Source organism: Homarus americanus, unplaced genomic scaffold (genome assembly GCF_018991925.1).
Source record: "Homarus americanus isolate GMGI-L3 unplaced genomic scaffold, GMGI_Hamer_2.0 scaffold31037, whole genome shotgun sequence".
In the NCBI taxonomy this organism is placed as follows: domain Eukaryota; kingdom Metazoa; phylum Arthropoda; class Malacostraca; order Decapoda; family Nephropidae; genus Homarus; species Homarus americanus.
In genome coordinates, this window is record NW_024722227.1 from 22332521 (window position 1) to 22404609 (window position 72089).

A 72089-nucleotide genomic window follows, 5' to 3' on the forward strand; every position below is an offset into this window, starting at 1 on the left:
TCTAATTACATATGTTGTAACAAGTGAGCAAATTTTCTCAAACTCTATTTGTCCTCAACAGCTCTATAACTTGTCTAAGTTCTTGACTCCACATCCCCTCCTAGTATACTGTATATGGTATTAGGATACTCGGGAAGTACGGTAATGTTTACATAGCAAAGACTCATAGGATTTAGTACTGTATTGGTTAAGTTTCTCAGATTCTAGCAGTCAATCGGTTTTCGCTCTTCATAGCTCCTTCTATACTGATTAAGAAAGCGAATTTGTGTTTTACGCTTATAATCTTTACCTCCAAATAAAACAGTAGAGATTTCACATTATAAAAGTTTCCATGACACAGAAGATGTGATGTAAGACGTGGATGTGAAATAAAACCCAATGGAAATATTTTAACTATCACAATCGTCTTGATGTTCCCAACCTGTTGATTCACTCTCGCATTATCTATTTTTTTCTCGTTCTTTTATTTAATTATCAAGAAATTAAAATTTTGAGCTTCCCTTGAAGTGATGTCTGTCTCATTTTTCCGTCAGTGCAATTACGGTTATGGTGACATCAGGTTCAGTCCAAATTTTGCTCTAAAAATGAATCACTTATTTCCTGTTACTGCTGACGGCATGCGCAGAGACCTAGTGTCATTTTTCACAATTCAGGTGATTTAGTGAACCACAAATTATTCATTTCCTTGGTATAAATCTTGATGATCCAGCCGTGGAGTATAGTGATAGTTCGATGATTAGTATTGAGAGTTCTTGATTTGGGATGGTAATCTGTCGACACAGAATTTTGAATATCTATATAGGAGTTTAGGTCAGCTGGATAACGTCATCCATTCCCTTAATTGTGAATGATCTGGATGATGTGAGCAATTGCAACACATCAGAGAATGTCAACCCAATTTACAGGGAATTCTTATTTATTTTCTTCACTGTTGTCAGAAGTGTCCGGAATCTAATTAGATGTAAATTGAACCCAGAAAAAAAAAAAATATATATATACTGTATATATATATATATATATATATATATATATATATATATATATATATATATATATATATATATATATATATATATATATATATATATATATATATATTGTTACGCCGTCTCTTAATTTACTTTAATATCCAGGTTCTAGGCGTAACCAAACAAAAAAAAGTGAAGTAAATCAAAAGGGAATAAAAATAAATAAAGTAAACCTTTAAGAATTTAATTAAATTAAATACTAACACAATAAAGAGCCTCGTAGGCTGTCACAACAAATTGATTCACTATCGAAACTTTTAAGACACAAATGATACTAAAACATCGAAACATCAAAAGAACTGCTTAAACATATAGAATAAAAATAAAGCACTGGATTACGTTAACACTGCATAAACATATAAAATAACTAACACTGAAATTAACTATCGTGAAACAACACTGAATTACTTAAATGTAACTAAGCAAGCACTGATGGACACATAAGAGACATGAATAGGTACTCACATAGATATACCACATTGGTGGCGACAGGAACAACACAGAAATAAAATAAATATAAGTAACAGGTGATGGGTGTCACTCAAAAGAACGTGAACTGAATGACAAGAGGACTGGACTGAACTCCGTCTGCTGGTGGGGTACTATATATAAGGTCGGCTCCGCCAGTGCGACACGCTGGTGAAACATGGGTCGTTTAACGATGCAGATGGTCGTTAGAGAAACAAAGAATGCTTGTTACAATACTAAATGAAGAAATAAGATGGGCTTGAACAAATAATAACAGTTAAAACCTTAACAGCACAGGGAAAGGTGACTAGAATATATAATAGTAAATATAACACATCATTACAGGACTAATATGGAACAACATGGAAGCATGTTATAAAATATAATCGAAAAATAAGACACTGTCGTAACAATATATATATATATATATATATATATATATATATATATATATATATATATATATATATATATATATATATATATATATATATATATATATATATATATATATATATATATATGCAAGTAAATCACTGTAGGTGCACGTGATCCAGGTATATGCTGATAACCACAAGGAAAAAGAAAACACGAAGTTCCCAAGCCCTTTCGTGTAATTCACATCTTCAGGGGTGAGTACAGACTAAGGATCGATCGATCGATCGATGGGTGAAGTAAAGTATGAAGAGATCTTGATGCTGGTGCGTAGATTGGTGGTGCGGGAACTGGACTTGAAGAATAATGGTGGAATTTAGAGGGACTTGGGGTTGGTGGATAGTGCAGAAGAAAAGCGAGGAATTTGGAAAATAGTAGTAGAATGCTAGGTCTTGGGGCTCAACCCAAGTGCTTCTGTTTTCTCATGTTTGTGTTTCAGCTAATTTTCGTCTTAGGTGTTATATTTATGTCAGGTGTTTGTATGTTTATCAAATATTGCAATTTTATGCCTTACATTTTCGGGTCTTGTGTCCTAGCCAATGGTGAGGAGTCTAGGGCAGGTACTTGTGTTTCTGCTAAGAACATCCCGTCTTTTTATGATCTAATGTTGTAAGTGGTAGGGCTGCCAAGGTTGTCACTGGGGTAACGATGCATCTTTCAATAGAGTGGAGTTGGTGTGGGTTCTAGGGCTCTTCCTTTACTGCGAGAGAACCACGACTGTTCTCTTCTCCCTTCTTCTGTCTCTTCCATCCATTCTATGATTGGTCCTGGCTCTATTTCTTCTAACTTTGTCCAATGTCCATATTCTTTTTGAGTGTTGGTGTAGGTAAACGTTTAGGGGTTCTATTTGCACTCGTTGGTGTAGTTGACGGTTGGTGACTATGTCAGGATATCTGATGTTGTATACATCCCTTAGGGCTAAGTTTTGAATTGTCTGCACTTTCTTTATGTTTGTTTGTTTTATTGGATGTAGGGGAATTGGTGGATATACTAGTCGGGATTGGACAAAGGCTCTATATAACTTTAACTTGTTTTTTGCTGACAGGCTTCTGAAGTGTTTTAATTTAATTACCATGTTTCTGGTTTTTGCAAGTTTTTCGGCGATGAATGTTTTGTAGCCTTTTGTTGTTATCTTCAGCCCTAGGACAGTATCTTCCATGGCATATGGAATTACTTTTTTGTCTACTATAATGGGATCATTTTTCCTTTTAGCGATTGGTATTATTTTGAACTTGTTGGTGTTCGTTTGTATCTTCCACTTTTTTTCGTACTGGTTAATGTTCTCTATTGCGTTGGCAGTATGCTGTGCCATTATTGCTGTTGATTTGCCGGGGTATGTGATGATTTGTGTGATATCGTCTGCAAAACTTATGTATTCACTGTAGGGAGCTGGTTCTGGTAGGTCTGCTGTGTAGATATTGTACAGCGTGGGTGAAAGGACACTGCCTTGGGGTACTCCACTTTTCAGTTCTATGGGTGGTCCTATATAGCTGCCAATTTGTATTTGTGCCGTGCGATCGTCTAGGAAGTCACAGACGATTTTTTCTAGTGGGTCGGGAAGATTTAATTGAATCAGTTTAAATTTTAATCCTAGGTGCCATACTTTATCGAACGCTTTCTTAACGTCTCTTAATACAATGTTGACTTGGTTTCTTACTGCTTTCTTGTTGGCTAACGTTTCCGTGATTGTGGCTAGTGCAGTATGTGTTCCCTTTTTCTCAGTGAATCCATGTTGTCTGGGGTTTAGTAGTCCGTTTTCGCTCCTGTGTTTTCTTATTCTCTTGTTTATTGCCTTTTCAAATAGTTTTCCTATAACTTCGAGTAGGGAAATCGGTCTGTAGTTAATTACTTGAGTGTGGTCTTTGGTTGGTTTCGGTACGAATATTAGTTTTGCGTTTTGAATGCATCAATGAAATATCCACTTGCCAAAGCTGAGTTTAATATATCAAGGATGCCTTGTGTGCAGGTTCATATTTCTTGTGATTTTTGTGAATCCTGGTGCTTTTTCTTTAGTGTGTCTGATGTAGTGTAGCAGTTCTCCTTCTGTAATTGGTTCTATCGAGTTGAGCCTGGTTTTGTCCACCACATGGTATGGGGTTATCCTATGTATCATTTCAGCCATTTCTCTGCAGATATGATTTTCGTGTTCCTCATCAAATTGCTCATTTTCTTCTTCTGATATTTGAAATACTTTTTTCCATTCTCTCCTGTATGCGGATTCTATCTATTTTTCTTCAAAGAGTTTTTTCCCGTTTTGGTCTCTTATGTACTTTTGTTGGGGTTTGTCGTTTCCTAGAATTTTGTTTACGTTCTGCCAGAAGTTCTTGTCATTTCTTGTGGTATCCAGGTTGTTTATTAGTTCGTTCCATATCTGTTAGTGTGCTATCAGGCTTTCATCTCTTAACTTTTGTTGTATTTGCCTTAAACTTCTAATAAGCTCTGTTGTTGGTGGATAGTTTTGCATGTACATCATTATGTTATTGTATTGTACCTGGAGCATTCGCAATTCATGAGATGTCCTGATGTGTGGTATTTTGCCTTGGAGATCTGGGATCTTAACTTGTTCTAGTTGCTTCCTGTAGCCTTCCCAGTCTGCTTTTTGCATTTGGAAACGTGGGGTTGTTGGCACTAGGATTGGGCTTGTAGATAGTTTTATTATCATTGGAATGTGGTCACTGGTAGTTAGTGGTCCTTGTTTTATATGGTAATTCAGGAATGCCTTGTTATTGGTGAAGACTTTGTCTGGGGTTGTTGTTTTGTTAATGCCAATGAATGTGGTGAAGTGCGGTCCTAGGTGGATCAGCTTCCCTGTGTTCATTATGGTATGCAGTGCAGTGCCCACCCTGTTCCTGTTTCCGTGGCCGAATATTGGATGTCTTGGGTTCAGATCTCCTATTATACATGTTGGGCAGTTGTAGTTCAATAGCTTTATCAATTCTGGGGCCGGTAGGTAGTTCTTTCTTGGCGGAAATATGCTGTGGCTATTGCCATTTTTCCAAGTGTAGGAGTTATTTTCATTCCCAGGAATTAATCCTGGAAATAGTCGATAATTTGATGTTTGAGTCTGTGTTTTACAGCAATGGCCAGGCCATCATTTAATTCTTCTGTTTTATTTCTTTGGTAGGTTGTATATCCAAATATTTTTATTTCTTGGAATTTAAATTGCTGTGACTATTTATTATGGAGAAGTACATAGCAAGGTATATATATACAGAGGAGGGTGAGATCAAGTCCACAATGGTCAGGTATTAGGTAATGACCCTACTAATCTTCAAAAAGCAACGCAGCAGTCGGTAGTCAGGTCAGAGGGTAAGATGACCCAACATTCTTACCTGGTTGCAAATCTTCTTAATTACGAAATCATCCAGTTTGTACATGCCATTACTCATATTCATGTTGACGGATTCGGTATGTTTAATGAGACTGGATTCTATAATGTGCCTACTGTCAGTTGAATTACAAGGTAATATTGAGGAGGCATTATCCCAGTCAAAGCAATGCTTATTATCCCTCAAATGAACAAACAGAGCATTGGATTCCTGGCCTGTCCGAACATTATATTTATGTTGTTTAAGTCTAGTTACAAGATCTTTACCTGTCTGGCCTAAGTAAAACATATTACATTCCTTGCAAGGAACCTTATAAATGCAGCCACCTGGATTGTTGGGGGAGTTCTTGATTAACATTTGTTTAACAGTGCATGAGTTTTTAAATGCCACATTGACGTCCCAGGTTATTTGTTGTAAAGGAATTTGAGGGTAATTTTTGTGAAATGGTAATACGCAGTTCAGTTCTGGTCACCGTACTAAAGAATGGATTTAGATTCCCTAGAAAGAATTCAGAGGAGAATGATATATATATATATATATATATATATATATATATATATATATATATATATATATATATATATATATATATATATATATATATATATATATATATATATATATATATATATGTATATATATAACAAAGAAGTATGTGTTTTTGTGTGTCCGCTCGAGAATCTCGGAACCTACTTTACCGATCTGTAGTGATGATGGATGGTGTTATATGTAGTGATGATGATGGATGAAGTTATATGTAGTGATGATGGATGTTGTTATATGTAGTGATGTTGGGTGGTGTTATATGTAATGATGATGAATGGTGTTATATGTAGTGATGATGGATGGTGTTATATGTAGTGATGATGGATGATGTTATATGTGGTGATGATGGATGATGTTATATGTAGTGATGATGGATGATGTTATATGTAGTGATGGTGGGTGGTGTTATACTGTATGTAGTGATGATAAGACAATAAAATAATAACAGTTTAATGATAAAAAAATATACTTTGCTGTACCGTTGTAGTGGAACTTACATACACCGTTAATGAACTAATGATGGAAGAAGTTTCGGGGACTGAACAGTGAGACAATGTGGAGCCTCCCGGAGGGTGGCGTCCTACCGTGGCCTCGCAAATGAGCCACCCGGACCAAACTTGGCATGGAAAGAAAGTGTCATATGGGCATCTCAAAAAGACCCCAACCAACCTGATCCGACACACCCAACCCGACCCGACCCGTTAAACCACACAGAGGTTGAAAAGGATGTAGAAATGTTGTAAAGTCCTCATCTGAGCTCACTAACATGGTCTACCCAAACATTATGCACCACTACAAGGATCACAAGTGGCTGCGTGAACGCGCAATTCTGGCACCAAAGAATGAAACAGTGGCTGAAATCAACATGAAACAGTGGCTGAAATCAACATGACTCTACTCAGACAGCTTCCAGGCAGTGAGACCTCATTCAAATCTGTTGATACAGTAATCGACCAGAAACAAGCAGTCCAGTACCATGCAGAATTCCTTAATTCTTTGGATCCCGCTGGAATGCCTCCTCACCACCTCACTCTCAAGATTGGAACTCCTATAATGCTCTTAAGAAATCTTGAACCTGGCGAAAGAGCCGCCCGGAGGGCGGCGATTCCGGTAGTATATATATATATATATATATATATATATATATATATATATATATATATATATATATATATATATATATATATATATATATATATATATATATATATATAAATATAAACATCAATTTATAGTTTATTTCTTCGAGTATTTTTCATATTCATAATAAAACACTTACATTTAGTCTGAACCTTTGTAACAACACATGAAAACTAAGGAAAACGAACAGTATAGTAATATTTTCATTATATTTATTGTATTTTCATCACCACTAATTGTATAGTAAAAATATATTCTTTTACAACATCTTATTTAAACAGATTCACATATAAACATAACTATGCACAGTAATTTCCAACTAAAAAATAAATACAGAATTACAGCAAAATAAAGAAAAAGATCCTTTTATAAGTTGTATTTCTTGATTTATTTCCCCCTTCTACATACACACCCATTCAAATCATCACAATATGAAAAGGATATTGAAAAGAGAGGAGAGAGTTATAAACAGTAACTCAAAACATAATTGAATCCTGTGATGAATTAAGATTAGTTAACATGAGTTCTCAATTTCTGTAAACCCTAATTTCAGGATGACAAGGATCCAGAAGTTTTATTTCATTTGAGAATTGTTTATTAAGTAATCAGAGCCTCTTTCATTTCTTTTCATAGAAGATTAAAGACTGTATTGGTGAGGTGAGGGAGACAGTGTCTTCACTAGGAACAACTATGGACAAGATTGTAGAAGGCAGGATGATCGGGAAAACAATACAAGTAAAAAAAGAAGATATAATTGAAATATGACTGAGGAAAAAGAGAATTTGTGATGTTAATATAGCTAATTCTTTCCTACTGCATAATATCTGGTTACAGTATATGGTTATGAGAAAACAGGTGGTGGAAATATAAAATAAAAATCAAATATGTAGAAGATAGATTTGCATATTTTTTTCGTTTTGTTTTTGTGCATCTTGTGTATTTATTTTCCATAACCGCCACTGCTGGAGCTGCCACTACCATACCCTCCACCATCGCTGGAGCCACCACCACCATAGCCTCCAACACTGCTGGAGCCACCACCACCATTCCCTCCACCACCGCTGGAGCCACCACCACTATAACCTCCACCACCGCTGGAGCCACCACCACCATAGCCTCCACCACCACTAGAGCCACCACCACCATAGCCTCCACCACCACTGGAGCCACCACCGCCATAGCCTCCACCACCGCTGGAGCCACCCACCACCATAGCCTCCACCGCTGGAGCCACCACCACTATAACCCACACCACCGCTGGAGCCACCACCACCATAGCCTCCACCACCACTTGAGCCACCACCACCATATCCTCCACCACCACTGGAGCCACCACCGCCATAGCCTCCACCTGAGCCACCCACCATAGGCTGGAGCCACCACCACCATAGCCTCCACCACCGCTGAAGCCACCACCACCATAGCCTCCACCACTGCTGAGCCACCACCACCATAGCCTCCACCACCGCTGGAGCCACCACCACCATAGCCTCCACCGCTGGAGCCACCACCACCATAGCCGCCACCACCACTAGAGCCACCACCACCATAGCCTCCACCACCGCTGGACCCACCACCAACTCCACCACCGCTGGAGCCACCACCACCATATCCTCCACCGCTGGAGCCACCACCACCATACCTCCACCACCGCTGGAGCCACCACCGCTGAGCCACCACCACCATATCCTCCACCGCTGGAGCCACCACCACCATAGCCTCCACCACCATAGCCTCCACCGCCGCCGCCCCTGGAGCCTCCACCACCAGAAGGACCTCCTAGGTTAAATATGACACTTGATGTTCCTCCGCTATAGCCGCCACCCTCCACCGGAGCCGCCACCTCCGTAGCCGCCGCCACCGGAGCTGCCTCCTCCATATCCGCCTCCACTGGAGCTGCCTCCTCCATAGCCGCCGCCACTGGAACCGCCTCCTCCATAGCCGCCACCACCGGAGCCACCTCCACCATAGCTGCCCCTCCACCGGAGCCGCCTCCACCATAGCCGCCGCCCCCTCCACCGGAGCCGCCTCCACCATAGCCGCCGCCCCCTCCACCGGAGCCGCCTCCACCATAGCCGCCGCCCCCTCCACCGGAGCCGCCTCCACCATAGCCGCCGCCCCCTCCACCTGAGCCGCCTTTTCCATAGCCACCGCCACCTGAGCTACCGCCTCCATGTCCATCTGGCCTGGCAAGGCTGGACATGGCCAGGAGGGCAACGCCCATGGCCACTATCACCAACTTCTGAAATCGTTCAGATAATTAAATCACTAAATACAGTAGATCCTAAAGCTTACCTTCATACCTGTCATTTTGTGTTGAATAGATGATCGTTTATGAGGGAATTAATAATAATAATAATAATAATAATAATAATAATAATAGTAATGTATTTTTTTACATAAAATTGTGCATGTGTCTGAGTATAGAGTAAACGTCCAATGTTCATTTGTCCGTGTTATCAAGACACTCGTTGTGAGAGGTCGTGTAAAGCACCATCCATAATTTGCTGTAATTATGTTTGTAAATTTCTCTTCCATTTTGGCATATCTTTCCAGGTAAGATTATAACTAAGTTGTGCTATGTTTACTACCCTCATTTGCTCATTACTAATTATTGTTGGATGCAATTTAGTGCTCCTAATATAGAAAAAGTATTTTTTAACATCATGAATGTATAGTACAATGCTTATTAAAAATTTGCCGTCCTACATGTAGGTCACTAGACATGGTATAGGCCTCTAGGAGATGTAAACAGGGAAACCAAATACCAAATGAGCAACGATGTTATTGAGAAATCCGACTGCGAGAAGGATTTATGAGTAATGATAAGTAGGAATCTTAAGCCAAGTAAACAATGTGCATTTGCTCGAAACAAGCCTGATAAAGTACTTGGAGCGAGGTCATCTTAAAACTATATCTGCGCTTGTGAGACCTAACCCTTCATTACTCAGTTCAATGCTGGTCACCGTATTACAGAATGGATATAGAATCCTTAGAAAAGAATTCAGAGGAGAATAACAAGACTAATCCTGGGCATTAGGAACCTTGAGTACAGAGGCAGGTTAAAGCATCTTACTTTGCACTCCCTCGAGAGACGTAGAGTGAGGGGCGTTATGATAGAGGTGTATAAATGGAAGTCAGGGCTGAACAAAGGGGACATTACAAAGGTACTCAAACTATCCAACCAGGAGCGAACTCGTAACAATGGTTTTAAATTAGACAAATTTAGATTATGGCTCGAAATAGGTAAACACTGGTTTGGAAATAGTGTAGTGGACAAGTGGAACAAATTACCAAATATCATCATTAACTCGAATACGCTGGATAGCTTCAAACATAGGTTGGATGGTTATATGAGCAATAGGGGTTGGGTGTAAATGGGACTGCCCAGTATGGGCCAATAGGCCCGCTGCAGTTTCCTCCATTCTTATGTTCTTAAGTGACTGAAGATATATAGTCGAAATGATTCACGGAGATGGACCCGCTATTGGTGGGTGTGATGCTAGGTAGTGTGTAGTGACGGACGAACTAGATAAAAAATTACTAAAGAAGCAATATATGGACTGAAGAAATTGAAATGGAAGTGCAAAATTAGGATACTACTATTACTAGTACTACTACTACTACCACTAATAATAATAATAATAATAATAATAATAATAATAATACGAGCATCTTACCATATTGATGTTATCTAAACCAAATGCCTTCCCCAACTGAATGATGAGACGAGTTGGCAAGACTTTTTATACCCGTGTCCAGGTCCCCGTCATCCACGCCCTGACGAACACCGCTACTGCAAAAGTCTTATATATTTTCAGATTATTACATCATTTACACTCGGTTTAATAGTTCCATGGCATGTCGTAATACAATGGGTGACGTGTTTCATATGAAGAGCCTTACCAATGAGAATTTGAATGTGTGTGTGTGTTTGGTTATAGAGTTGTTGTTTTTATGTACTTCTGATAATTACTTGTGGCTGGAAATTATTATTATTATTATTATTATTATAATTATTATTATTATTATTATTATTATTATTATTATTATTATTATTATTATTATTATTATTATTATTATTATTATTATTATTATTACTATTATTATTATTATTATTATTATTATTATTATTATTATTATTATTATTATTATTATTATTATTATTATTATTATTATTATTATTATTATTATTATTATTATTATTATTATTATTATTATTATCATTATTATTATTATTATTATTATTATTATTATTATTATTATAATTATAATTATTATTATTATTGTTATTATTGTTTTTGTTGTTGTTGTCCATTTTCTTCTTATTATTATTAAACTTAAGAGTATTGTTTTATATACACTATATTGATTAGCGTTTATAATATTAATTTATTATTATTACATTCAATTACCCATACCACTAACCAAGTAACATTAATTAAAATAAACCATTATATACGATATTGAATACTGTTTAGAGTCTAGACTGTGTGATAATAGTTACTAATAAACAGATTATATAACGCTAAGTAACAACCAGAGACTATGATAAATACCACTTTGTTTGAGCGCCACAGTGTACCCCATTCTGGACAAATTTCTTTCCACAGATGCGTTTACTCATAAACAGGTTATTTAACGCTAAGTAACAACCAGAGACCATGTTAAATACCACTTTGTTTGAACGCCGCAAATGTGTCAAGGATGTACTGTACGTGTTCTGGACGAGCTTCATGCTGTGTTAATCGTAAGTGATGGTTGGGTGAGACACAATCTCCTGAAGGCTCCTTGAGGTGACGGGGATGATGTGAGACTCTTCGACATTAATGAATTGAAATGCATTCTGTTAGTTGCTGGTCTTCTCCTTCTAAGTTTTCCTAAAAGGTATTTGTGTTTTGGTTAAGCGGCTGAGAGTTTGGAGAGAGAGAGAGAGAGAGTTAGAGAAGATTGGTGAGACTCTTTACCTAACCTATAGGACAGACACAATTGATGCAACATGTTTTGATCTAAAGACGATGATGAAGACAGACAGACAGACAGACAGATAGACAGACAGACAAGACAAACATACAGACAAACAGACATACAGACAGAGAAAGAACAAATGGTTGACTGCACTGACATTCACCTGACTCGTGAGCGGACCTGATGCCACGTATCTCAGAGAAGCTCCAATAACCGTGATACTCGCTGGAGTCTGTCTCCCATGACGAGGTAAATGAAATCGACGCGACGCTTCATCAATAAGCTAAAATGTTTACGAAAATTAATACTCGCCTGGGTTGGGCGAGTGAATTTTCTAGTTTGCAATGTCCAGGAGCTTCATTTTTTTATGCAACAGCTAGGAACAAAAAGGCTGCAATATCGAGGTATTTTCTTGTCTGCAACACCTAGGAATGACATTTACACTTCAAAGCAATAAACCCATTCTCCTAGCTAATTAAACAGGGCCCCATGAATCACAATACATTTCGTGAAACAGATAAAACCTTAAATGCACTTACTAATTATTGTTACTCCACTCGCCATCGACACCCGCCATTTTCACTGACACAAATACCAACCTACATTGTCCTAAAACAAAGAGATGTGTCTTATGGGACGCCACATGTTCATGACGTCACGTCTCGCAGGCTCTCCATATTGGTTCAGGCCTAAGGAGCTCTCATTGTCATTGGTCAGTTTGAGAGGGAACATTTGGGCAGGTCTTTTTAGTGAGAATACATATACGTTTTCTCTAAAACAAGATGGAATTTACTCTAAAATCATGGCACTGTTGCAACACCTAGGAATAAAATGGTTTGCATTATCGAGATATTTTCTGGTCTGCAACACTTTACCTGCAGGTCATTCAGACTGGAGCAAAATTTATTCATTACCCACATTTTACTTCCTTCATAGTTTCTATCATGATAATTTATTTTTATTTATCTTTGTCTTTCTTCTTTTCTTCTCCCTTATTGTCTTTATTCCCTTCATGTTTTTTGTTATCTTTTCTTTCGTCTTCTCAATTGGTGATATTTCTTCATCACCACCCGTGCCTCTTCTGTCTTTCATTCTTTTCTGAGTCTGTGGTGTTCAGTATAATGGTCTCACGTGATTGAACTGACCATAACGATTAACTAATGAATCAACTAGCATAACTACCATTTAAGGCTCGTATATGATACATCAATAACATCAAATATATATCACAGATGGAATAAATTACCTTCTGTACAATAACTAGAATCATTAGAAAAATACTAGTTTCTATATATTTGAAAAGGCAATGATTATATTGGATATTAGATTGCTTTTCAAACCTCAAACTTATAATCATTGTATCAGTCAGTTGTATAATAATCTGTGTGTTAGGTATGGGAAGGCACTACTGGTTAACTATTCGTATTAAATTCTCCCGGTCATCTACTTAAAACACTATTCATGAACTTAATTTACAACTGTTATAAATAAAACTTACATTTCACTTCCAAGACTGAATGTCACACGAAGTTAAAACTCCCACAACACAGAGATGGACTTTAACTCCCGTGACACCATGCCGTGACCATAGTTTGTTTATATCACTGTGGAAAGTATTTATATATTTCTTTTGACTTTCTATTTCAGTTGTTTATGCTTAATTTGTTTGCTTTTAAATTGTTGTCATTCTTTCACTGAGAATGTCTTGATTGGGCAAGTTTAATTTTTTTGATATCCAGAATATTCAACTATTTGTTTATAAAGTCTTATGTGAGTAAATGCTGTAAAGACTAAAGTTATGGTTGTTTCAAAATTGGAAATGAATCCTAAAATACAAATTATGGTAGGCAACAGGAACTTGAGCAAGTGGGAAATTTTGTGCAATTTAGGAAGTGACATCAGGTGTGATGGTAGATGTTCGGAAGAAATCAAAACAAGAATAGAGCAAACAAAATACAACATTTAGTAATCTAAAAGACCTAATGAAACGGGACATTGACTTCAATTTCAGAAAAAAAAGCTGCCAAAGGCTTTACATGGCAAGGACTGATGTATGGGTTAGAAGCGTGGACACTTTTAGCATACACCAGAAAGAGGTTGAAGGCCTTTGAAATGTGGTGTTATAGGTGAGTGTTAAGAATAAGCTACACTGACTGGAAAAGCAATGATGAAGCACTAAAATTAGCAAAACTTCTAAAAGAAATACTTTAAATGTTCAAAAAAAGAAAATTGAGATACTTTGGTCATATAATTAGGGATGAGGGAATAATAAAATAAATATTAATGGGCTAGTTGAGGGTAGGAGGACCAAGGGAAGGCAGAGACTGGGATGGGTGAATTTAATTAAAAACTGGGTCCCCAGAGAGATACAAAACCTTGGAGAATTGGTAAAAATACCCGGAGAACGTTTAGTATGTTTCCAAATGCTAGTTTATTTGCTTAAATAAGGGAAAAAAATCATGTGAGAATTTTGTGACAGCTGTGGTTGTAGTTGAATTGCCAATTAATTAATATAATTTTCTTCATTACTTAAGGAAATTTACTGAAATTTGGAAACTTTACATGATCTAACATAATGATGAATAGTTTGGTTTGTTTAATATTTATCACCTTTACATCCAGCCTTACTTTACCAAGTATTGCCAGGTAGAATTGCGAGCACGAGACCCAGGGTGGGGTCAGTGCATCTTTGGTTTACTGCACATTAAACCAGAATTTACATATAAGATTTATAGATCATTTTTAAATAAGACTAGCAGAATCGCCGCCCTCCGGGCGGCTCATCCGCTAGGCAACGGTAGGACGCCACCCTGCGGGAAGCTCCACATTGTCTCACTGTTCAGTCCCCAAAACTTCTTCTTCCATCAATAGTTCATTTACGGTGTATGTAAGTTCCACCATGTTTTTCACTACAACGGTACAGCAAAGTATTTTTTTTAGCATTAAACTGTTATTATTTTATTGTCTAATCACCACTACATATAACACCACCATCACCACTACATATAACATCATCCATCATCACTACATATAACACCATCCATTATCACTACATATAACACCGCCCATCATCACTACATATAACACCACCCATTATCATAAAAATATCGATCATCACTACATATAACATCATCCATCATCACTACATATAACATCATCCAACATCACTACATATAACACCATCCATCATTACTACAGATCGGTAAAGAAGTTTCCGAGATTCTCGTGCGGACACATACACACACGAACAGACAGACTTCTTTGTTTTATATAGATAGATTGTCTAATCATCACTACATATAACACCACCCATCATCACTACATATAACACCATCCATCATCATCACTACATATAACACCATCCATCATCACTATAGATCGGTAAAGTAGTTTCCGAGATTCTCGTGCTGACACACAAACAAACAGACATACTTCTTTGTTATATATATATATATATATATATATATATATATATATATATATATATATATATATATATATATATATATATATATATATATATATATATAAGCTTAGTAATATGACGTAGTTAATGCACGGAAGAAATGAGAGCCGTCAGAGCTGTTACGCTGGTCCACCCCTTCCCTGCTGCGTCATTATAGTGTCTCCCTTCCATTCTACTTCATTACGCTTTAGTTATTACTTGAATTTCTTATGATTTTATCAATGTTTGATAAAATCCAGATATTAAAACTATTAAAACACACACACACACACACACACACACACACCTTTATATCAACACCTTCGGACGAGTTACTGAACCACGAGGCCATGTGACCTCACACAGTATGGCAAGAGACCAGCCCGGACCATCAGTTGCAATCTATAATAATTTGTATGTTCATTTCATGTTTTTTTTCCTTTCAGAAATGAAAGTTTTTGTTGAACGACCCACCCAACCCATGTCTTTTTATGTAATAAGTCATTTTGTCTAATGTATATTTTCAGCCTTCGGGCTGCAGAACTTTTTCAATAAACCGTTAATTATTATTATTATTATCATTATTATTATTATTATTATTATTATTATTATTATTATTATTATTATTATTATTATTATTATTATTATCACACACACACACACACAAATAGTTTTCAGGTTCCATAATTTCAATATAATGTCAATAAAATCAGAGACAATCGATAAGGAAGATAATAAGGGGTATGAATTCCCGGTCTTCAGAAATTAACTTACTTACATATGAACATATGTTTTCTGATAATAATAATAATAATAATAAAAATAATAATAATAATAATAATAATAATATTAATAATAATAATAATAATAATAATAATAATAATAATATTAATAATAATAATAATAATAATAATAATAATAATAATAATAAACAGTGCGTGAGCCTTTGTGTCTGAGATAACGAGGGTAATTTCTATCTTATTAGATTTTTTGTGAAGCTAAAGACGAGTAAAAAATATTGTTCTTAATCGATTTGGTATATTGGAAAATGATTCTTTATCACTATGAGTTTTTACACTGTCCATTTAGAAATAAAGTATACCTTTTATTCAGCTGATAAAAAGGTTATTTTAGTTCATTTTGAAAATGTAACAACTCCTGATTAAAGGATTTTCTCGTATCCTCTACATTAACATTTTTCTGTTACTATCTACCCGGGGTTGACTTACTGCACTCAGCCTCACAGATTCATAGTCGGAATATAGCGAACACATCTTTTTCCTTCTGCACAGTCACAATCTAAAGTTTCGACACCCTCCCTCCCCTCCCCCCCCCCCGGATGGGTGTCCGCCGAGGCCAGGGTTGAGGTAAGGCTGGGTGATCAGACGCAGACTAGTTCAGCAAGGTGGTAACGAGGCCCTACGATGGTGAGGTTCACATTCCACCACCACAACACTCCGAGACTCATAGCACACGAGCACAGGCAGGAACTTATTACGAATTTTGACATGACATGAACCTGCATAACAAAATTTCATTCATAACATTGTTGGCACTTTAATGTCTCATAATCCGAGATGTTATAAAGTGAAATTTAAAGACTAAAAGCAGCAGTAGACTGGAAACAAGGCAAGCGACCAAGAAGTAGTCACTAATGATGACGCACGGCCAGGCATCTACGCTGAGGGTCGAGGTCTTCTACAAAGTCGCTTCTCCGGACCAGACAAAAATTTTTTGGATGATACCATAATTAATGTGAATTGCAAAAATCCAAGCCAAAATACTCCAATGTAGTTACTGATACACCATTAAATATTGTAAATATGACTATATGAATTCCTAGCACGTGTGAAACCATAATATTCCCAGGGTTATGGTAACATCTATACATGTAGAGGCCTCACCTTGTCGACTGACCGCTCACTCCCTCTTGACGAAATTCGGCCGCCGGCCGCCATTTACTGCACATATGCTGCCCTAATGATTCATGTGTAATACGAGGACTGGCATCTAGTGGTTCCAAGCCAGTGTTTTGGGACAGAGCAAAGTATTTCATGCTCCAATCTTAATATGTTATTGTTATGTGTGGCAACAATGTTATGAATGCATTTGTGATGCAAGTTCATGCCATGTCAAAGTTCGTAATAAGTTCCTGCCTGTGCTCGTGTGCTATGAGTCTCGGAATGTTGTGGTGGTGGAATGTGAACCTCACCATCGTAGTGCCTCGTTACCACTTTGCTGAACTAGTCTGCGTCCGATCACCCAGCCTTACCTCAACCCTGGCCTCGGCGAACACCCAGCCAGGGGGGTGTCGAAAGTTTGGATTGTGACTGTAGATGTTAATAGTAATTGTTGATGCGGTGGTAGAGTATAATTATACAACCCTCACTTCTTGTATTAGGGGTAGTTGATTCGTTCCCGGGGCTACCCTTGTTTACCCAGCTGTGAGAGTGTTTTGGCTTTAGATACAGAGGCTAAAGCCGTGGAGTATGGTGCCGGCCAAACTACCACACCTCAGGTCTATGATGCCTGGCCACTTCCATAGCCAATCAAAGGTGAAGATTTAGGAACTGTCATATTTACCCACAATTTAAGTATTTCTGTATAAAGACAAACGAATTTACTTGGGAAGGAAATGGAAGAGAAAAATATATATATATTTGCAATTAATAAATGAACCTGTAAAGAAAATCACTTTGATATTATTTTTGTCGTCTTTTATTTTATATTATTCTTCTACTGAGATTATATGCACCATCATCAATGTTATTTTGTCTATACTCGTATGTATCTCTTTTGCTTCAACAACTAAGGTCTTTAAACACATAAAGTAAAACAGTCCATACAGTTAACCTTAGAAGATAAGGATAATTATACCGACAATAAAAGTTTGTGCTATAAGTAGTACCAGATATATATATGAAATACCGAGGCCTTAATGGTACAATAATCCTGTGTTAAATGAAAGATGTAAGACCTAGCCAAACAATCCTTTCGTGTTACGTGAAAGACTGAAGACTATTACGTTTATCCTGTTATGACGATGTATCAATTATGCAACATGGTAGAAAAAGTTATTGTTAGTTATACTGTGACATGAAAAAGACTATCGTGATAAGACTATAATCGGTTCTTTGAAACTTTATACTGTCGATGAAAATATAGAACTATTATTATTATTATTATTATTATTATTATTATTATTATTATTATTATTGTTATTATTATTATTATTATTATTATTATTATTATTATTATTATTATTATTATTATGGAAATTATTTTGTATAAATCCTCGTAATAGTATTAAATAAAACCTCGTACCAACTTGTCCCACAGAGCCCTAAAGCTCATTCCGAGATACATGTGGTGGGTTTCTGTGTGAATTCAATAATTCATTTTAAAATCGGCTTGTCGTCTGGGGTAGATGACGGATTTCTCGCAATAATTCGCTTAATTCATGATTCACTTGTATAAAATATATATACGTAGTGGTGTTGGTTTATTACTTGAATTCTGGTAAATTAGTTTAGATTAAAAAACTACTTACAGGAAGTAACGCCGAGTTATACGAGTAGACTTTAAACAAATAAATCAGTTTAGCGTTAAGCTGCATCCACACTTGGTATATAACACGTGTTATTAATAATGTTATGTAACATGTTCGAGGATGTTTAGTGATATTTCATGTTACATAACAAAAGTTACCGAGTCTAATAACACTCTGTGACTCAGCCGAGACCTGTTGGCCACAGTGACACCATCGTTCAGCTCACCGGTCATGTTCGCCTGGTATACAGTGTAGGCAAAAATTTTCAGCTTACTTTCGTCCTTTATGCCAGCACTGTTTAACAGAATAATATCTGGGTCAAATTTGTAGTATAAGTTAGAGAGTTCGTTACGACTATTAAGGGACCAGTGTAGGACATTATGTTGAACAATTTTCATCCTGCTAACGACTGACATTTCGGAAACTGTAGCTTGGGGTGTCGCTTGAAGTGTTTGCTCAGCTTCCGCCATTTCTAAGAGGCCTGAACATCTGATTGTCACCCGTGTACACGAAGAAGTTCATCTGCTGACGCTGCAGCTCGAGAGTCTTGTTTCTGTGTGGAGTAAGTCACCATCACCTGGTCGCAACTTTGACTGTAGTTGTAGCCCGATAGTCGCTGTTGTCACTGGGAGTACATGTCTTAGGATCACGGAGATTTGTGGTGTCGCTGGCGCTGTGATTCCAGGGGGACTGACTGGCTACGTTGGGGCTACGGTTTTGCAAACTTTGGCCTAAGTCAGGGTCCATTTCTGGCGTGGGTTGAGGTCGACGTGAAGTCGTTGAGTGGGTTACTGCCTTCATGACTTCTTTTGAAGGGACATCGTCGTTTATTTCAACAGGTGCAATGTTATTCCTGGTTAGTGTGTCGTTGAGGTGTTTCGAGAATGAACCTGGATGAACCATGTTCATGTGATGGGCATGCAGGTAAGACAAGTATATAGTGGTGGCTTTGGTTTCGTCCACTGAGTTGTAGTAGTAGTAGTAGTAGTAGTAGTAGTAGTAGTAGTAATCGGAGGAGGTATTGTAGTAGCACCACACGATTTCTTAAAATACACTATTCTGAGTAATGTTGAAAAAAAAAGTAATAGTAGTAGTAGTAGGCCAGCGCAGCGTGGGTGTGGTGGAGTGTCCTCCCTGATCTAAAGTGTTATTGGAGGGGACTTATTCGGAGTATGATAGCGGGAATTTCACAGTGTGTCGGTGAATACCGGATGTCACCCTAAGCATTGTCACCGAAGGTTCTTTTCATCCCTTACGGCATTAATCGCGAATAGTCCGTGTGTTCACCGGCGATCACCAAGCGAGTTGTAAGTGCTGGCGGGACGGCTGGTGCAGGTGCCAGGTGCCAGTGCCAGTGTCGATAGGCCTACTTTGGCGGGGGTGGCATCGAGACTCTCGCCCCTAGGGGCCAAGTGTTCTATACTTGCGGTCACCTCCCATAAGTAACGGTCATTTCATGTAGTGACAGTCGACGAAGTGAGTATATATAACTAATCTTACATCAGTGCGACCATAGAAATAGTGGTTATTTCTGCCAAGGATATATAAACAAGTATTAGGTGTGAAAATTTTTGCTCCTATCACTCTGATGTGTGGATTGTCGCCCTCAGGGGGGTGGCCTACACACCCACGCGCGCACGTATGCCCCTACTACCCGGACACAGCAATCCAGCCTGTCACCTCTCCGCCATTTCCTCATAAGAACTAGTTTATTCTGCTGTATGGGACCAAAGCAGATGTCGGAGGCGAACGTAACTGTAGCCCAAAGTGCAGAACAATATGCTGGGTAACAGACATAGTTGCGTCTGTGCTAGCCAGAACCAAAATTGCACTAGCTGTGATTGTGTGAGAAAAAACCGACCATGTGTGATTTGCAGAAAGGGAAACAATTGTCGGAACCCACATGGTCTACTCAACCTGAAAATGTAGTAACCAATAAACGCTGCTCCAATAGTAGCAGATGTCCACAAGGTGAATGAGAGACAGCCACCACAGTGGAATGGCATATCGATGGAAAATGCGGAGATATGGCTTAAATAAACTTACTCAGAAATTGTCAGGTGGTAGCCAGCTAACCTGTTTGAACCACCCAAGGAAATGATTTGGGAGATGACTCGCCTCATAACCGAGTAGACTCAGAACCGCTTCGTAGCCCCTTTAGCTCTTCAAATACTGGCAATAATACCACGTCTATTCTGTCAGAGGACACACACAAAGACTAAGCACAAAGAAAATGTGGCAGCATTGAAGAGAATATTGACAATGTTGTAGAATGGAGCACTTCATGAGCTCCTATGTGAAGCAAGAACACTGCAGGAGAGACTAAAATTTATTGGAGACGGAAAGCAAAACACCGATGACGTTGCAAGAAAGTTTGGAAACAAAATGCGTGTGGGAAAAGTATCTTTGGCGGTAAGATCTCTCACAAAGAAATCCTCCGGTGGGGTTCTGCTAATAAACAGAGAGACATTAATACACCTGAAGGACAAACATCCCCCTGCAAGTGAAGACGAAGGCATCAGGTTCCAAGGTGACTATATCCCACCAAATGCTGTCCTGTTCGAGAAAATAACAGGAGGGATGGTGTGGAAAAAGGCCCTGAAAACTCAGGGATGGGCTGGCCCTTCAAGTCTGGATGCAAACGGTTGGAGAGTCATCCTCAGCACTAAAAAGTTTGGCCCGGTAGCACGTGATCTCTGCACTACCATTGCCGCCCTTGCAAGAAAGATAGCAACCTCGTGCTGCCAACTCCTCCATGCTCTCATGGCCTGCCGCCTCATTCCCCTGGATAAGAATCCAGGATGTAGGCCTATAGGGGTGGAGGAAGTGCTGAGGCGGATCATCGGAAAATACACAATGGAGGTGGTAAAGGATGATGTTAGGGCAGCAGCATGGAACCTGCAAGTTTGTGCTGGCCACCAGGCTGGAGGGAAAGCTGCCATTCACGCCGTGAGAACGATATTTGAGCAGCGTGATTGTGAGGCCGTTCTCCTGGTGGACGCTTCAAATGCATTCAACATACTTAACCGCAAGGCCGAACTGCACAACACGAAGATCAAGTGTCCAAGCTTTGCAATGTATGTTGAAAACACCTAAAGGAGTCCATCAGACCTCTATATAGTAAACAACAAGGCTCTAAGAGAGGATACCACCATACAGTCAACTGAGGGAACAACACAGAGGGACCCTGCTGCAATGGCAATGTACGCCTATCCGTGCTCCAACACACAATAAAAATTGAAACAACCGAGGTTAAGCAAGTGGCGTATGCTGACGACCTTACAGAAGCAGGAAAAGTGAAGGATATCAGAAATTGGTGGGACCTGGTAACATCACGAGGTCCACAAATAGGGTACCACCCAAACGAGAGCAAGTCCTTCTTCATTGTGAAACCAGAACATTACTAACGGGCAATGAAGGTGTTCTGTGGAAGTGAGGTCAAAATAATAAAGGATGGTTAAAGACACTTAGGCGCAGTAATCGGAACGACGAACTTCAAGACCGAGTACGTAACGAGAAAGGTGAATGAGTGGATTCGGGAAATCCAAACCCTGTCTGATATTGCTAACACAGAGCCACATGTGGCTCTTGCAGCATTCACCCATGGAGTCAAGCATCCCTGGAACTACCTGATGCGCACTATCCCTGATATCGGACCCCTCGTCTACCCTCTGGAAGAAGCTACCAGCGTCAATTTCATTCCCAAATTAGTAAAACACCTTCACTTAACCCCAGCAGATAGATTACTCCTTACACTACCACCGAGACTGGGAGGAATGGGATTGACCAATCCAGAAGAGATTGTTGCCACCGAACATCAAAACTCAGTTAAGCTCACGGCAGCCCTCACTGACCACATAATAGCTCAGAACCCAACAGGTGAGGTGGATATCAGTGAAGTAAACAAGTATCGAAGGTCCATTACGACAGCACTGCCAACGTGATAAGTTGCAGCAACTGATGCTGCAAGTACCAGAGAATTTGGAAAAAAATAGCTATAGCGCAGGAGGTGGGCGCCTCGAACTGGTTAACTAAGTTACCGATAAGGGCAAATGGTTTTAGTCTCAATAATCAAGAATTTACCGATGCCATTGCTCTAAGGTACGTTAGGCCAGTAGAAGGTTTGCCCTCCCATTGCATGTGTGGCTCTTCCTATGACGTCATGCATGAGGCATGACGAAGTAAGGGATCTCACAGGAAATATGTTGAAGGAAATCTGTCGTGATGTCACTGTAGAACCGACCCTCCTTCCATTGGACGGTGAGAATTTCCAACATAGGACTTCAAACACATCCAACGAAGCCCGTGTTGACGTCAGTGCTCGAGGATTATGGACGCGGGCACAGCGAGCCTTCTTCGACATCAGGATTTTTTATCCCATGGCCGCATGTCACCGTAACTTAGCTCTCGATGCTGCACACAGGAGGAACGAGAACGACAAGATAAGGGCATACGGGGAGAGAATTCAGAACGTTGATCAAGGCAGCTTCCCTCCTCTGGTGTTTACAACCTCTGGTGGGATGGGACCAAGTGCAAGATGCTTCTACGCCAGACTCGCGGAGGTGCTATCCGAACAGAAACAGCAGCCCAGAAGTTATGTTACAGCCTGGATTAGATATTCGACTGTCCTTCACTCTCCTTAGGTCTGCTTTGCTTTGCCTCAGGGGAACGAGAGCATCGGCCCCAAAGCCGACAACAGTTGCAGATATTGACTATGAGGCAACAGTCACTGAATGCCGCATAGATCTGCGGCTCAACTAACTCAACACAGCTAGGATAGCTACTAATGTATTAGGATATTTAATTTTAAGTAATAATATGACGGCGAAGGTGTGGCTATTGGGGGGAGGTTGGAAGCCACGTAGTAGTAGTAATAGTAGTAGAAGTAGTAGAAAAAATAGTCTCAGCAGAAGTATTCGTTGTAGAAGTAGTAGTTGTAGTCGTATACTTCATGGTGTTTTTGGAGTTTCCAATATCACCAAATGCCATTTTTTAAATGTCGAAGTATTTATTCCGTACGACATAACAGTGTAAAAGAATGGAAAAGTAAAAATGCATTGAGTATTATATCTTATATTTATTGGCCACATTCACATAAATACACAGTTTAAATGGCTGACTCTGGATAGAACATAAGAAGCAAAGACATTGTGGAGTTGTTAACCAAGCAAGGGAATCACCTGTGGCCTCGTAGCCTGTAAGATTTTCTTGGTTTATTTTCCGTAGCCGCCACCGCCGCCAGCACCGCCTCCACCTCCCTTGCCACTGCCGACTCCACCACCACCGGAGCCAAAGAAAACAGCACCACCGCCGCCACCTCCACCAAAGCCGCCGCCTCCATGGCCTCCAAGACTGAAACCACTGGATGAAGTTCCTGCTCCAGAGCCGCCGGCGCCACCACCACCGCCACCACCGCTACCGCCTCCAAAACCACCACTGCTGCCGCCGCCGCCGCCGCCGCCTCCGCCACCACCGCGGCCACCGCCAAAGCCTCCACCAGCACCACCACCATGGCCTCCAAGACTAAAACTGTTGGTTGAAGATCCAGCACCACCGCCGCCACCAAAGCCGCCGCCTCCACCACCGCCGCCCTTACCGCTGCCACCACCGAAGCCGCCGCCGCCACCACCGAAGCCGCCGCCACCACCTCCATGGCCCCCAAGACTAAAACTGTTGGTTGAAGATCCAGCACTAAAACCGCCACCACCGCCGCCGGCACCACCACCGCCGCCGGCACCACCCACCGCCGCCGGCACCGCCACCGCCGCCACCACCAGCCGCCGCCGCCACCTCCATGGCCCCAAGACTAAAACTGTTGGTTGAAGATCCAGCACTAAAACCGCCACCACCGCCGCCGGCACCACCACCGCCGCCGGCACCACCACCGCCGCCGGCACCACCACCGCCGCCGGCACCGCCACCGCCGCCACCACCAGCCGCCGCCGCCACCTCCATGGCCCCCAAGACTAAAACTGTTGGTTGAAGATCCAGCACTAAAACCGCCACCACCGCCGCCGGCACCACCACCGCCGCCGGCACCGCCACCGCCGCCACCACCAAAGCCGCCGCCGCCACCTCCATGGCCCCCAAGGCTAAAACTGTTGGTTGAAGATCCAGCACCACCGCCGCCACCAAAGCCGCTGCCTCCACCACCGCCGCCCTTACCGCCGCCACCACCGAAGCCGCCGCCTCCGCCTCCATGTCCTCCTAGGATGAAGCTAGCAGTTCCTGTACCTCCAGCACCACCACCGCCACCGCCTCCACCGCTACTTCCAAGACCACCAAAGTCGCCGCCACCTCCACCGAGGTTGAAAATGATGCCACCACCACTGCCACTGCCACCGTAGCCACCTCCATGTCCATCTGGCCTGGCGAAGCTGACCACAGCCAGGAGGGCCACGCCCATTGACATTAACACCAACTTCTGAAAAAGAACAAGAAAATGATATCATATTGCCCACTCATTATCAGATATCTGGATTGAACTGTTGTACGAAACAATTATTTGGCAACACGTGTATAAGAAATTTTTTTTTATCAACTTACGAACACAGAAACAAAAAGAGACTTGATAACTGTTTTATTTCCTGTAAATAAATTGTAATAATATAGTCTTTTGAATCTATGCAGTGGCTAAGATATTGACTTTTTTGTACTGTATTTTAAATTGAAGGATACTAAAAGTATTGGGTTTTATATCTAGAAGTGTAAGTAACAAGAGTGCAGAGGTCTTATTGCAACTATATCTTGCGCTAGTCAGGCCACACCTCGATTATGCGGTTCAGTTCTGGTGCCCCTATTATAGAATGGTTATAAATTCACTAGAGACGGTGCAGCGAAGAATGACAAAAATGATTCCGGGACTTAGAAACCTTCCATATCAGGATAGGCTAAAGAAACTTAACTTGCATTCCCTAGAAAGACGAAGAGTGCGGGGAGATATGATAGAAGTATTTAAGTGGGTGAAAGGAATCAATAAAGGGGATATAGATAAAGTTCTTATAATATCCGAGCAGGATAGGACTCGGAGCAACGGATTTAAGTTGGATAAATTTAGGTTTAGGAGGGAGATAGGAAGGAATTGGTTCACAAATAGGGTGGTGGACGAGTGGAACAAGCTTAGCAACTTTGTAGTAAGTGCGGGAACTCTGGAAAGTTTCAAAAGGAGGCGAGATAGATTCATGGATGATAGAGAGTGGTAGTAACTCTCGACAGGAGCTGCCATGCACAGGCCAACCGGCCTATTGCAGACTCCTTATTTTCTTATGTTCTTATGTTCTTTAAGCATGAATGGAATATTTCTGCTAGCTGTCTTAGCCCTCTCTTAACATAAGAACATAAGAATGGAGGAAACTGCAGCTGGCCTATTGGCCAAAACTGGGCAGCCCCGTATACACCTAACCCCTATTGCCCATATATCCGTCCAACCTGCATTTAAAGCAACCTAGCGTGTTCGAGTTAATGATGATGTACGGTAACTTGTACAACTCATCCATTACTCTTTTTCCAAACCAGTGTTTACCTATCTCGCGCCTAAATCTAAATTTGTAATTTATAACTATTGCTACGAGTTCGCTCCTGGTTGGATAGATTGAGTGCCTTTGTTATATCACCTTTGTTTAACCCTGACTTCCATTTATACACCTCGATCTTATCGCCCCTCACCCTACGTCTCTCGGAGGAGTGAAAATTCAGATGCTTTAATCTGTCTCTACAGAAAACTGAAGGTTCATAATGTCCGGGATCAATCTTTTCATCTTCCTCTGGATGCTTTCTAGGGATTCGATATCCATTCCGTAGTACGGTGACCAGAACTGAACCGCGATGCAAGTGAAGTCTCACAAGCGCAATATATAATTTAGGATAACCTCGCTATTCTTGTAAATAACACTCCTTTACATAAATCCAAGTACTTTGTTAACCTCGTTTCGATCAAATATGCCTTGTTGTCTTGGTTTAAGATTTCTACTTATCATTACTCATGAAACCTTCTCACTATTGAATCTTTCTATAGCAATGTTGTTCATATGATATCTGGTTTCTCTGTTTACATCGCATAGACTAAGTAGTTTACATTTTTCGACATTAAATTTCATCTGCCATTTTTTAGACCATGCAAAAAATTTGTTTAGATCTTCCTGTTGTTTTACGGAGCCTGGTCAGATTTAATTACACATCCTATTTTAGTGTCGTCAGCAAATATACTTATGTTGCTTTCTACGCCTATATCTATATCTTTTATGTATATAATGAATAGTAATGGCCTAAGTACTGAGCCTTAGGGTACTCCACTAATGACATTACCCCAATCGGATTTAGTGCCATAAATGATGACTCTCTGTTTCATGTCCTTCCTTCTATCTGTTTTATCTCATTATTTTCTTGTTTTCTATTTTTCTTCCTCTGAGGTTTCTGTACCATTTAATCCTCTTCTCTTTTGGAGTTGTAGAGGAATAGACTTGATAAGTCAGGTGATACAAATGAATGAGGACTTTCTTATTATTATCCTTATCTAATTAAGACTCAATCCCTTGAACATGGTGCTTAAACTTTTTTAATTCGATGACGGAATTCAACGAATACAGTGCCATCGCACTCACGGGGGATAAGGCATTGTACTCAAAGGGGTTAAAGGCATCGCACTCAAGGGGGTTAAGGCATCGTACTCAAGGGGGATAAGGCATTGTACTCAAAGGGGTTAGGGCATCGTACTCAAGGGGGTAAAGGCATCGTACTCAAAGAATTAAAATTTTCCCTTCCCCGGTATTACGAATCTAAAAAAAATAGGAAAAAAGTTCGAAAAGTTACTCTCAAGATATGTACCCTGTATGTATTTTTAATGCGTATAGAATTGGAGATCATTTTTATGTCATGAAGTAAATAAGATGAAGTTTTCCAGTGTCAAAGTAGGTGTTGTTGCGCCAAAGAGAAATATTGTTTAAGACGTGTGTGTGTGTGTGTGTGTGTGTGTGTGTGTGTGTGTGTGTGTGTGTGTGTGTGTGTGTGTGTGTGTGAAAAATGTCAATACTTTCATCTAATTCTAAAATTTCCTCAATAACTAACTTGTAACACAAGTGAAATTTTCAACCTTAAGCAAGAGGCTGTATGGGTATATAATAATCCTATCAAGCCAGGCATTTAACTCGCTCCTCCACCTGTCACCCTCCATAATTTACAGGTATATTTTCCTCATTTCCTAATGATATTTCTCTAGTGGATTAACTTAATTTGTCTACGTTCTGAAGGACCTTTGGTGTTGAAGTACAGAAATATATGAAATCAATAACACTGTCAACAACTCACTGCTAATCCTCCAGTTATATACCCTTTATTACTCCTGTCTTTTTTCCATCTCTGTAATTCGAGATAGGTGAACTTTCTCGCTACACACACACACACACACACACACACACACACACACATACAGGTACGCGCGTCTTTCCTGGCAGCTATCACCCATATATCCAACACGGTTTTGTATATGCTCTTACTTTGAATATTAAACAGATTTACTAAGAGGGTACTTGTGGACTTAATTTACATTATCCACACTTTCACGTTTCTCAGAAACTTTCTAACACTTATCATCTAACTTGGTTTCTGAACACTCATATATTGATTATGAAGCACTAAGACTGACGGCAGGTTCACTTGGCCTTTACTGAATGACACTGAGACTAATTACAGAAAATATTCTTGACGAGGATGGTAAATGATAGTAAACTAGTCAACAGTATAAGACAAAACAAGTATTAATAAGCACTATTGTAAGTAAAGGAGACTCAGAAGAGACAGCACTTGAAGAAAAGGATGGTAAGTGATATCTTACCATATTGGTGTTGGCAGTAGGAAGTCCCAAATTGAGTTCGATGTGGACCTGTGTGTTGGAGAGCTTATATACCCGTGGCTGTGGGAACCTTGTCATCGAGGCCTTGACGCGCGTGACATATCTTAGGTTATTCTGCATTTTCTTAATCGCTATTACTCGATATTTCTTTTACATTGTCATCAACTCTCGAAATAATATAAATGCCTCGTTAAATAGTGTAAACCACAGTGTGACCCAGAGATATTACTGCACTCTTATACCTTCTGTTGGAAACCCTTCATTTTTTTTATTGATCTTTTACTTAATTTTTGCTCCTTTTTCCTCTTTATCTCTTCATCTTCTCCTACTTCTTCCCTTTTTATTTTTTCTATATCCTCCTATCCGCCTTCTTCCTCTCCGTTTATAGTCCTCTGTCGCTTCAGCAACACCGAGCCAATTGTCGAAAAATATGACAACACGATACTCGATATTTTATAAGACCATAGATTGAATAATATTAATGATGCTTAAAGTATATTATGATTATAAATGAAATTGATTAATAGTTATTCAACAGAGAACAAAAACTAAAGACATGCATAAGACTTATTGAACGACCTATAAATTTGTTAATGAGTAAGTTCTATCCCTAAGGCTGGGTATAGAATTGAGGCAGATTTACAAAAAAGGTCACTTGATCACACTGCCTCCTCACACCTGCAGGGAATTTCACTGCCATGTCAAAGGGAAACCAGCGATTCAGACACCTTTATTGTGGATGACAGAAAATGTTTTGATGATTAGTCTTCAAGAATGAATTATCAGCTGTTTTCTGAAAATTTTATCATTGTCAATCTTATCTCGATGGCTAGTATTTTAGAGATTTTATTACGTGTGTGTGTGTGTGTGTGTGTGTGTGTGTGTGTGTGTGTGTGTGTGTTAGTTATTCGTTTATATAATATCAATTCAGTCAGGTAATTGTACAATAGAATGATGAACTATGAGCCTAATACCTCACCATGGAGTGGAGTTAAACAAGTTGATGGCTTAAGTCTTGCACAAAGGGAAAATTGGCTTACTCCTTTTCAGCAAGTGTGCTGCAGACAACCTCACTATCACTAATACCTTGTTTAGGCAAGCAGACAAGTTCAAGGGTTTGTGTCAACACCCAACATCCAAACGCTGGCATCTCATTGACAACATCATTGTCAGAGAAAGAGATCGCAGAGATGTTCTCCTAACCCGAGCCATGCGTGGCTCAGACTACTGCGACACTGATCATCGGCTTAGGAGGATCCAGCGGTAGCAAATGTTTTCAGAGAACACCTTGAACATGGGCTGATAAACAAGCCGACAACAAACAACCCTAATCCCAGTGCCGAATCGGGGTATTCTCGACACTGTCATGACAAAAACCTGCAGAGAGACCCTCGACCAGATCGAAAGAATACACCAGGACTGGTTTTAATGAAAATGACCCGGAAATCAAAGTACTCATCGATGATAAATGTGCTGCTTTAACTGATTAGCAGAACAGACCTCAGTCTAAGACCAAAGCTAATACCTTCCTCAAGAAGAACGCTGCGGCCCAGCGCAAACTTCGCAATCTAAAGAACGACTGGCTTAAAAATAAAGCATGTGAAACGCAAAAAATTGCATATCAACACATGACACGTGAAACAGCATTACCATTCGCTGCTCAACCGAAACACCGATGTGGCTGTCCTGATTACCCAGCAGGTCCCTCAGCATCCATAGCTGACCCACCTCAGCTATCCTCCATCCCTGGAAGAGGTAGCTACTGCCATCAAACAGATGGAGAATAACGAAGTTTCAGGGCCTGGTGGAATCCCAGCCGAGGTGTATAAAGCAGGAGGACCTCTGCTTATCAGTCGACTCCACTTTCTCCAGGAGAATATATAGGAAAAGGATGTATTCCCAAAAACTCTGAAACACGCATCTTTCATCAATATTTATAAAAAGAAGGGAGACCAGTCAGACTGTGGCAACTCCCACGGCATCTTACTGCTGTCTCTAGCTGGCAGGATTATCGCCCGAGTCCTCCTAAACAGACTTCTTCCTGAGGAGGAGAACTTTCCCCCAGAATTTCAATGTGACTTTAGACCATCATGTGGCACCACTGAAATAGTATTTGCTGCCCGCCATATACATAAAAAGTGCAGAGAACAGCGTCGTGAACTGTCCATGGCCTTCATCGACCTAACCAAGGCCTTCGACTCGGTCAACAGTGAATCCCCCTGGTAGACCCTGAACCGCTTTAGCCGCCCACCAAAATTCTTCTCCATTGTGAAGCAACTGTACGATGGCATGAACAGCAGTGTCCTGCACAATGACACCCAGTCTGAGCTCTACCCCATCCAAACGGGGGTAAAACAAGGATGTGTACAGGCACCAGCTCACTTTTCCATTTTTGAGGCTGCCTTCCTTACTCGTGCCAGTGCCAATTTAGCCAGCGGGGTGTCCATCGAGTACCCGGATGAAGGGTCTTTTTAACATAAGACGACTCCAGGCAGGAACAAAGGTGTCGACAGCTTCCATTACTGAACTTTAGAATGCAAACAACTTCACCTTTGTAGCTCACACTGAATGCGACCTACAGGAGATCCTGAACATCTACGCAGATGAGTATGCACACTTTGGCCTTCAGGTGAATGTACATTAGACTCAGATTCTCTTTCAGCCTGCCCCTGGTTCAGCCACAAATCCACCATCCATCTAGATTAACAGTAACTACCCTCTCTAATGTTACCCACTTTCGGTATTTCAGCTTCCATCTGTCCACCACCGCGGGCATCGATGAAAAGATTCAACATTGGATCAGATGTGCATCTCAAGCCTTTGGGAAACTCCGTATTAGTGTCTTCAGTTGTAGGGTGCCGAAAGTATCTACAAAGTTGCACCTATATCGAGCAGTGGTCCTCCCCACCCTGCTATCTGGCAGTGAGACATGGGTCACATGCAGGAGGCACCTCAAGGCACTTGAAAACTTTCACCAACGTAGTCTACGATCCATCCTCGGTGTTCGCTGGGAAGAGAAGAGAACAAATGCCAGTATTTTCGTTGACACCAACTGTAGGAGCATTGAGGCTACCATTATCCATGAACAACTGCATGTGACTGGCCATGTTACCAGCATGGACAACAGTAGAGTGCCAAAGCAGCTACTTTAGAGTTACCTAACGAATAGTAAACGTAAAGCTGGCGGGCAACTGAAAATATATAAAAATAGTCTTCAGACAAACTAAAAAAGTGCCAAATCAAACCCCATATCTGGGAGACGATTACTCTACACACCGAATGCTTGGAGGAGCACCACACGAGAAGGTGTCAATAATTTCGAGTAAGCCCGACTGCACACCGAGGCAGACAAGCACCAACGCCAAAAAAGACGCTTCCGCTGCCCCTCCCGCACTATATGTAGCTCTCCACACGCTCAACAACTGTGGACGATCCTGTCGGTCCAGTATCGGCCTCGCCAGTCACCTCAGAGCTCACCAACGAAGGTGACATCCTAAATAACTAATTTCATGTTGTCATCGGTCGATGATCGCCATACTCGATTGCGAGTGACGGCAAAGTTGTAGTATGTATGTATGTATGTATGTATGTAAAGTATGTATGTATGTAGTCAGCATGCTCGCCTGGCAAGCGAACGGACCTGGGTTCGATCCCCGTCAGGGTGAACTATGGGCAAGTTTCTTTACACCTCTTGCCTCTGTCTACCCAGCAGTAATTGGAAACCAGGGTGTTAATCGATTTGCAAATCGTGTTCCGGGGTAATGGTTAACCAGTGCAGTTGGCGAGTTGTCCGGTCTTCTCGGACTATTCCTTCACACAACAACCACACCGGTTGTTGTGTTGGCGACAGCTTCTATACCTTAAACAAATTCGCACCTAGGTGGCCCTTGGACCGGCCATCCTCGTTACACGAGGGGCGACCATTATATGAATGTATGTATGTAAGTATGTACTGTATGTATGCATCTATGTATTATTTGGATTATTTATCAAAAAATCAGAAATAAAGAAATTGAAAGGCAATCTCGTCGTTTACGTCTCTTAATTCACCATTGATATATTACTGAAAGTTATGAGAATTTAAAAACAAGAGAGCATTAAAATAATTAGGTCTAAGAAGTAGAAAATCTAACTGTGATTGTGAAGACCTGGGTGACGTGTTCTTTCAGTTGGAGTATATAAGATCTCACCAACTCATCTCTTCATTCAGTTCGTCAAGGAGCTTGATTCTGACAACACCAAAATGGTAAGATTTAGTATGGCCTCTTTCAACTATACCATTTTGTGTACAATATGGAGTCTGCTGGGACCGCACCTTGGCAATAACAATATTTTAAAGTGAGTTTTTTCTCTTTATTTGTCTTTGTCTCTGTTTTCCTCTATCTTTCTCTGTCTTTCTGTTTATCTGTTATTTACGACGAACTATATAGAGATATATTTGGTCATGTCAATAATGCAACGCGTTTTTCTCCTAGTGACAACACATCTAACGCTACGATGATTCTCTAAGTTTATTAGAACTTTGACGAAGCAACGAAACATCACCGAAAGTCTTATAATTGCACCAGATTAATTTCCAACCAGTGATACAACATGTTTTGAACAATTGAACTGACATTCACACTCATGAGTCGAAGGAATTTTGAATCACTTTAGTCTTCAGTTCCTTGAATACATGTACAGTCACCCATAAAACTCCTGTCGCCTCTCCTCTTGAACTACAAACCCCGAGATGAGACTCGCAAATCAGAAACATTTACGGGTGAAATCATGCATCAGTGTTTACTACTTCGGGTTCAGGAGTCTAAATCTCGGGGTTCGTGGACTAGCAGGAGATACGACAGGACTTTTGTGAGTGACTACCGGATCAATGCTCAAGGATTCTCAACAATGAAAGGACGGTCTGGGCCATAAATGACGTTTGGGTAAATTGAGGCAGAGCATTTTACTTCTCTATCAAATAATACCAAATATATCATTCGAGTTGTACATTCCAATACACATTAAGTTAAAGTTATCTGTAATGTTTCTCCATTTGACTGTTTTCTAAAGTTGATTGATGATACTCATGTTATTTTGAATCTTTCCACAAAACATAAAGAAGTGAGTAACGTCTTAAACCTTTTGAAAATCGAAATTAACCTAAAAAAAATTTAAGTTTTACTGAATGTTTCTATCACCCAAAATTTATAAAATTTTAGATGATTTTAGGGCATATTATTTTCAGCGTTTGTCGACACACTTCCAAAAGAAATTAAGGCAGGCAATTTTAATGGTAGACAATGAATGCAATTTACTGCTTGCTTACGGTGATTTAATCCCTTACATATAAGGTCTTAACCTCATCAGTACCATGTTAATGCACTCCTGGGGTTAAAGTCATCATATTCAAGGGGTTATTAAGCTCACCGTATTCAAAGGCTAAAAATGTCATCATACTCAATGGGCTATTAAAGTCATCATACTCATGGGGTTATTAGAATCATCATACGTAAAGGGGTTATTCAAATCATCATGCTCACGGGGTTATTAAAGTCATCATACCCAAAGGGGCTAACGCCCGTATTATTAAACAACATCTTCCCTTGAAGAGGGTCGTCGTGTTTCAACCCGAGTTTTAAACTAAATGAGTCCTGAGGGACACCGCAATACAGGGTGGTGTGGCGGTAAAATTAACTAATTCCAATAAAATTAATTTATAATATTGGAATTAGTCAATTTTACCGCCACACCACCCCGTCAAGTACTGTACTGCGGTGTCCCTCAGGACTCATTTAAAACTCGGGTTGAAACACGACGACCCTTCAAGGGAAGAGTTGATTAATAATACAGGCGTAAGAATTTTTCCGGAACGATATCTGTAAGCTTCGTAATGTGAACTGCCCATGTGATTCGTTCGAGGAGATTCTCTATAGTTGGTTCAGAGTGAAAAACGACTCCACAACTTATTTCAATCAAAAACTATAATGAAAAATATCAGTCTTTGATTCTACTCTGTATTAATTAATTTAATAAACAATCTCAAGATAAAGGATGATAGTAAATAGTAGATAATCGAAGGAAATAGTTAATGGTTTTTATAAAGGAAGAGTAAAGAGACTTAGCCAGTACCTGGTAAACAGATCGCATTGAAAGTGATCTCCGTCCTGATCAATGCAAATGCTGTTTAGCAATTAAAGAAATAACACACTTTAAAATATATATTTTTAGGCGTCAACTTGTCACTCTGTAATGAATTAATTTTTTTCACACAATTTCAGAAGTTGGTGATAGTGTCCCTGGGCATGACTCTCCTGGTGGTGTCCAGTTTGGCCATGCCAGGCGGACTAGGAGGTGGCAGCAGATACGGTGGCAGCGGATACGCTGGCGGCGGCGGAGGAGGAGGCGGTGACAACACTGGATCTATCAGCTTCGTCCTTGGTAGCCGCGGTCATGGAGGCGGCTTTGGCGGCGGCGGCGGCGGCGGCGACGACGCCGGTGGTGCCGGCTTTGGTGGTGGCGGCTTTGGTGGTGGCGGAGGTACTGGAACCTCCAGTTTTAATCTTGGAGGAGGTGGTTATGGCGGTGGCGGCGGGGGTGGTGTCGGCTTTGGTGGGGGTGGAGGAGGTACTGGAACCTCCAGTTTCAACCTTGGAGGCGGAGGTCATGGTGGTGGAGGTCGTGGGGGCGGAGGTGGTGGCTACGGAGGCAGTGCAGGTACTGGAAGTGCCAGTTTTAACCTCGGGGGCGGTGGCGGCGGCGGTGGTGGCGCGTTTGGTGGTGGTGGAGGCCCTGGAAGCATCAATTTCAACTTTGGAGGCGGTGGTCATGGTGGTGGAGGTGGTGGAGGTGGTGGTGGCGGTGGAGGTGGTGGTGGCGGTGGAGGTGGTGGTAAAGGATATGGCAAATAGTTACAGAGCAACTGATCTGAAACACCTAGATCAGAGGCGGGAGTTCCTTTACCGTCTAAAGGTCGTCCTTTCCTGCCGTGGCCGTCTCAGGATTCACGCAGAGCTGAGGGCAAATTTTCACTACTACTTTAAGTTAAAACTTTCAAAATAATGTTTTTATTTGTAATGTGAAGGAAGAAAATATATTGTACTACAAAGAAATACATTTGATTAATTAATTTTCGTATAATAAGTTTTTTCTTACCTTATAATTATTAATGAAGAATATTCATGTATGAACATTCACGGTATAAGAACCTTATAATATAAAGGGTGTTCCTTAAATACCTTTCATAAATCAGGGGCGAATTCCTGAGATATAAATAAAGATAAATGACTATGGGACCAAATTGTCAATTCTCAATAGTTTCAGAGTTACAGCACATGACAGGTGCCACCTCGGTCACCTGACAAATCCCCTTGATTTCTACCGGTGGGGGTCACGTAAAAAGTAAGGTCCCAAACCGCGAGGAATTGTGATGCCGTGTGCAGGACAGTGTGACAATCATTCTCAACGCCCCTGGGGTCTTTGAACGTGTGCGACACTCATTTGTGCGATTTGGTCATTTAGTCATTTATCTTTATTTATTTCTCAGGAATACACCCCTCATCTATGAAAGGTATTTTCGGAACACCATGTATATGTTACAGTTAAACCGTGGAATCAGGCATGTTACTAAATAGCTGATTTTTTTCATCAAATAGCGAAATGGATGTTTTACGCGGGTCTGGTTAGGTTAGGTCCTAACGTAACGTAACGTAACTTAACGTAACGTAACGTAACGTACGTAACGTAACGTAACGTAACCTAACCTAACATAACATAATGTAATGTTGTGTTACGTCATATTATGTTAGTTAGGTTAGATTAGACTAGGTGAAACATTCATTTCATTATTTGACTAAAAAAAATCAGTCATCTCGCAAAATGTGTTATTACACGGTTTGACTGCAACTATATACTGGTATAAATATTATTATTAGTAATATCCATCAAATCTTGATTAGCACATTTAAAGATCATTCTTCACTTATTTCTTAATACATTACATCTTAAACAATGAAGTAAGACATTAACCACAGAGGTCAATGACATCCACAAATGGCTTTTGTTTAAAACGTAATCGTCCACCGATTGACAGATAACGCGCTGGAACCTAAGTAGCTAACGTAGTGAGCGTGTTGCTCTACAGTATGTCGTACCGGTGTATAGACTTTGTTCACCAGCCATTCACAGTACTTTACTTATTGGTCATTTAGAAATTCTACTTACTGATCATTTAGAGAGCTCGCCTTATTGGTCAGTGAGATAGCTTGCCTTATTGGTCAATCAGGGAGCTTGTCTTATTGGTTAGTCAGCGAGCTTGCCTCATTGGTCAGTCAGGGAGCTTGTCTTATTGGTCAGTTAGAGAGATCGCCTTATTGGTACGATACGATACGAAGTCTTTAGTTAAGAGGTGAAAGAAGATTATTAGGGGTTGAAGGAAAAGTGGTGAAACTGAAGTACAGTAGGAGTAGAAAGAATCTGGGCTCAACCAGATCGCTTCATCTTTCTTATTGGTGTTTTGTCTTTGTTCTGCTCCCTTGGGTCGTCAGACCTTTGTATTAATATTGGTTTATTTATATAATGCTGCTTATTATTATTATTTTTATTATTGTTGGAGTTAGTGAGCCCGCCCAGGTCCTTGTGTAACTGGGAGGGTAGTCACATTTTTTTTTTTGAGGTGTTAGTTAAGTGTTAGTTGTGTTAGTCTAAGGGTACACTGTATGGAGAGGCCTGCCAGGTTCTTAGTGGAGCTGGTTGGTCACTCTCATCTTTATTCCTCTAGTAATGTTTTATGTAGAAATGTGTATATTGAGGCAGGAGGTGGTTCAATTACTTCTTCCTGGCTGATATAGCTGGGAGGGTAATCACATTATTATTATTATTATTATTAATATATATATATATATATATATATATATATATATATATATATATATATATATATATATATATATATATATATATATATATATATATATATATATATATATATATATATATATTATATTTTTTTTTTTTTTTATGGAGTTAGTGAGCCCGCCCAGGTCCTTGTGTAGCTGGGAGGGTAGTCACATTTTTTTTTTTTTACTAAGATGTTAGTTCAATGTTAAATGTTAAATGTTAAATGTTAAATGTTAAATGTTAAATATTAGTTATGTTAGTCTAAAGGTACACTGTATGGAGAGGCCTGCCAGGTTCTTGTGGAGCTGGTAGGTCACTCTCATCTTTTATTCTCTCTATTAATGTTTTATATGTATATTGGGGCAGGAGATGGTTCAATTACTTTCTTCCTGGCTGATTTAAACCAACTGTGTTCTTGGAATTCTTCGTTGTCTATATTATTTATCCAGTTTTGATATGTTTCTGTGTTAAGTTCAGTCACTTTTTTCCAAATATTTACAGCTTTGTTGTGTATATTTACATTGATTGCTAAGAGGTTTGCTCTTTTGTGTAGCTGTTCATTATTGATGTGGTCTGCATATTTTATGTTATATATAAATCTGAGGGCTATATTTTGTACTGTTTGTAACCTTTTAATGCACGTTTTGCTAAGGGTGTTCAATGGGATGGGTGGGTAGTCCATAATTGATTTGACAAGGGCAATATAAATCTTTCTTTTGTTATTAATGCTAAGGTTCTTAAAGCGTTTTATTTTTGATAATCTTATTCTTGCCTGTCGTTCTTTATCTTTTAAGTATGTTATATATCCTCTTTTTGTTAGTTTTAATCCAAGCATCCTGCCTTCAGTGTCGTATGGGTATAGTTCCTGGTCGACTATTACTGGACTTGTTTTAATCTTGGCTATTGGTATTATCTTGAATTTGTTCTTATTTGTCCTGATTTTCCATTTTTTCTCAAAATCATTTATGTTTTTTATCGCTCTTACCGTGTAGAGTGCCATAAATTGGGTTGATTTTCCTGGGTATGATACTATTTGAGTAATATCATCAGCAAACATTACATATTCGCTAAAGGGGGTAGGTTGAGGTGTGTCTGAAGTATAAATTGTATATAGTGTTGGAGAAAGGCATCCTCCTTGAGGTACTCCACTCTCAAGATTAAACATAGTTCCCATAAAGTTTCCAATTTGAATTTGTGCTCTCCTATCATCTAAATAGTTACACAATATTCTTAGCAAGTATTCGTTAAGTCCCAGTTTTAATATTTTATATTTCAAGCCTAAATGCCAAACTTTATCAAAAGCCTTAGAAACATCCCTTAAAATTATATTGATCTGGTTACCCTTGCTTTTTTCTATTGCAATTATTTCCGTTATTGTAGCTATTGCAGTTAGGGTATTTCTATTGGGCATAAATCCATGTTGTCTGTTGTTAGTTTTCCCATGTTGTGTTAAAAAGGCTATAAGTCTTGAATTTAATATTTTTTCCAATAGTTTCCCGGTAATTTCTAATAAAGATATTGGCCTGTAGTTTAATATTTCCTTATTGTCCTTACCCTCCTGAGGAATAAATATCATTTTAGCATATTTTAGTTTGTCTGGAAAGTAACCAGTTATTAAGCATGCGTTATAAATGTTTAATAGTGTATTTAAAATGTTTTCAGGTAGATTCATGATCATATTTCGTGTAATACCTGTGAGCCCAGGGGCTTTTTCCTTAAATTTCCTCAGACAGTGCATCATTTCTCCCATGGTTATTATTTGATTATTAGGTAATAAGTTATAGTCTATATATTGCCTATGAGCTTGTCTTATTGGTAGAAAGTATGCGTTATTGGTCAGTCAGAGAGATTGTGTTATTGGTCAGTGCGAGACCTTCATTAAGCCAGTTACTGAAAGATGCTTTACTAGCCTGACCACGGCAACCCTCCACGCACGAGCTGGAGTGAATAGAATGGCAATGAATGACAGACGACCTGGCGTTCCTGTCGGGGGTGTGCGTGTCTGACAGAGAGACAGGTTACGTGACAGTCTTCCCGGCCTCGGGGAGTGATGGCAAGGGGTGACGTAACCGAGTTTTGGTTAAGCTCCATTAATCGGTTGGATGATAAGGACGTGCGTCATCCGAACTTATTGATGTAAATTGGTTTTTAGAAGATATTATTTGGGGAAATATTTTGTTATGAATTAGGGGAATATTTTGTTATGATTTATGGGGAATCTTTTTTTTTATAATTTTGGAGGAATATTTTTTTATAATTTGAGGGAATAATTTGTTATGATTTAGGTTAATATTTCGTTATGATTTGTGGGAATAAGTTCTTAACAGGGTTTAAGTCACTGTTATGAATGCACTTGTAAACGTATTATTGGAAGGATTTTGTTAATATTTGTTATCATAATGCACTTATGTGATTCAACAACTAAGGTCTCTAAGCACGACCACTCAGTTTACAAGAAAATTGGGGTGAACATAACATTTATTTTGTTATCACATATTTTTTTCTTCTTCAGTTTAGGTGACTTTTTTCTTTGTCGCTCATTTCTCGACACTGAATATCATAGACTTGATGATTGTGTCACTACCTGTTGACTGTGTCTCTATCTGTTGACTGTAACCTCTACCTGTTGACTGCACCTCTACCTGTTGACTGCACCTCTACCTGTTGACTGTACCTCTACCTGTTGACTGTGTCTCTATCTGTTGACTGTACCTCTACCTGTTGACTGTGCCTCTACCTGTTGATTGTGCCTCTACCTGTTGACTGTGTCTCTACCTATTGATTGTGCCTCTACCTGTTGACTGTGTCTCCACCTGTTGACTGTGTCTCTACCTGTTGACTGTGCCTCTACCTGTTGACTGTGTCTCTACCTGTGTGACTACTGTGTGTTCTACCTGTTGACTGTGCCTCTACCTACCTCTACCTGTGTCTGTCTCTACCCGTTGACTGTGTCTCTGACCTGTTGACTGTGCCCTCTACCTGTTGACTGCACCTCTACCTGTTGACTGTGCTCTACCTATGCCTCTACCTGTTGACACCTGATTGTGCCTCTACCTGTTGACTGTGTCTCTACCTGTTGACTGTGTCTCTACCTGTTGACTGTACCTCTACCTGTTGACTGTGCCTCTACCTGTTGACTGTGTCTCTACCTGTTGATTGTGCCTCTACCTGCTGACTGTGCCTCTACCTGTTGATTGTGCCTCTACCTGTTGACTGTGTCTCTACCTATTGATTGTGCCTCTACCTGTTGACTGTGTCTCTACCTGTTGACTGTGTCTCTACCTGTTGACTGTGTCACTACCTGTTGACTGTGTCTCTACCTGTTGACTGTACCGCTACCTGCTGACTGTGCCTCTACCTGTTGATTGTGCCTCTACCTGTTGACTGTGTCTCTGCCTATTGATTGTGCCCCTACCTGTTGACTGTGTCTCCGCCTGTTGACTGTGTCTCTACCTGTTGACTGTACCTCTACCTGTTGACTGTGTCTCTACCTGTTGACTGTACCTCTACCTGTTGACTGTGCCTCTACCTGTTGACTGTACCTCAAACTGTTGACAGTACATCTACCTGGTAACTGTGGATTCTACCTGTTAACTGCGCCATGACCAATCAATAATTCAAGTTTTACCAAACCAACATATATTTTTTGTTTAGTTATTAAGCATGAAGTAGAAGAGAAAATTTAAGCAATTTCGTGATTGCATGTGTCGATTATTTATCTGTATGTTTATATTAATAGTTTAACCCCTTCCTGAAGATCCATTTACGTATGTATGTTTATATTTCCTGATATTAATAAATATAAATGATCTGTAACTGTGAAATATTATTCAGGAATTTTTTTTTACTAATAAACGAAAACAATCCTATATTCAAGTTTCCTTAGATTACATACTTACTGTAGTTGATTAAAGATCAATGGAGAACAGAACCTTCGGTTGTTCCTTATCATATTTACATATCTAAAAAAAACCCAGTTTATTTAACTACATCTTACTGGAATGATACATTAGGTAGTAGGTAGTAGTCAGCTGTCAAACAGGGAGGTACTACCACCTGGGAAGATATTGGAAGCATAATGTGTTGTCTAATGGGAGACCCTGCTGCCATATGGCATCACAAAATTTTTGACCAAATCCCAGGTTGCTCACCTGACTTTCTGCCTCATTAACACACAATTGCAGGGTCTCAATTGTTTCTCTCACTTTGACAACACAACATACATATATAGTAGTTACATACTCTTGATCTTTTTTTTTATTCATGGTTAATTATAATAATAATAATAATAATAATAATAATAATAATAATAATAATAATAATAATGATAATAATAGTTCGGATGACAATTATTGTAAAATGGATGGTAACAATATAGTCCTGGTTCTGCACTACACTTTAGTATATACGTCTTGGTGCCCGAAGTTTGACACTTGATTTGACTTATTTGACCATTAAGATTCAATAATAACGCATTTTGATTTTTTTTAGATAGGAGACATTCGCCCGCTAGAGGGCTAAATCTAAGATGCCCGCCATGACACATAGGAAAACATTGAGCCAACCACAACTTTGAATCTAGAATGCGTTGAATGACAAACTTGGAATCAATTTCTGCTTTCTTTAAGGTGTTTGATGCGTTAGCAATGTATATTTTACAACTCGAGGTCATTTGCACCCAAAAATCCGAGAACAAATTCTGGCTTGAATGTCATGTACACTAATACCGACACGTTCCTGGATAAGAGGGAGGAGTTTGAAACACTACTAAGAGTACACCAACCAGATATTGTAGGAGTTGTAGAACTGTTGTACAAGAACAGGAGAATCGACCCAGAGGAATGTGAGTTCAGTATTGCTGGATATGACTCATTTACGAACCTAACTCAAGAATCCTGCAGGAGGGGTGTGGTTATCTACGCTAGGCAAGACCTTAGAGCCAGCCAGGCGAGGGTACAGGGAGAGGATGTTTTGAAGAGTCCAAGTGGTGTAAAATTAAATTAAAGGGAGGGGACTTACTTATCGTCGGGTGTATCTACAGATCCCCGAACTGTGGCCCACTAAATCAAAGGAACTTAAGAACCTTAATAAACAATGCGGCGATGCTCAACCCCAGCCACCTCCTTATCATGGGGGACTTTAACTATGGCGACATCGACTGGAGAAACGAGTCAACCCCGAATGACTTGAATAATCCTGCTACTCTTTTTGTAGAAACTCTGAGAGATAATTTTCTGTTCCAACATGTGAGAGACCCGACACATTACAGAGGGGAACAAACACCCAAGCCACTTGACCTCATCATAACAAACGAGGAGGGTATGGTGGCCAAACTGGAACACCTTGCCCCAGTTGGCACCAGTCACCATACAGTGTTGTCATTCAGATTTAACTGTTACCTAGTTCAAGATAAGGCCAGGCCAAGGTGCAAATATTACAAGGGAAATTACAATGGGATGAGGGAAGAGATGAGGGGTATCAACTGGCCTGACTTATTAAGGTACAAGAACGCAGACACTACGCTGAATATCATAACTAGTAAAATGACCCATTTGATCGATAAATATATACCCAAGACCAAACCCAGTGCTTCTAGGAATACGAGGGGATCCCTACACATGAACCATGCGGCGGTCGACAAAATTAAGAAGAAAACCCAGAAATTCAAGACGTGGGTTGGGTCAAACGATGAGCAAGACAGGAGGATGTATGCAAGAGCCAGAAACCAAGCAAAGATAGAGTGTAGGAGGGCTGAAAAGGAGTTCCAAAGGCTGGTTGCACGCGAGGTCAAGTCAAACCCAAAGGCGTTTTACCGCTATGCAAAGTCGAAATTGAAAACGCGAGTAGGAGTATCAGACCTGAGGCTTGAAGATGGTAGTTACGCAGATTCTGACCAGGATAAAGCTGAGGCATTGAACAGCTTCTTTTCCTCAGTGTTCACAAGAGAGGATGCAACTAACCTTCCTGCGTTTGAGGACAGACGGTTCGACACAGCACTGACCCACATTGTGTTCACAGAAGAGGGTATTAGAAATAAACTGTCCAGGCTAAAGGTCCATAAGAGTCCTGGACCTGACATGGTGCATCCTAGAGTGCTAAGGGAGCTGTGCAACGAGCTTGCAGAGCCCCTGAAGATTCTGTTTTGTAAATGCCTGGATGAACAAATGGTCCCCAGTGAATGGAAAGTGGCTTATGTGAGTCCTATCTTCAAGAAGGGCGATAGGCACTCCACGAACAACTATAGACCGGTGAGCCTGACCAGCATAATATGTAAAGTACTTGAGAGTATTATCAGAGATGCAGCGATGGAACATCTACTACGAAACAACCTTGTAAAAGATTGCCAACACGGTTTTATGCCGGGGCGCTCTTGCTTGACACAATTGCTCAAGGTATTGGATATTTGGACCCATATTCTAGAACGGGGTGGTAATATCGACAATATTTACCTAGATTTTGCCAAGGCTTTCGACAGTGTACCCCACGAAAGGCTGAAAATCAAACTGGAAGGGTACGGAATTCGGGGAAATGTCCTAGCGTGGATAGAAGACTTTCTACATGACCGCAAGCAATGTGTGGTGATTAATGGCACGAAATCGTCATCTGTACCTGTAACAAGTGGGGTACCGCAGGGTAGTGTATTGGGCCCGCTGTTGTTTGTTTGTTTCATAAATGATATGCCTGACGTTGTACACTCCTCCATACAAATGTTTGCCGATGACGCCAAGTTATTTCGGGAAATTAAGAACCAAGCGGACTGTGAAGAGCTGCAGAAGGACCTCTGTGGGCTCCAGGAATGGTCGAAGGAATGGCTGCTGAGATTCAATGTCACGAAGTGTAAGAGGATGCACCTGGGGCGTACCAACGGTAAGGAGGCGTACCATATGTCCCAACGGGATGAAGAAAATGTACTAGTTGAGACTGTGTGTGAGAAGGACCTAGGTGTGTATGTTGACAATGAGCTGAAGTTCTCGGGCCATTGTGAGAAGAAGGTAAATCAGGCAAATAAATTATTGGGTCTTATAAGAAGGTCGTTCAGATATCTAGACGGTCCGTCCCTCGTGACGATCTTCAGGAGTGAAGTGCTTCCCCATCTGGAGTACTGTCACCCCATCTGGTCCCCGAGATATGCTAGGGACTGTCAGTTGGTTGAAAATGTTCAAAGGAGGGCCACCAAACTGGTGCCTGCACTTCGGCATCTCAGCTACCCTGAGAGATTGGAGCGCCTGAACTTGCCTAGCTTATACTACAGACGGGCAAGGGGGGACCTAGTTGAGGTTTATAAGCATCTCAGGGGGCACTACTCAGTTGAGTGTCCTTACTTGGAGCTGGCGGACGCTCGCCCCACAAGGGGTCACAGCTCAAGATTGAAGAAGCCGCAAGTCCGGAAAACCGTGAGGGCAAACTTTTTCGGAGTGAGGGTTGTAAACTCTTGGAACAATCTACCAGAAAGTGTTGTGACGGCACCGAGTGTGAGCTCTTTCAAGAGAAGACTTGACCAACACTGGAGCGGGTTCAGGTACATTCAGGAGCCGGTGCATGCCCAGTATTTGCCAACAGTGCGTGACAGAGACGTGACCGATCGCCCGGGCGGCTAGCGAGCCGACCTTTTGGTGAAGAATATAAAGGAAAAGAGTCGTGACCGATCGCCCAAGCGGCTAACAAGCCGATCAGTGGCGAAGAGGATAAAAGTAAAAGTAAAAGATATGGCTACAAGATCTGAAAGGTCTAGTAGAGTCCCAATAAAATACAGAGACTACTGCTCCAACAACATGTTCCTTTTTTAAAACAACTTAATAAATGCCTCCGACATCCATAACGTGAACTGCTGCAACTTCTCTTGCATCTTCAATGATGCTTTGATAAATGCTTCCCCTCAAGACTAAGTCAGTGAAAACTGTATCCATTTCCAAACCCTACATCACAAGCGAAATCAAGGCAATGATGAAAGAAAAACACAAACTTATAGAAGTATCTGAAATAGAGTAACTCAAGCAGTTAGAAATGCCAGACGTAGCTATTATACAAATAAGCTCCAGTCAGCATCAGGCGATAGTAAGAAAACCTGGAATGTCATAAATTCTATTCAGAACAGGAACTCTTAGCCCCCCCCCCGCCACTCAGCTTTTATGATAAATGATTCAGTTGTGACAGAACCCTCCCTCATTAACAACTAATTAAATTACTATTTTATTAATGTTGGCAAAAATCTTGCAGAGAGCATCCCTGATCACCCTGAGGAATTTAGAGCCTACCTGCAAAAAACAAAAAAACAGCAAAATGACTGTTCTTTTCCCCTGTCACAGCATATGAATTATTGATCATCATAAGAATGTCCAAAGATGCAGCAGCAGGCGAAGACAATATACCAATGAGCATCAATAAGAAAGTAGCCCACTTATCACTATCTTATTACTACCTCCTACACTAGTGGTGTCTTTCCGGATAAACTGAAAATTGCTAAAGTTCACCCGGCATATAAAAAATTTGGGTACAAAGGTCTTTTCAAGATTTACCGCCCCATATCAGTCCTCCCAGCCTTAATTAAGATACTGGAGAAGCTAGCATGCAGTAGACTAAATTCCTTCTGAAATGTCAATAACATCCTTTTAGACTCTCAGTTTGGATTTAGAGCTAGAAAGTCGACTGAGAGTGCTCTGCTATCCTTTACTAATGACATCTTAAATTCCTTTGATGACAGTCAGTTCGCTCTCGGTATATTCTTGGACCTCTCTCAAGCCTTTGATACTGTTGATCATACCATCCTCCTGTCAAAGCTTGAACATTACGGCGTTAGGGGCCTGTCCCACAATTGGTTTACCTCATATCTGTCCAACAGGATGCAAGTATGTCTGCTATAATAATCATCAATCTGACTCCGCACCAATTTTGTATGGCAGCCCTCAAGGTTCCATTCTCGGTCCAGTACTGTTTTTGTTGTACATAAACGATATAGTCCACGCCAGCACACTCATAAAATACAACTTATTTGCAGACGATAGTAATCTCTATGCCAGCAACTCAGACCTCCATTCCTTGATGAGAACTATGAACACTGAATTGACTAAAGTCAGCGCCTGGGTGATACGTAATAAACTGACCTTAAAAGTCGAAAAAACCCGCTACACGATCTTTCGCAGAAGGAAAAACTTACCCCTACATTTGGACCCCCTGTACCTTGGTAATACAGTCCTCACACGCGAAAAAATAATAAATTCCTTGGGGCTATTGTTGATGAGAAACTTAATTGGAGAAACCACATACAAGCCAGTCACAAAAAGGTCAATAAACAGTGCGGTATCATGTATCACACTCAACAGTCATTCACTCTTACAGCAATTAAAGAAATCAATTATGATCTTGTTTTCCAACAACTGATACACTGTTACACATTTAAGGGGGCCACTGGCTCTTCAAAAACACAATCCCTGGTTACTGCACAAAAGAGAAAATGTGAAAATGTTAAAATTCGAGGATATTAACACCTACTGTTGTGCCCTATTTGTTTAAAAATCTGTCGATCACGTGCTTGACAACAATTATTTCCAGTTCCGGAATCATCAGAGATACAACTTAAGACACCCAGAGCTACTAAGACCACCCCCCATGCCCCCCTCTCAGTCCCAGACTTCCACAAAATATCAGGTGTGAAGGTGTGGAACAACTTACCCCCACCCATCCGAGCATAGACTGAACTCTCTTCCTTTAAATTTTCTCTTTAAAAATATCTGTTGTCTAAGTATTAATATTTTTTGTAATACCTACTTTATATACCTGCTTTTATTTTACCACCAAAACCGTTGTATCAGAAATTAGCTTGTAGATATATAGATATTACCATTGCAATAAATATATTTACCAATTAGACATAATCCTGACAGCTTTGTCATCTTGTTCCACCTTAATACAACCCACGTGTACTGCTTCTCTCCATTATCATATTTACGTTTTTTTTCAATTCCACTGTAAATTATGTATATACTTATATTATAGATGTACAAAAAAATAAATAGAATAAAAATAAATAAATATCGAAATGATTACCGCGGTAACATTCTGATATGTTGTTATTACTACCATGATAGGTGTACTCTTCCAGATGATACTAAATGCTACATAACACCGCCTTGAGATAAATGTACAGCATATATCAGGTGCCCCTCATACACCATCTGTGGGGGAATTACTACATCATCAGGCCCCCTCATAACACCACCTGTCAGGGAATTACTACACCATGTCACGCCCCTCATAACACCACCTGTGAGGGAACTACTACTCCACGTGATGACCCTCATAACGCCATCTGTGAAGGAGTTACTACACTACGTGCCTGCTGTTCAACACCTCAGTGCACATGACCTACGTGACCTCCACTGTAAACATTAATCTGTATGTCCACTGTATGTTCCTTTACCTTTCTCTAATGAAGGCTTTTGTTAAACCACCAATGTCAATGTATGTAATAAGTCAATGATGTCCAATGTATATTTTCAGTCTTAGGGTTGCAGAACTTTATCAGAACTTTTTCAATAAACCGTTAATTATAATTATTATTATTATTTAGAAGAGAGCTCGGGCTCTCAACTGGCTCAGCCATGTTAATATTATGATTTTTAATCGACTCTGTATCTTTGTTCTTCTGGATAAATAAACTGTTTAAATATCAATATTAATATCAATTCGCTGAACATCAACATAATCAAAATAATGAAATGATCATAACTTGGAAACTAGATAGGGTACAGTGGCAAACTTGGTACCAATTCAGACTGAGGGTCTTTCTTTGACTGGTTGGGGGATGTTCGACATGTTGAAAGAACTGCTTCATTGTGATGGGAGGTACAATGGGAAAATGAAATATCTTCCCAGCTTTGGTCGAAGTATAATGAAACCTGACCATTCAACACAGTGAATGGTGTCACTGGGGACCCCTATTTAAGGTTTCAAAATCCCGGGAAGATATTTCATGCTCGCACAGTACATACATCAGTGGGGGTGGCATGTAAGACTCCTTCATCAATATAAGGTTTTTAAAAAGTGCACATTTAGTGTGTGTAGTCTGGTGGCCACGACGTTTGAGCATTGCGAGGAATTATGACTGAGGTGGTGGATACGCTGGCCTGGAGACCATTCTGGAAATCAAATGACAAGGCATATCCCTTTGTTTCATATTTGGTAGAATCAAAAGGTGTTCTGATGGGAAAGCAACACAGCGACTCGCATGCTAACACGTTCGCCGAGGTTCTGATGTCTCAGAGTTTTCTAAGAGTTGTGCCGTTTCTGGAAGTTTTTCAGATGATCATGAATCACATGAAAAATATCACTGCGGCAGACCGTAAGACCAACTAAGTACTGCACGTACAGTACCTGTTGTCGACTCTGGCAAGTGTATATTCCGAGAATTTGATGTCATCAACTACATCCGATATAGGTGATAGTATTTCAAGAGAATCAAAGTACTTGATGAGGAGAATGAAAGGTGTGGCAGCTTTAGTGCCACGGAACAGTCAATCCAGACGCCTAACTCAGAGATAGTTGAAAAATGGCAATTACTCTTGGCATATCCAATTAGTTTAGTTCTCTCACAAATGACCAGCTCATGGACCATATTGAGACAGCAATGCACCATAAACTGAGGAGAAGAAAAGGGAAGCTACAGTATATGATTGCAATACTAATCAGCTACTTGATTATGTGCAAACTTGCGATAATTATCTGTTCCTCATTTTTATACCGGTGTCACCAAGCATACCATCAATGATGCGACAATTACTGTATATCAGTTACTTAGAGTCAGGTAAAATGGTAAGAAGGAGTACCAAAACTTTTTATTCCAGGACCAAGAAGTTTAGCGTTACCAAACAGAACCTTCCGTGATTCGATACCATCAGTGTCCTTGATAAAAATCTCTCAGCCCCTGGCCCATCGAGACCACCATCTCTACCAAAGATGTTGTTTCTGCTCAGCGTGACATTGGAATCACAAAGAAGCGTGGAATGTTCCTCAATGACATTTTCATCAATGGTCGTCTCCCCAACAGCCTCTTGTTTGATGGCAATTTACCCAGAAACCCCGAAAAAAAAGCTTCCTGATATCAGAGTTAGAGAATTATCTCCATAAGAGAGACTAAGCATTCCAGAGGAATTCACTAGATTTTATGTCAAAAATTCTTCAAAGCCCAGATTTACTCTCACTAATTTTGGTGAGGCCATAAAATCTGTGCTATCTGCTGCACGTGGTGATTGTCCAGTGGAAGAAACTCACATCATCTTTGATAGCTGCAACGAGCTGTCGATAAAAAAAAAAGTGCGAGTGTAGTCATCGGGCTGGCACAAGTTGAACCCGTGTTGGACGAAATTATCCCATTACCTTAATACATTGAGAAATTCTGGACCTCGTCTTACAACAAATTAAACCTGAAGCTTCTTGAAATTGATATTGTCATATTTGATGTCAAGGATACCGCATTGGTACTGAGTGGCCTACTCATAAGCGATTAGGCCCTTCCATTACGCCTCCAAGAGCAGTCTGGAGTCCATACTGTCGACCTGGCAGAACTCAGCGACTGGTTAGAGGAAATGGATATTCACATCCTTCCACACACTAAATGGACTATTGAGAGGCGGTTACAGCGTTATCGTAGTAGTATCAATCGATCCTGATACTGTAGTGTCAATTTTCTGCTGCGCTATGCTCATTACTTTATGAACATGGGTGGGTGAAAAGCGACAGGTTATACCTTTACACATCCTGTCTGAGAATTAGGTGTCGCACTCTGCCAAGTGCTTGTTAAAAGCACATGTTTCAACCAGTGGTGAAGCGCTTAATAAGATATGTATGAAGGATGGTGCCATGGTAGGCAACCTCTGGTTTATTTAGACTACCTTGAGTCATCCGACCCCAGCTTGCACGATATCCAGATGGTAGAGCTTTACCTTGTTCAAAACATGGTTAGGCTCAAGGTCCAAACCACTGGTCTCGACGTTTGAGGAGTTGTGAATTGAGTTTCATACTCGAAGTTTCGCTGTCAAAGTGCCTTCTTCGTTAAATGTGATCTGAGGGCATTTTAGGCCATACTTTGTGATACATGGTGCGGTCACCTGAAATTTGGATGAGATAATAAGGAGGGTTCTCTGATGCCTTCTAAGTGCCTGAAACTATTACCCGCGTAACTTCTGAGAACATGCAAATGCAGTGGTAAGTGTGACACCAAGTGCTGTGACTGCAAGTCTGATGGCGCCCAATGTGTAATTTTTGCTAAAAGAAGCAAAACCACTTCTAAGGCAGTTAACCTTTTACTACTTCATAACTTTCCTTGTTAGTATGAAGTCTGAGTGAATCGAGCACTACTAGAATTTGTACACCGCCGGGATACCAGAGCATCGTGTCCACGACGGCAGTTCTTGCATTTGGCCCTTAGCACTAAAGGAAAACCAATTTACTTGAAAGTTAGACTGGAGATTAGTTAAAATTATTAAGAATATTAGATATATAATTATCATGACTACTTTATATTATCCAAAGGCCGAAGTATTCTAAGATATAAAACTATTCAAACCTATATCTTAAGAGTTAAGTTTTCTTTATGTATGTACGAGCGAAAATTTGTGTCTCTCTGTTCCAAGATATATTCCAAACTACTCAATATATGATAATCATTTACACACAATTATGAAAAAAAAGGTTAGCTGTAATAATGCATTAATAATTCACGATATCAATAAAAGGAAATCTTACGAAGTTAAAATACATCATAAACTGCAACCAATATAGACACTGGCAGAATAATCACACACTACTAAATTCGCAATAATACAAAACAACAAACCTGAGGTAACCAGATGGAACCAGAATGGGACTTGGGCTTCGACAACTCTTCTATCACCCCCTGACCCACCCTGGTGTGGCCAGTGATCCTCAAGAACCACATATCGGATTAATTAAATGGACACTATTAAAATCATTCTGCACAAGAGTATTAATAGCTACCAGAGGACTGTGAACGGGGAATAAGTAGACACTATCAAAGTATAGATAGTACTAATAACTTTATTAGTTATAACAAGACTAAAATCTCTTGGGCATAAAAGATCATTTAAGTTGTAAACGTATTTTGCCATTTTAAAACACAACTTGACCTCGCTTAAGTATTTTTCACTACTTGACAGACACCAGTCTAAGAGGTTGAGTGACTGTCATACACTGAACCTTGACATATCGCATGAATGCACCTCATCTATGTCTGCTGTTGTATCATCACTCTCGTCAAGAGAAATTTATGAAGAAATAGATCTCTTAGACCAAATCTCAGTGAACGTCACTCAAGGATTCGAACCCATGGGCCATGGGTTCGAATCCTGGTGGGTTGAGATGTTGATTGTATGTAGAAGTCCGCGTGCTTTATTGGGCTAATGAAATATATATGGATCTTCGTGTTTCGAAGCCGGATTTGGTAAAACGTTACTCTGACCACCTACGTGATACGGGTAGTCCCCATTAGAGGTTCACGGCGCCATAAGCTAGTTGAACAGGGTTTGTGTGAAATATAATAGAGTTTAGGACTGCTTTTAGTATCCTGGTGGTCCAGAGGTAGCGTTCCCCGGTCACAGTCATGGGCTCGTGGGCTGTGGGTTCGAATCCTGGGGGGTTGATTGTATATATATATATATATATATATATATATATATATATATACTGTATATATATACAGTATGTATATATATATATATTTTTTTTTTATGTGTGTGTGTCTGTGTGTGTGTGTGTGTATGTATGTAATCGAGGTACTACTTCCTCCACTATGTGGAAAACACCTTTTAACCTAAGTTAAAATTTTCTGTGGCATCATCCTGAATCAGTGGTGAAATACTGTCAATCCAACATTAGGAACTAAAATGCTTTCAGGTATTGGATATATACTATATGTGTGTGTGAATGCATTTTTACATAATTTAATATTAATATGGTTCTTGGACTGATATTTGAAGATTTTTTCCTATTATTTAAATATGACTTGAAATTCTTTGTGTCTTTAACTAACTATTTACATAATAATTTCACACTCTTGTGCACGATCATAATGATAATGTAATTAACACAACACTGTAAAGTTAAAACGTAATGACCTGCAGATGAAAGGAAGAATGAAGCTCAATCATCCTATATATTCTTCAGAAAACCTCAAAAACTCTTAAAAAAAATCTTGATTGTATTGTAGATACGTATCAAGTTATCTCTTTTCTTAGCGTCTGTCATTTGTTGTGTCATGGCAATTTTTTTTATCACATAGTTTGGTCACGTCTGTGGTGGAAACTGAGATTTATATAATTCGTCAGTGTTCGTCTTTACCAATGGTTCAAAAACGTTCAGTGTGAAATGTATATATGTATAACATATTAATTACATACATTCAGAAAATACACTCGCTATGCAGTACAAGATTTTTGTCTTGTCAAAACACACACACACACACGCACCTGTAACCAGGTGACCTGAAGATGGTGGACACCTGCTGTCCCTATGGACTTGATCTCACTCTCCTTGACTGTATACATTAGCTTTGTCAATAATTACTCCTCAGTCTGTACTTACCCCTGAAGATGTGAATTACACGAAAGCGCTTGGGAACTTCGTGTTTTCTTGTTTAATATGTGGCTATCAGCATATACATGGATCACTCGCAGATTTATTTGCACATATATACAGGCATATATATATATATATATATATATATATATATATATATATATATATATATATATATATATATATATATATATATATATATATATATATATATATATATATATATATATATGCAGCCGGTCGGAAGTTACTGGACTTTAATTTCTCACTTGACATGGGGTTTATGAAAGATTATTAGATGCTTAATTAATGTGCCTGGCGACATATGGAAGCTGTTAATGTATCACTTGCCATACGTCGCCTATAGAGCAGTTGACCAGCAGACAGGTTGAGGAGCGCTACTCCCCTTGTGTACATATCTCTTATCCAGTAAATTGAACCTACAAAATTATACAGGTGTTTGTGTTCGCTCCTGTATATTGAACTTATTACCAAGAGCACGAACAATATAAATATGTATATATTACACAAACAGCAATTTCACTCTGAGTTTAAAATAATTCAGCTACTGATATATGGGAATTTTTTATCTCATGAGGGAAAGAAAGTCTCTAATCTTGTGGACTTACCCCAAGGAAAAATGAAACGAGAATATTTACACCGAGTAGATGATAATGATTATCTTACACAAAGGCAAAAACATGAGAGTGATGACAACCGGGAACGCTGACAGTAGGGTATATAAGCTCTCACCAACATATCTCTTCATACAGTTCGTGACAGAACTTGATACTGGCAACACCAATATGGTAAGACTTAGTATGGGCTCTATCAATGACTCGTATAACTGACGGCTCTTGTTACCTGACCAATGATACACGAGTCAAGTTCCCTCTACTTTAACCATACTTAACCAAATAGTATTATTATGCTCCGATGCAGACATATTGTAAAACATATAACGTTATTAGTCACTCAGCTTTACCTTTAAGTGGCAACCCTACAGTGCCTGCAGGTAACCATTAGTAGTACAGAAATGCTTACTGTCGTTGAGTGTTAACACTCACCATGAACACATTATGCATTAACATATGACTGAAGTGTGGTTTACTTGTATTAGTGCACGGAAAATAAGTTTGTCACTGTAGTGCATTTCTAAAGTTCACTAGAATTACGAAAGTAAAATGGTGATAATTTCCTAGACTCATAACATAAAAGATCTCATTGCTCTTCTCAACTGATGAATAATCCGTAACGAAAGAAATTTTAACCATTGGAGAGGATAATCATGTATAGTGAATAATGAGGAAACGCGGAAATATGTCAGTGCATCTGTTATGTGCTGTGTACAAAGGTGAGGTATATAATGAATTGAAGGAATGTGAAAAAATAGACATTGTAAGCAAAAAGACAGTCATTGTAACGCACTACATATACAGGAATACCTACTTGTTACACACACACACACACACTGACTCTCACTGACCATCACCACGACCTCATCTGCAAATTTGGTAAGAAGCTTCTACACCATCCCCGACACCGGCTCCTACTACCACCTGAGATCCCTTGTCCGAGAATTGCTGTTCGACACCACAACCGCATCCAGCCCATACGTGCACGAACTGATCGCTATAAGAACAGCCCAGTCCCAACCATTGTAAAAATTATCAACAACTTGTAATAAATCAGTGTACTCACTCCCAGTAAACACTGCTCCTTACACTGTCAATATGTTGAAATGAACTGTAGTTTGAGCCTTTCCCCATCTAGTTATTATATGTCTTATTTGTGTCACTTATGTTACTTGTATATTATTTGTAATTCGTAACCCATTCCCCAAACATGTAACTGTATATTTTCAGCCTTCTGGCTGCCAAGCTCTTTCAATAAACCGTTAATTATTATTATTATTATTATTATTATTACACACACACTACTACTACTACTACTTCTAGTAATACTAATGCAACTTTGCTGTCACTAGAAATCGAGTATGACGATCATCCACCTCTGATAAAATGATATGAGTTTTTAAGGATGTTACCTAGGTTGGTGAGTTTTGACGTGATTAAAGGGGCCGATACGGGACCGGCAGGGTAGATCAAAGATGTTGCACATGTGGGGGGCTACATCTAGTGCGGGAGAGGCGGCGGCAGCGTCTTTCCTTCGTTGGCACTTGTCTGCCTAGTTATGCAGTCGGGCTAACTCGTAAGTACAGGTCAGAGAGAAAAATCAACAACAATTCAAACGTGAATGATTTAAAAAAAAATATTCGTCTATACATGTATATATATATCAGCCGTTTGTAATTGCGTATACACCAGTAATTAATTACATATAAAAATCACTTAAACTAGTAATCAAACGGTACCCTCAATCGATGCAGGGATTAATATAACACCTGTCTTTAAAACTACTTCGGAGACTCAGTCTTCAGTTTAAGCCATTCTTCCCATTTCTGCCATTCCTGACTTCCTTCACTCATATTACACACTCATATCGATACCATATTCCCTAATATAATCCTAAATCAATATTGAAAGATGATGAAGGTGTCATTCGTCTATACAGCGTTGTTGATATTTATTGGATTGTAATTATTAATGGAGTTTTTGCAAAATTTCAGAGGTTGGTGATAGTATTCCTGGGCGTGACCCTCCTAGCGGTGTCTTGCCTAGCCATGCCAGGCTATGGTGAAGGTGGCGGCGGCCATGGAGGTGGCGGCGGACGTGAAGGTGGAGGCGGCCGTGGAGGAGGTGGCGACCGTGGAAGTGGCGGCGGTGGCTATGGTGGAGGGGGTGGTGGTGCAGCGAGAGGTGGGGGTGGTGGCAGCGGCGGCGGTGGTGGAACCGGCGGTTATAGTGGAGGTGGCTCTGGTGGCAGCGGAGGTGGCTTCGATGGAGGAAGCTTCGGTGGCGGTGGATATGGTGGAGGCGGTTTCAGTGGAGGCGGTTCCGGTGGAGGCGGGGGAGGTTTTGGCGGAGGAGGCTTCAGTGGAAGTGGTTATGGCGGAAGCGGACCCGGTGTTGGTGGTTCCGGAGGTGGCGGCTACGGTGGAGGTGGCTTTGGTGGAGGAGGCTTTGGTGGAGGTGTTAGAGGTGGCAATAGCGGAGGTGGTGGAGGTGGCTCCGGTGGCGGTGGATATCGAGGTTATGGGAAATAACTATAAAATTAATAAATTACATTAAACCAAGTACAAAATTATTTACATTACCAAACCTGTATAAAGTGCAGCTTACAATGAAGGTATTGTGATGATCTTTACTAGAGAAAATACCTCACTGCTATAAGGTGACATGTCATGATTCCTGCCTTGTCTTCTACAGACATGGACAAGGGAGGTCCAGTCTTGAAACAGTCTATGACAAAACTTGATAAAATTTACTTATCCTGAACGTCACGATAAATGGTAATCTATTGTACATATACTTGAACTGGCATCAATAATCTCATTTTTTACACTTGGTACAGTAATGATAGGATTTTTAACATATATGTTATAGAAGTCTTGGCATATGAACAATAATCATTACGTTAACAAGAATATGCTCAATGTATATTTCAATATATTGTAACAAAACCCTAAATGGCCAAACAAAACATTAATAAGATACTGGAACTCAATAAGTGTGGTGAGTGACTGTCGATAATGAAAAGATACGGATATGATATTATAATTATTATTATTATTATTATTATTATTATTATTATTATTATTATTATTATTATTATTATTATTTGTATTGTTATTATTATTATTATTATTATTATTATTATTATTATTATTATTATTAATATTGTTATTATTATTTGTATTGTTAATGTTATTATTATTATTATTATTATTATTATTATTATTATTATTATTATTATTATTATTATTATTATTATTATTATTATTATTATTGTTATTATTATTATTATTATCTTTTTTTTTATTATTAGTAAGAATTGAAATAGTAATGGATTTACTCTATTATTATTATCATTCCTTTTATTATATATGTGTTTAATACCCTAAAATTGTGGCGTTCAGAGCAATTAGAGTAATAATGAACAATATCAGACACAATGTTACTTTGTATTTCAGTAAATTAGTATTGGTATTTATTTTTATAATAGAGAAAATTCCATACTAAACGCAATATTATTAATAAGTAAATATATTATTGTTATTTAACATCTCTTTCCATTTGTTTTATAAATTACTTCTAAAATTCAATATGAATTATAAGAATGAAGAAAAATAAAAAGTAATAAAAAAGTTACCTCAGGAGGTCATGCTATAGATTATCAAGCTATTCAAACCTATACCAATAAAGATAACTCTTTCTAATACACTTTTGTGCATTTGTGTATTTTGTGTCTTTCTAGCAATACTAATAAATCTTCCAAAATCCAAACTTATTATTTGTCATTTATACTTCATTGGTACGGTTCTGCTTCAGAGAGTGTCGTTGTAGACACTACTAGAGTAAGGAAGGCCGGATAGACGCTCAAGGTATGGGAAAAATTGTAAAGACACTTGTGGCGTGGGGAAGAGTTGTAACTGTTCAGGCGTATCTCTCTTGCTGTTGCAGGCAAAGTACAAGTCAGGTTATCCTCTGCAGATTAGTCCAAGACATCGTACACTCCACTCTGCCTAAAATGCAATGTGGCTTCCGTAAAGATCACAGCACAAATGATATGATCTTTACCGTCCGTCAACTACAAGAAAAATGCCATAAACAGAACCTTGACCTATACATAGCTTTTATCGAATTATTGAAAGCTTTCGATACCATCAATAGAGAACTGCTCTGAACAGCTCTCTCTAAGCTTTGTGTCCCTCCATAATCTCTTAAATCCGTAAGAGCTTCTATTTGGACATGCAAACATGTGCACTTACAGGGGGCACCAAGTCCAAACCCCTTAGTGTTGAAGTCAGCGTCAAAGAGGGGTGCGTTCTGGCCCCCGTCATCTTCAATCTCAGTGTCACAGCAGTGATCCTCATCAATGAACGATGTTGACGGCGTTAAGATTCAATTCCGCTTAAACGGCAACCTGTTCAACCTCCGCCGCCTTCAGGCCATTAAGAAACGTCGACCTCTCACCTCTTGGACGACTGCTGACGACTGCGTGCTCGGTGCTCACTCCCAGAACTCTCCAACAAAGTCTCTCGATTGTCTCCGTAATATATCAAGACATCGGACTAAAAATTATTTGAAGAAAAGGCAGAGAAAATTTTTCAGCACAGATGCGCAGACCCACCACCTGCATATTACCTACCTCGGTAGCATTCTTACTCCCATGCAAAACATCGACGAAGAGATCCAGGTTCGGATCCATCTTGCAGGTGCCTCCTATGGTCGTCTGCGCACCAGAGGGCTCAGCAGTAACAGTCTCAATGTTACAACCGAGCTTTTTGTTTACCAAGCATTTCTGGCGAAGCAACACAGTTGCAATGGACGTAACACGTCATTCGCATGCCAGAGCACCGACCACCAGATCCTCTGTGGGCACCTGCTCGAGGCAAGCCCCAACTAGGAGGATAATGTAAAAGGTTGATAGACCAGCTCAGAATGGTGCTATAATAATTTATATTCCTCCAAAGAATCTTAAACTATTGCATCCAACCGTAGTCTATGAAGCTCCACCTGTACCGGAGTCGTCAAACATCTCGAGAACAAGCATGATAGGGACTGGTGTGCATGTATGGAAAGGAGACACAATCGCACGCCAAGAGACCACCCACCTAACCCGGTGCTGTCCTGCCCAATGTGTGATAGACTCTGCGGGTCAAGGATTGGACTCCACGGCGACATCCAGTGGCACCGTCAACAACATCCCTAATTCACCACTCATCATCATCATCATCATCATCATCGATTTCATAATGAAGCAGAGTCGTCTTCCGGTACGACGGACAGCCTTAAGCAAGCAAAAGGTACTGGGGATGTGGGGGAAAGTTGTAACGGTACTGGGTTTGCGGTGAGAATTCTATAGGCAATAGGGAGGGCGAGGTTGTGAAGTGGAAGGGACTTGCGGGTATTGCGGGATTAGAAGGTAGCTTATCCACATGTAGGCGGATGACATTTGGAAGAAGAGTACATTTTGTAGAAAAATTAAATATAGTACACAGGATTTTTAGACAAAATCTTCAAACTTCTGAATACGGAACGTAGAGACATGAGCATATCATTTAAGTTTTTTTTCCCAGCGCTATAAACTATAAATCGCACAAAACTTCAAACTTTAGTCAAATTTAAATAATTATATTAAAAGCAAATTTTCATTACTAAAACTTGTCAATATTTCGAGATTACTAGCCACAGATATTTTGTCAAAATACACAGTAGTTCAATACCTCTGGAGATATTTGGAAAATATTTTTTTTATTTTTTTAACGAATTAAACTATTTTTTTTTTTAATTTGGAACCTTAAGTGCTGAAGTGTTGTAGTAATTCGATCGTAACTTCGACAGTTGAATATAGAGTTATGTTCTCTTTTGGGGATTTTTCCCCAACCATCACCGAAGGTTCTAAAAATGATGATTAAGATTCTGTACACTGACTTCACTGACTTGTCTCGCACTTACACGAAGGAGTTGGTGTACAAATATAAATAGTCTATAGTCAAACATGTTTATATATTCACCACTGATCCAAGGAGTCTACACATAAACACAGGAAATATTTGGGAATTGTCACTGACTAGAGGCAAATGCTAACCTAATTTCAGGTTGTTCTGCGTTTGAGTAGTATCGCTAATTATGGACACTGCATTTATATTACCTGTAAATGAAAAAGTTTCTATATAGTTATATATATATATATATATATATATATATATATATATATATATATATATATATATATATATACACATATATATATATATATATATATATATATATATATATATATATATATATATATATATATATATATATATATATATATATATATATATATATATATATATATATATATATATATATATATATTTCTAATGATTTACAAAATATTGCTGTCGTTAATAATCACGATGAATTGCCTCAAGGTGATTTTTTTTAGATTTACCATCAAAAGAAACGAAGATATTCACACTGAGTAAATGTTGAAATGATGATGCTGCACAAATGCAAAAACACGAGTGATGACAACTAAGTGAGGGACGCTGACTCTGGGATATAAAAGCTCTCACCAACACATCTCTTCATACAGTTCGTGACAGAACTTGATACTGACATCACCAATATGGTAAGACTTAGTATAACCTCTATCACTAATGGTGTAAGTGGTGTCTCTTATTACCTCGCCATTGATACCTGAGTCAGGTGCCCTCTCCCATAACCAACTCTATTTTGATCAGGTACTGCTGAGACGTAAAATGAATTGAATGAAAATCAGTTTATCCCTGTTGTGGCTTCTCTTGTCATTATCTATCGTCGGCAATAATTATCACATGTGTTCTGTGTTCAGTAGTTGTCACCCACGATCATGAAGTTATTCATAAACACACCTGAGTGATGTGCAGTTGTGCTAGTAAACTTCCATCACTGTTCATCATTAAGGTTTATATTGGTCTTCTAAAGTGGTGTTCAGTTCGTGATACAGGAAATTAAAAAATAATGCATATTATGGATATTTAGGAAACGTGAATCTTGCGACAGTGTGTACCCCTTCTCTGCTACATTCTAGGCTTCTTTATTACTGAATAATAATATGAGCAATGGGTGTCCCTTTAATAGAAGAGACAGTTATCAGAAGAAATTATAAATGTAGGACTACTTATATGTGTTTCGCCGACATTCCAACACACGAAAGTTATAGAGAGGAATTGTCTGCAATTTAATTTGATATGACAGTTAATATGGGTGTAAAAGTATCTGCTAATCGTGTTAAATAATTCTTCAGCAACTATCGTCCGCTCTTTGTTCATACAAATACCTTGGGACGCGATAAATAAGATATTTATAACCAGTAATTAATTACATGAAAAATATGTATATATTATTAATGATTCGCTAAATTCCAGCAAAGTGTAGTAGCCTCTAACATCACGCCCGAATATACAGTATCTCCGGGGACTCAGCTTTCAATTTAATTTATTCTACTCATCTCTGGCCTTCCTAAAACTTCCTTCACTAATATTACACTCTGATATCGACACCTTATTACCTAATATATTTTTAAATCAATAAGGAGAGATATGTGTCATTCATCTTAATTCTCGTTGTTCACTATAATAAGGTTATAATTATTATTAATGTTGCTTTGTACAATTTCAGAAGTTGGTGTTAGTGTTCCTGGGCGTAATCCTCCTAGCCGTGTCTTGCCTGGCCATGCCAGGCTATGGTGGAGGTGGCGGCGGCCGTGGAGGTGGCGGCGGACGTGGAGGTGGCGGCGGACGTGGAGGTGGAGGCGGCCGTGGAGGAGGTGGCGGCCGTGGAAGTGGCGGCGGTGGCTATGGTGGAGGAGGTGGTGGTGCAGCGACAGGTGGGGGTGGTGGCAGTGGCGGCGGTGGTGGAACCGGCGGTTATGGTGGAGGTGGTTCCGGTGGCAGCGGAGGTGGCTTCGGTGGAGGAAGCTTCGGTGGCGGTGGTTATGGTGGAGGCGGTTTCAGTGGAGGCGGTTCCGGTGGAGGCGGGGGAGGTTTTGGCGGAGGAGGCTTCAGTGTAGGTGGTTATGGTGGAAGCGGATCCGGTGTTGGTGGTTCCGGAGGTGGCGGCTACGGTGGAGGAGGCTCCGGAGGTGGCTTTGGTGGAGGAGGCTTTGGTGGAGGTGTTGGAGGTGGCAACACTGGAGGTGGTGGAGGTGGCTCCGGTGGCGGTGGATATCGAGGTTATGGGAAATAACTATAACATTAATAAATTACATTAAACCAAGTACAAAATCATTTACTTTCCCAAACCTGTATAAAGTGCATTTTATAATGAAGGAACTGTGATGATCATTACTAGAGAAAATACCTCACTGCTATAAGGTGACATGTCATAATTCCTGCCTTGTCTTCTAGCGACATGGACAATGGAGGTCCAGTCTTGAAACAGTCCATGACAAAACTTGATAAAATTTACTTATCCTGAACGTCACGATAGATGGTAATCTATTGTACATATGCTTGAACTGGCATCAATAATCAATTTTTTTACACTTGGTACAGAAATGATAGGATTATTAACATATATGGCCAAATAAAACATTAATAAGATACTGAATCTCAATAAGTGTGGTGAGTGATTGTCCATAAATAAAAAGATACGGATGTGGTGTTATTATTATTATTATTATTATTATTATTTTTTTTTTTTTTCATGTTTCAATATGATAAATAATAACATTAGTAAGAATTGATGGAGTAATGGATTTACAATATTATTATTTGTTACCGCAAGCAGTAATGAGCAGGATGACACATAAACAAACATTATGTTAGGCTGTAAGTCATGTCATGTTTATTGAGTGTGCCTGCCCGTATACAGTGTGTATAGTATTGACATGGTGGAGATGAGAGGCCCAGAGAAGGTTGGAGTGTGTAAGGGGAGTTTTGTTTATGTATAATTATAATCACCTGACTCAGCCGCCCACCGAGAGAGGGTTGTGGAGGCGACAGCAGGGTATCGGCACTGTAGCTATTCAGACCACAGAGGCAACACCTAACCTGGTTCCTCTGTAGTTATTCAGATCACAGAGGCAGCACCTATCCTGGTTTCTCTTGAGACTTTCAACACATAAGTTTAACTGGTACTTACTGTATTGTGTACACAGGTAGACTGTGCCCATTGCATCGTTTATCATTGTGACGACGTAAAAATATGGAAAATTAAGTACTCATTGTAAGTGTTAAGATTAGACTGATTACATAGCTATGATTGTTTTGTAAATATATATTGGATTAGACATTTATGTGTTTGCCTATGTATGATTTATTTGAAATACTAAAATGAATTGTATTCAACAGGTATGACCGAATTATAATGTTCGAATCTAACGTCACAAGTTTCAATGAATCCTTTAACCGCCCGGATGGCGGTTACAGTCAAACGTGAGGGTCTACCATGTAGCAGAAGGAGCTGATCAGAGCGAACCAAGGTCAACTCAACTCAACCCACTGGAGGGATGTACGTGCGCTTGTGTTCCTAGTGCCACGGAGTAGAGTGCAACGCCTGTAGATTTATCTTGGCGGAAATATTTTGAACCTTTGTTATTGAAGAAAATAGTGTAGCTTGGCTCACCAACACGCGTCACTCGAGGGACGAGTGTGTGCGTGTGGGTGTGTATGTGTGTGTATCCAGTGGTGAGAAGTGCAGTGCAACGTCCGTATACTTCTCGCATCGATAATAGTTAAACCTGGTTAGTCCAGATAATAGTTTTGTCTGAGTGATCTTCATCACTTCCAGTGTAATGCATATGAGAATGAAAACACATGTCATTATTGTTGTCTGACGTAAGTGCAGAACACAATTAGCAATCATAGTTGACTGAAGTGATATTGCTTTGTAAATAACCCAAATATCAAAGTAAAGTTTGTAATGATATCAGGTGCAAGTGTTTGAGTGGGCATAGTGAGTGTCAGGTCGACTGTAGCGAAAACAATGAGACAAAGAACGTGCCCTGATGGGTGAGACAAGGCGCACGAACGTGCCCTGATGAGTGAGACAAGGAGCACGAACGTGCCCTGACAAATGACACACAAGGCACACGAACGTGCCCTGATGAGTGAGACAAGGAGCACGAACGTGCCCTGACAAATGACACACAAGGCACACGAACGTGCCCAGATGAGTAAGACAAGGAGCATGAACGTGCCCTGATGAGTGAGACAAGGCGCACGAACGTGCCCTGATGAGTGGGACAAGGTACATGAAAGTGCCCTGATGATTGAGACAAGGTGCACGATCGTGCCTTGATGAGTGAGACAAAGCGCACGAACGTGCCCTGATAAGTGAGACAAGGTGCACGAACGTGCCCTGATGAGTGGGATAAGGCGCACGAACGTACCCTGATGAGTGAGTTAAGGCGCACGAACATAAGAACATAAGAACATAAGAATGGAGGAAACTGCAGCGGGCCTATAGACCCATACTGGGCAGTCCCGTTTATACCCAACCCCTAATACTCATATAAGCATCCAACATATGTTTGAAGCTATCCAGCGTATTCGAGTTAATGATGATATTTGGTAACTTGTTCCATTCATCCACTACTCTGTTTCCAAACCAGTGTTTACCTATTTCACGCCGAAATCTAAATTTGTCTAATTTAAAACCATTGTTACGAGTTTGCTCCTGGTTGGATAGTTTGAGTACCTTCGTAATGTCCCCTTTGTTTAACCCTGACTTCCATTTATACACCTCTATCATGTCGCTCCTCACTCTACGTCTCTCGAGGGAATGCAAATTTAGATGCTTTAACCTGTCTCTGTATTGAAGGTTCCTATTGCCCGTGATTAGTCTTGTCATTCTCCTCTGGATTCTTTCCAATGATTCTATATGCATTCTGTAATACGGTGACCAGAACTGAACTGCGTAATCCAGGTGAGGTCTCACAAGCCCTAGATATAATTTTAAGATGACCTCGCTACTCTTGTAACTAACACTCCTTTGTATGAACCCAAGTACTTTATTAGCCTTGTTACGAGCAAAAACACATTGTTTACTTGGCTTAAGATTCCTACTTATCATTACACATAAATCTCTCTCGCAGTCGGATTCCACAATGGCATCATTGTTCATCTGGTAACTGGTTTCCCTGTTTACATCTCCTATACTGAGTACTTTACATTTGTCCACATTGAATTTCATCTGCCATTTTTCCGACCATTCGAAAAATTTGTTTAGATCTTCCTGTAGTTTTGCAGAGTCCGCGTCAGATTTAATTACACGTCCTATTTTAGTGTCATCAGCAAATTTACTTATGTTGCTGTCTATGCCGATATCTATGTCGTTTATGTATATAATAAATAATAATGGTCCAAGTACTGAGCCTTGGGGAACTCTACTAGTGACGTTGCTCCAATGCGATTTAGTGCCGTTTATGCTCACTCACTGTTTCCTGCCCCGTAATCACGCCCTAATCCATTTAAGGATATTACCTTTGATGCCATGCACTTCTACCTTTCTAATTAGCCTTTCGTGGGGGACTCTGTTGACGGCTTTGCTAAAATTGAGATATACCACATCATAATTGTGCCCCTCGTCCACCGATTCGAAAACTGATGAAAAGAATGTTAATAGATTAGTTAGACATGAATGCCCACTTGTTAAGCCATGTTGGGAATCATTGATCAACTTGTGCTTCTCCAGGTGGTTTCGAATAGAGTTTCAAATAATTGATTCTAGTAATTTACCTACTATTGATGTTAGACTGATTGGGCGGTAGTTAGAGGATAGTGATCTATCCCCCTTCTTGAAAATCAGTATTACATTCGCTATCCTCCAGGATTCTGGTACTACACCTGTTTTTAATGACATGTTAAACAACTTTGCTAAGGGCATACTAAGCTCATCCTTACATCCCTTTAATACTCTGGCAAATATCTCATCGGGACCAGGTGACTTATTAGGCTTCAGTTTGTGTATTTGCTTATTAACATCATTACTAGTCACTACTATCTCGCTTAATTTGTTTTCTTCAATATCTCAGAATAGAGTCGGTGCCTCGGGTATCATGTTTAAATTTTCGGTGGTGAAAACTGTTGAAAAATATTTATTCAGATTATTGTTCATTTCTCTGTCGTTATCAGTTAGCTCGCCGGTATCTGAACGTATTGGTCCAATCTTATCTCGTGTTTTAGTTTGATACATGTGGTAGAATCCTTTGGGGTTTGTTTTCGCCTCCCCTGCTATCTTCAGTTCATAGTTCCTCTTGGCTTTTCTTATCTCGGTCTTGACCCTACCGGCCAATACCTTATAATACTCCTGGAGGTAACTTTCGCCACGATTTATCCTTCTACCTCTAGCCTTCCTTTGCCAATAATGTTCTTTAAATAATTATTTATCCATTTAGGGTCATTGTTGTCTGATCTGTTTTTTTTTGCATGGTATGTTCTGCCTTTGTGCATTAAGTAACTCATTATTTAAATTGTCGTGGAACTCGGCAATCTCAGATCTCGTTATCAGGTCGGTGTCATCTGTCAGGTTCACATCCAAGCGTGACACCCCCTCTCTCAGCTGCCTCTTTAAACTACCAAAGTTTGCCCTTCTGAAATCTGGGACTTTAATGGAATTCCCTTTATGTCTGCCCTGAAAATCTAACTGGAATCTAATTTCTTTGTGATCGCTGTTTGCAAGTTCCTTCCCTACCTCGACATTGCTAATGAGGTTTTCTCTGTTCGACAGAACTAAATCAAGTATATTATTACCCTGGGTGGGTTCGGTTATATGTTGACTTAGGAAACAGTCCTGGATCGTTTCGAGGAAATCCTATGATACTGAGTTACCCGTAAGGTCAGTTCAATCTATTTGGCCAAGGTTAAAATCGCCTGCTATACAGACTTTGTTGTGTATAGAAGCCCTGCACATTTCATCCCAGATAAGTCGCTCATTAACTCTATCAAGATTGGGAGGCCTATATATTACTCCTATGATTAATTTTTCCCTACCGTAGATTAATTCTATCCAAAATGTTTCTTTATTCCGCTCAGTTTTTATTTCCTTATATATTTCGCTCTTCAGATTATCCCTTACGTAGATGGCTACTCCGCCTCCTACCCTGGACGGTCTATCTGTATGGAACAATTTGAACTCAGCAATTTGGTATTCGACAGGTAACTCACGTGAGTCTAGGTTGATCCATGTTTCAGTGAATGCTATTATATCGATTTTTTTCGGTACAAACCAAGACCCTAATATCATCCATTTTGTTTCTCTTACTTCTTCTGTTCGCGTAGTACACATTTAAGTTAGTCGTGTTCTGAGTCCTTCCTTTACCGCGTTTAGGTTTAAACTCCCTGTCTAATTTGATTTTGTCATCATTCCTAACACTATTTCCCTGTAATCTTTCACTTTGTTTACCCGCTCCCGCTGCAGTCTCCCTCACCCCCGTGTCCATATGTTCCCCTAGCAGTTTAAAGACTTCGATATCTTTTGAACTGCCCCCTCTAGAGACCCCGCCAGTGTTGCCACCCCTTCCCGAGGCAGGTATACTCCATCCCTAGCATAAAGGTCCCTTCTGCCGTAGAAGTTGTCCAAGTTGTCAATGAATGGGACTGATATTGACTTGCAATATCCGTCAAGACGGCCGTTGACACCAACTGCCCTTGACAACCATTCATTGCTAACTCTCCTTCTAGGCAGGACACCACATATGATAGGGATCCCTCCCTTAGTCCTAATGCGATCTATAGCTGTCTTGAACTTATCAAGAAGCTCTTCACTCCTGCACCGGCCAATATCTTTGCCTCCTGCACTGAGGCAGATAATGGGTTTGTTCCCATTACCAGACAAGATATTGTCCATCCTGTCAACTATATCCCCCACCCCAGCCCTGGTAAACACACTCTCATCCTAGTTTTATTTACACCACAAAAGGCTCTGTCCAAGTACCTTACCTGTGAGTCACCAACAATTAAAGTTTTTACACCTTCCTTGTCAGCCCTGTCTCTGACTGTACTAACGTCCAATTCGTCTATCAAGGGACCAAATGAGTTGGTACACTTAGCTGTTGTTGTCGTTGTTGTCGTATCCTTGGTGTGTTTCTTCACCACCAGTTTGGTCGTCCTCCTCCTCACAACCTTCCATTCCCCAGAGTTATCGTCATTCACCGGCTTTCTTTGTCCCGTTTCTTCCTTCATTCTTGCTATCTCTTCCTTTAATTTTAAGTTTTCTAACTCTAATTTCAGGTTTTTTTCTTTGGTATTCTGTAACACGGCCCACAGAAGGGCGTAACCTCGTTCACCAATAGCACTAGCCATATCCGATAATTATCTCCGGGAGCAGAGCTAAGCAGCCGTGACCTTTCCTCTAGTGAGGTCAGGAACGTGCCCTGATGAGTGAGACAAGGTGCACGAACGTGCCCTGATGAGTGAGACAAGGTGCACGAACGTGCCTTGATGAAGGTGCACGAATGTGCCCTGATGAGTGAGACAAGGTGCATGTACGTGTCCCAGTAAATTACAGAAAGTTAAGGAGCTGACAAGTATTACTATCCTGAGGGTAGCGATAGTCACAAGAAAGTGACAAAGTTAAATACCACCAGCCTGAGGGCAGCATAGTCACATGAATGTGACAAAATTAAAGATAAACACCACCAGCCTGAGGGCAGCATAGTCACATGAACGTGACAAAATTAAAGTTAAATACCACCAGCCTGAGGGCAGCATAGTCACATGAACGTGACAAAATTAACGTTAAATACCACCAGCCTGACGGTAGCATAGTCACATGAACGTGACAAAATTAAAGTTAAATACCACCAGCCTGAGGGCAGCATAATCACATGAGCGTGACAAAATTAAAGTTTATACCACCAGCCTGAGGGCAGCATAGTCACATGAACGTGACAAAATTAAAGTTTAGTATCAGAGTCTGAGGCCAGTATAGTCACAAGTACATGACAAAGTTAAGTATTAGCAGCCTGAGGCCAGCATAGTCACATGAACATGACAAAGTTAAGGAGATGACAAGCATTACTAGCCTGAAGGCAGCGATAGTCACATGAAAGTGACAAACTTAAATACCACCAACCTGAGGGCAGCATTGTCACAAGAATGTGACAAAGTTAAGTATCAGCAGCCTGAGGCCAGCATAGTCACAAGAACGTGACAAAGTTAAGTGTCAGCAGCCTGAGGGCAGCATAGTCACTAGAACGTGACAAAGTTTAGTATCGAAGGCCTGATCTGGTTTTGAGCGTGAACGCTCAACGAAGTGGGTGTTACCGCAAGCAGTAATGAGCAGGATGATACATAAACAAACATTATGTTACGCTGTAAGTCATGTCATGTTTATTGAGTGTGCCTGCCCGTATACAGTGTGTAGAGTATTGACATGATGGAGATGAGAGGCCCAGAGAAGGTTGGAGTGTGTAAGGGGAGTTTTGGTTTATGTATAATTATAATAACCTGACTCAGCCTCCCACCGAGAGAGGGTTAGCAAGGCGACAGCAGGTGTATCGTCACTGTAGCTATTCAGACCACAGAGGCAAAACCTAACCTGGTTCCTCTGTAGTTATTCGGATAACAGACGCAGCACCTAACCTGGTTTCTTTTGAGACTTTCAACATGTAAGTTTAACTGGTACTTACTGTATTTTGTACACAGGTAGACTGTGTCCATTGCATCGCTTATCATTGTGACGACATAAAAATATGGAAAATTATGTACTCATTGTAAGTGTTAAGATTAGACTGTTTACATAGCTATCATTGCTATGTAAATATATATTGGATTAGACATTTAAGTGATTGCCTATGTAAGATTTATTTGAAATATTAAAATGAATTGTATTCAACAGGTTTGACCGAATTATAATGTTCGAGGTCAACATCACAAGTTTCATTAAATCCTTTAACAGCCCGGATGGTGGTTAAAATATTATCATTCCTTTTATTATATGTGTTTAATACACTAAAATTATGGAGTTCCGAGCATGTAGAGTAAAAATGAAAAAAAAATTAGACACACTGTAACTTTGTATTTCAGTAAATTAGTATTGGTATTTATTTTTATAACAGAGAAAATTCCATACTAAACGTAATATTATTAATAAGTAAATAAATTATTGTTATTTAAATTCTCTTTAAATTTGTTTTATAAATTACTTTTAAAATTCAATATGAATTAGAAGAGCGAATAAAAATAAAAAGTAATAAAATAGTTACCTAAGGAGATCATGCTATAGATTGTCAAGCTATTCAAACCTATACCAATAAAGATAACTTTTTCCAATACACTTTTGTGCATTTTGTGTCTTTCTATCAATACTAATAAATCTTCCAAATTCCAAACTTATTAGTAGTCATTAATACATTAATACTTCATTGGTACGGTTCTGCTTCAGAGAGTGTCGTTGTAGACACTATTAGAGTAAGGAAGGTCGGCTAGACGCTCAAGGTATGGGAAAAATTGTAAAGACACTTGTGGTTTGGGGAAGAGTTGTAACGGTGGCAAGCAATGTACAAGTCAGGTTATCCTCTGCAGATTAGCCCAACACATCGCTGACTCCACTCTGCCTAAAATGCAATGTGGCTTCCGTAAAGATCGCACCACAAATGATATGATCTTTACCGTCCGTCAACTACAAGAAAAATGCCATAAACAGAACCGTGACCTATACATAGCTTTCATCGAATTATTGAAAGCTTTCGATACCATCAATACAGAACTGCTCTGGACAGCTCTCTCTAAGCTTTGTGTCCCTCCATAATCTCTTAAATCCGTAAGAGCTTCTGTGGGGACATGCAAACATGTGCACTTGCATGGGACAACAAGTCCAAACCCTTTAGTATTGAAGTCGGCGTGAAACGGGGGTGCGTTTTGGCACCCGTCATCTTCAATGTCTGCCTCACAGCAATGATCCTGATCAATGAACTACGATGACGGCGTGAAGATTCAATTCCGCATAAACGGCAACATGTTCAACCTTCGCCGCCTTCAGTCATTAAAAAAAAACGTCTACCTCTCACATCTTGGACGACTGCTGACGTCTGCATGCTCGTTGCTCACTCCCAGAACCCTCGAACAAAGTCTCTCGATTGTCTCCGTAATATATCAGGATATCGGATTAAAATTAATAGAAAAAAAAAACGAGACAATTTTTCAACACAGACGCGCAGACCCACCACCTGCATTACACCTTCATATTACCTACCTCGGTATCATTCTTACTCCCAAGCAAAACATCGACGAAGAGATCCAGGTTCGGATCCATCTTGCAGGTGCCTCCTATGGTCGTCTGCGCACCAGAAGGCTCAACAGTAACAGTCTCAATGCTACAACCAAGCTTTCTGTTTACCAAGTATTTCTGGCGAAGCGACACAGTTGCAATGGCCGTAACACGTCATTCGCATGCCAGAGCACCGACGTGCCAGATCCTCTACGAGCAGCTGCTCGAGGCAAGCCCCAACTAGGAGGATAATGCAAAAGGTTCAAAGACCAGCTCAGAATGGTGCTAAAATAATTTACATTCCTGCAATGGATCTTAAACTATTGCATCCAACCCTAGTCTATGGCACTCCACCTGTACCAGAGTCGTCAAACATCTCGAGAACGAGCATGATAGGGACTGGTGTGCATGTATGGAAAAGAGACACAATCGCACGCCAAGAGACCACCGACCTAACCCGGTTTTGTCCTACCCAATGTGTGATAGACTCTGTGGGTCAAGGATTGGACTCCACGGCGACATCCAATGGCACCGTCAACAACATCCCTAATTCACCACTCATCATCATCATCGATTTCATAATGAAGCAGAGTCGTCGTCGGGTACGACGGGCAGCCTTAAGCTAGCAAAAGATACTGGGGAAATGGGGGAAAGTTGTAACTGTACTAGGGTATGAGGAATTTTGTAGAGGCACTGGCGGTGAGGGAAAGCTGTTAAGGTACTGGAGTTGCGGTGAGAATTCTATAGGCAATTGGGGAGAGGTTGTGAAGTGAAAGGGACTTGAGGGTATTGCTGGAGGTGAAGATAGCTTAACCACATGCAGGCGGATAATATTAGGAAGAAGAGTACATTTTGTAGAAAAATTAAATATAGTACGCTGGATTTTTAGACAAAATATTCAAGCTTCCGAATATGGAACGCAGAGACATGAGCCTTTCATTTAACGTTATTTTCACAGCGCTATAAATCGCACAAAACTTCAAACTTTAATCAAATTTACATAGATATATTAAAAGAAAATTTTAATAACTAAGGTTTATGTCAATATTTCGAGATTA

The 72089-nt window shown here is 40.0% G+C and overlaps 3 protein-coding genes across 3 annotated transcripts in view; 1 reads left to right on the forward strand and 2 right to left on the reverse strand.

The window, feature by feature from the left end:
* Nucleotides 1–24122: 24122 nt before the first annotated feature.
* Nucleotides 24123–28834, reverse strand: LOC121862634 (glycine-rich cell wall structural protein 1-like). The gene is made up of 3 exons (XM_042360952.1): nt 28739–28834; nt 24949–25333; nt 24123–24721 (listed from the first exon to the last, which is right to left on the reverse strand). Exons 1-3 carry the CDS (start codon nt 28832–28834, stop codon nt 24123–24125), a joined length of 1080 nt encoding a protein of 359 aa, XP_042216886.1.
* Nucleotides 28835–32975: 4141 nt separating this feature from the next.
* Nucleotides 32976–56387, forward strand: LOC121862635 (glycine-rich cell wall structural protein-like). The gene is made up of 6 exons (XM_042360953.1): nt 32976–33002; nt 35017–35452; nt 48816–48971; nt 50095–50204; nt 53995–54030; nt 55851–56387. The coding sequence occupies exons 1-6, from the start codon at nt 33000–33002 to the stop codon at nt 56385–56387; spliced, it is 1278 nt and encodes a 425-aa protein (XP_042216887.1). The 5' UTR covers nt 32976–32999.
* Nucleotides 56388–71607: 15220 nt separating this feature from the next.
* The window catches only part of LOC121862636 (glycine-rich cell wall structural protein 1.0-like), a 13627-nt gene continuing 13145 nt past the window's right edge, over nt 71608–72089 (reverse strand). Inside the window, exon 5 of the mRNA XM_042360955.1 lies at nt 71608–71666. Within this exon, the coding sequence (XP_042216889.1) occupies nt 71608–71666 (59 nt within the window). The remainder of the gene's footprint in view (nt 71667–72089) is intronic.

Coding starts and splice junctions, on each gene's coding strand:
- LOC121862635 (XM_042360953.1), top strand. Junction 48,972..50,094: donor AAATATCACTGCGGCAGACC/GTAAGACCAACT, acceptor TTTGATGTCAAG/GATACCGCATTGGTACTGAG. Junction 50,205..53,994: donor CTGGCAGAACTCAGCGACTG/GTTAGAGGAAAT, acceptor CTCTTCATACAG/TTCGTGACAGAACTTGATAC.
- LOC121862634 (XM_042360952.1), bottom strand. CDS start 28,834: ATGACAAGGTTCCCACAGCCACGGGTATATAAGCTCTCCAACACACAG. Junction 25,334..28,738: donor CTACTGCCAACACCAATATG/GTAAGATATCAC, acceptor GTTCTTTTTCAG/AAGTTGGTGTTAATGTCAAT. Junction 24,722..24,948: donor TGGTGGTGGCGGCGGTGGCG/GTGCCGGCGGCG, acceptor TTCAACCAACAG/TTTTAGTCTTGGGGCCATGG.